We start from the raw sequence: 72,089 nt of genomic DNA on the forward strand, positions 1-72,089 counted from the left end.
AACGTTCCTATCTTCTCAGCATTTCAGATTAAAATGGATGGAGCATATTTCCTACAGACTGGCATAAGATGGTATTCTCATTTAAAATAATCAATGTTTTGCTGTTTATTGGTCACCCATATAAGTTTATGTGAACATTAAAAAAATCTTAATTCATAATGGAAAAGTATTATTCTCTGACATTTTTAGTATGTCCACCTGACCTGATTTTGGACTGTTGGCAGAAATAAGTAATACTATTTTGGTTATAAAGAATATTACCGGTAATGATTCAAGGCATTAAGAATGTTAATTTGATGTGTTCCCTACTGATACAAACTGACACCATGGTGGGAATCTGCCGGTTTAAATATCGAACTACGGTGTTTTGCACCTCTGCAAGAGGTCAGGCAGACATAAAGAAACATTTGATCACCTCATAAACTTTGTCCTTATGATTCCTTTGAGAGGAATGAGAGACTCTTTTCAATTAGTGGCCTTCCATTCTATGTGTCACTGAGTAGCAGTCAGCTTGTCTGACTTCATGAAAGGCAAACCCCTTTTATAATTTAAGTGTATTTTTAATGTAATTTATCAGAGCAGATTTGACAGCCACAATCCATTTGAAGTGGTCAGCTTTTAACCTATCTTAAATCCAGCAGCACTTGGCGACTGGCAATGTTGAACTTATCTGGAATGACCAGGGTCAAACCGAAAAGCAAATTAATGTGTTTACTCAAACAAAGAGAACTGACTGTTAACATTTAGCTATTTAAAAAATACCAAGTGTTCTCCACTGACTAAATAATTAGAAGACAAATATCCATATTTCTTCACAGGATTTTTCATAAGATTTCAACACAATACTTGTCTTCTGTCTTTGTATGTGGCACTAGGTGATTGACCATTAAAATAATATTTTTATCAATTAAAATGTGAAAATAAGATTTCTGCGATATCTTATCCGACTCCACCACCACCATACACTTATTTTCATGTGTAGGGCAGGATTACTACATAGGCCCTTGGGTGCAGGCATGGATTTCAGTATGGATGACATGGGCAGCATTTTACCTAGGGTGAGTCCACACCACAGAATTCGGAATGGTGACATTCCACAATAAGTTCCGCACAGCCATTGGGCCCTTGAGCATGGCCCTTAACCCTGCATTGCTCCAGGGGAGGATTGTCTCCTGCTTAGTCTAATTACTGTACGTCGCTCTGGATAAGAGCGTCTGCCAAATGCCATTAATGTAATGTAATGTAACAACCCCCGAAAAGGTAATGGTTTTGCATGTGGTGGCCACAGACAATTGCTCTCTCCTTATCCTTCCAGACTGATTCTTCTCTAGTTTTGTGTCCTGCTAGTGTCCTTGAGACGGTACCTGCAGCCCAATCAGGTAGCACAGGTAGTCCAGCTCCTCCAGGATGGCACATCCATACGTGCTGTCGCAAGAAGGTTTGCTGTGTCTCCCAGCACAGTCTCAAGACCATGGAGGAGATACCAGGAGACTGGCCGTTACACAAGGAGAGCTGGACAGGGCTGTGGAAGGGCATCAACCTAGCAGCAGGACTGGAACAGGAGGAGCACTGGCAGCCCTACAAAATGACCTCCAGCAGGCTACTGGTGTGCATGTTTCTGACCAGTGTCAGAAATAGACTCCATGAGGGTGGCATGAGGGCCTGACGTCCACTAGTGGGACCTGTGCTCACAGCCCAGCACCATGCAGCTCGATTGGCATTTGCGAGAGACCACCAGAATTTGTCCACCATTGGCGCCCTGTTCTCTTCACAGATGAGAGCAGGTTCACACTGAGCACATGTGACAGGTGTGAAAGAGTCTAGAGACACTGTGGTGAACATTATGCTGCCTGTATCATCCAGCATGACCGGTTTGGCAGTGGCTCAGTGATGGTCTGGGGAGGCATATCCTTGGAGGGTCACACAGAGCTCCATGTCATAGCCAACGGTACCCTGACTGCTGTTAGGTACTGGGATGAAATCCTCAGACTGATTGTCAGACCTTACGCTGGTGCAGTGGGCCCTGGGTTCCTCCTGGTGCAGGACAATACCCGGCCTCATGTGGCCAGAGTGTGTAGGCAGTTCCTGGATGAGGAAGGCATTGATGCCATTGACTGGCACTCACATTCCCCTGACCTATATCCAATTGAGCACCTATGGGACGTTATGTATTGCTGCATCCGACGCCGCCAAGTACTGCCACAGACAGTCCAGGAGCTCACTGATGCCCTGATCCAGGTCTGGGAGGGGATCCCCCCAGGACACCATCCGCCGACTCATCAGGAGCATGCCCAGACGTTATCAGGAGTGCGTACAGGCACGCGGGGGCCATACATACTGTCGTGTCTAGGAAACAACAGAGTCCAAATCTTCAATTTGTTGAAAAACATCTTCACGAGGGAAAAGACGACACCACGGCAGCAAGTTCTTCAGGAAAATCAGACTTTATTAGCACACATGCATAAAGCCGGATCAGTTCTCCATAACTGAACCCCGACTGTCATTTTTACACCCATTTTATACACAGTTACTCCACCTACAACTCCTCCTCAAACCTCATTCTGGCAAATCACCCACACTGTTCTTATCGTAACTCCTCCCAAAGCTCCTCCCACAACGTCATTGTGGCAAATCGCCAACGGTCCTTATGCTCTGCCAACTCTGTACAAAGTTCAGGGTGTTCTGCCAACTATGAACAAAGTTCAGGACTCCCCCCGTCCTCACTTCACCCCGCACCTGCTCTTGGCAGAGTGGAAAACTACCAGACCTCATAAAGTTCTGGATGCCCCCCCTCTAACACACACATCATCCATACACGTCACTCTGTATCTTTCACTTTTATAAGACGAACTAAGCAGCAGTAATCTTTGAAAATATACAGACATACTAAACATTTGATTTAATATTATCTTCTAATATTCTTTTCTAATATACAGACATACTAAACATTTGATTAATTATTCTCTTCTAAGTGAGTAAATGTACGTTGCATTCTTTGCTCTCATTTCAACAGTTTTCACTGTGGTTTCTTGCGTTTTCATAAGCTCAGCTATAATTAATGTTCTAGGTTCATTTGATTTGATAACAAGCAGCGTACATGGGATATAGTGATTATAAGTCACTTGCATATAGATACACTCCCGGAGAAATCAGCATATCTTACTTTGCCCGTGTCCTTGACAGTTCGAGACGCCTCCCCCCCCAGCTGGCTGCTGTGTAATTCTAGCACAATTTAGCAGTTAATCAGTTTGAAACTATACAGGGTACATATCATACTTTTATATGGATATATTGATACACTTTTAGCATACATCGTCGAGAGTTTTGGAGGAACCAGCCTGCTCATCAAGGTTGAGTGTGATTTTGACTTGTGATTGCTTATCATGCTTTTAGGAGGGAGATCTTTTGTTCTGTGAATTTTCCCCTACAATACTACTGAGTCACATGATGAGTTGCCGTGATAAAATTAGGATTTTATTTTTCAAATTTTTGCTTTGATTTTCGGTGTGATTTTGAATCCAGCCCTCAATGGGTTGATGATTTTGGTTTCCTTTGACCGTGACAAATTATACATAATGTACATCAGTAAAGATTTTCAACTTCATCAAGAACTGATGTGTCCCTTAAGTGTTCCCTTAATTTTTGGAGCAGTGTATTTCCCACAACATTAGCTATCTAAAGACACAAAACACTGTATGTGGAAAACCCATGATCTATACAGTACTATTTCAACTTAAAACTGTTCTGGGAGCATTACACTGAGGTGGCAGAATTGCGCATAGGCAGCGCAATGATAAAAGAAATAGTCCTGTATTGACAAGCACTGTCTTCATCAAACCTTGCTGACCCTGTGTCAACATGGTAAACATAGTCGGTTTCCTTTTAGGGGTCTGCAGAGAGGCGCACTTATGTAAAATTCCCTACAGAGTCATTGCACTGCTGCCACACAATTGGCTGATTTAAATAATTGCATGAATAAATAGGTGTAATGAAGTAAAAATGTTCCTAATAAGGTGTTCGGTGAGTATGTATTTCCAGGGTTTTGCTGGGTGTGGGCATGCCTGAAACTTTGACCTCAACATACAGCAGGCTGCACAACATATTCCCCATGCTATTTTCCAAAGGTAAGGCAGACGTTTTGTAAGGCACCCACCCTTGTAATAAAAAGCCCCCACCTCCTCCTCTATGATCTATTGGACGTAGTGGTGTGCAATGGATTCTTTCACTTTCGTTTTGTTTAGTCAAAAGAATGACTCCCTTTGTTCACTTGATTCAGTGAGGCCAGAGCACATAGGAACCCGACTGGCGAACAAAGACTGGGTTCTGTTTCTGGTTCAGAGCTCATTGAGTAGCCTTGTGAATTGTCAGCAGCTAATGTGTTTGAGTTTTTGGATTTATAATGTCCAGCAGCACTGCATCATTAAATGTCGGGGGCCGTTGGTGTGAGTGAGTGGGTGAATGCGAGGCATCAGTTGTAAAAGGGCTTTAGATAAAAGCACTATATTAATGCAGTCCATTTACTATTCAAATGCCTTTGTGCAATGTGATCAAATATCATGTTTAAAACATGGTGTTATGGGGATGCCGGTAAAGGATCCAAGTGCAGACCAGAAATGGAGCACAAAAACAGGGTTTATTAAGTCCTCAAAAATAGGCAATGCACAACAGCCGACCACAGGACTAAAAAGAATAAAAAAACACAAAAATGCAAAGCTCAGAAGTTACAGGAAACGTGGAACAAAAATATTCTCCAAAAATCAGAACAAGTAAACCACAAAAATCCAAAGCTCAGAAGTTACAGGGAATGTGGAGCAAAAACATTCTACAAACAGACCAGCACAAAGGTAAGCAGAGCAAAAATTTGACAGCGTTTCTCACCAGCCTTACGGGCAGATACTGGTACGATCTGACAAAGAACACCAAACAAAGGGGAGCTTAAATAACCAGAGGAGGCAACTAAAAGGCAGAGAAAACGAGGAACAGGGGGAACCAATCAGGGCAATGATTATGTAAATAAACCGAAGGGGGCGTGGCTAACAGAGGCAGGTGAGGGCGGGGTTCAGGACAAAGAAAACACAAGCACATGGTAAGGCAGACACAAACACAGGAATACCATGACTGTCAAGACAAACATGAGTAGGAAAAACAATAAATTACAAAAATAAACGATAATAAACAATGAAATTAATTCACAGACCACAGATCATGACACATGGTTGGTTTGAGAGTGTAAGCCAGTCATAAGTAACATTTGGTCTCATGCGCTGGTCAGCTTGCTGACTTCCCCCTCCTGGAGCATACATTGTTAGCACCCACCGTTGGCACACATGCCTGTGGGGGAGAGCTAGAGAAGGATTCTTAGAGGCGCCTTCTTGGGCCCTGGGGGCCCCCTTTTCTCACATTCCAGAACAGGAATATTGGAGATGGTATAAAGATGTTTCATGATAATCCCAGGTCAGAATATAGTGATGTTTGGTGTTATTCTGATTGGTTCAGTGCGACTGGTGTAATGGTCTAGTTTTTGTAACAGTCTACCGTTGATATCATAACCATTCAGAGAAACTGGGCAAAAGCTGTCTCTGTAGAAGCCATGTGTTTTAGCCCCCTGCCTGGTGGGCCTGGCTGTAAATTATAGATGGGTGACTCACTTTTAGAGTCAAGAACTAAGGCCTGGATTTCGGAGATAAGGAGAAGAAACCAAACAGTCTGGGATGTCTCCTTTCCTTTCATTCACCCAAATCAGGTTTATCCAAAAGGTATATTACCATGGGAGGCACAAAGACATATTTACAGCATAATGCAGTTATCATGAAGACTCCCAACTACAGCATTCATAGATAGGATGGGGCGGCCTGTAGCCTAGTGGTTAAGGTCAGGAAGGGCTGCCATTTGTGAGGGGCCTGAGAGCTGGGGTTTCAATTTTGTTTAGACTACCTGTTGGGGAGTTAAGATGTATGAGTGGTCCAAGGCCAGTTGGGTCATGGGAAAAGAATCCTCCCGAACATTGGTGACCTCCCTGTGACCCCATACCTGGTCACTTCCAAGGGGGAAGACTCCGGACAATGCCACAGTGCCCTCATTTGGGCACTGCTGTCATTACACCGGTGACTGCTCTCTTGGATTAAATATTCAAAACTGCTATTAAGATAGTAAATAGACCCGGTAACACCTTGAAAACATTGCCCATGTGATCCTTGTATTATTGTACTAAGTCTTATGTAACGGTAACAGGAATTGCATGTAAAATGGATAATCAGGAGGGAAGTTTCATGATAACTGCAACATAATACAACATAAGGGTAATCTGTTTGGTATGGATGTGATCTGATAAAATCAAGGAATCGGATGAGATACATTTCATACCAAATGGAATTTAATAAACTATAGTTTCAGTATCCCAAGGGAAAACCTACACGTCCTCTCCTGGTAATCATCTCATTTTCCCTACTCAACAACCCCCAACGGTGGGGGTCTAAATTCCAGATTTGACCACCCCTCCAGGTTGATTTATGGCACTGCCTGTAATGTTTCTGTATTTGTTCTGTATGTTTTCATGTTTATTCTTGTTTATCATTCATTTCTCATAGTACCTGGTTTATGTTTTCCCATTACAGTTCTCTATTGTCCTCCCCATGTCTACGTCTGAATGTTTATCAGTCTGGTCACTCCCCTGTCTGCGTGCCCCACTATTCGGGTGGTTACGGTAGTTTTCGGGGTTTTTGGGGTTCGCGATTCTTACTTCCTGCTTTTTCTTGATAGTTAAATGTTGTAAAGCACGATTCTTACTAACTACTACTAATCTAGGTTTTGTACAGTACTAATCCGATTAATACACTTACTGTCTATCTAACTAACTAACTAACAATCACTTTTATTGGGTAGTTTAGAAATATTCACGTAACTAACTCACTAACGCTATCTCTTAGTATTTCTGCACTGTTCTATAACTCCGCCTCCCTATGCTATCCCTGATTACTCGTTTAGTTTCAGCGAAGTGTTCGCACCTGTCTCTAACTATCACTACGTCTTCTAACTATGCAAATGTCTACTCCCTAATCCGGAGCCGTATGTTTTACATGTTTTGTTTCGTGCATCCAGTCCGCGTTTTCGTCTCCCTCCCGTTATTATGTTATTACCCTATTGTGTTTCCCCACCTGTTGTCCATTTGTTTAGCCCACCTTTTCCTCTGCCCCGCCTAGATTGTCACCTTCCCTCTTGTATTTAAACCTCAGTCTCAGTATGCGTCGTTGTCAGAACGTTGATCTTGATAAGTGCCGATTGTTTGTAAGCCTTGTTATAGAGATTCTTGAAAGACACCCCTTTGCCTTGACTTCGACTTTGCTTTTGCCCTACTGTACCTTCGCCCTGTGATTTTCTGGATTTTGACCTCTCGCTTGTTTTTTCGACCATTCTTTTGCTTTTCGTTTTTGGCTGTGTTTTGGATCTCTTGGCTTGTGACTACTGGACATTAAAACTACTCTTTTGGATTATCCTGTGGTCTGCGTCTGGGTTCCCTGCACCGTACATAACACTGCCGCCTGGTTTCAAACGTATGATTTGGCATAAAAGCAAGGGAGACAGACCAATCTGGGAAGATCGTATTCGACTTCCCACACAGCATATTGTACGTGTATGTAAGTATCAGGAAGATCGTATTCGACTTCCACACAACATGTCTTATGTATGTATGTGTAGCAGCGGAAGATCGTATTTGACTTTCCACACGGCATATTCTATGCTCTGTGTTTGTGTGTAGTCCAAACAGGCTAGGTATGATTATTTACTCTATCTCTATTCTTAATTTGTATATTTTATACTTGATTGTGATATTCTAAAGCTAATAACCTACCTGTCTGCGAATAAACTATTTTGTTTGGAACTTGCGTGATCTCCATGACTCTAATTCATCTTGTACCTTTTCAGCCTAAGTTACAACTGAATACTCAGGGGGAAATGGTGGCCAAAGACCGACCGATCGGCGGGGCGGTACACCTGTGGTAGTTCTAAGCTGTGCGGCCAGCAATTTCTGAAAAATAATTTCAGCAAGTCCAGTGGAGTGTGCTTGTGTGCCGGACTCAGTTGCACTCCAGGTGGCTGCGTAGGATGGAAACGCATCACTAGTGGAGCCACATCAGCAACATTCTCCGTTTCCCATGACCGCACTGGTGGAGCTTGTGAGCTTGGTGGAGGCCCGCTGCGACGCCTGCGTGGCTTTTTCGCTGGCGGTGAACTCGGCTGTGTTTCCCGATCAGCATCTCTGTAAAGATAAATAAAAAAACGATATAATACAAGCTATAAATTATGCTGAAACCACATTAGCTGAAATTTAATTAGCATCACGTATGTACTGTTTTGAGATGCAATGGTAAGAGTGTTGGATTTTACAAACCCGCATTACTGAATATTCAGACGAACACAGAGAAGTTGCAATACAGCACATTTGAAATACACACGCAAGAAAAAACTATTTATCTTTACTAATAAAAACTAATGCTAATAATATAAGCTATAAATTATGCTGAAACCACATTAGCTAAAATTTAATTAGCATCACGTATGTACTGTTTTGAGATACAATGGTTACAGTGTTGGATTTTACAAACCCGCATTACTGAATATTCAGACGAACACAGAGAAGTTGCAATACAGCACATTTGAAATACACACGCAAGAAATGCACTTACTCATGCAGTTCTTCCTCAGCTGGTGGTGTAATATTACTACTTTGTGTTTCTTCTGCATCTTCATCTCTGAAAATAAAATAAAAACAAAATTGTTTGGAAACGTAACATAGTTACATCATAAAGCCTACAAACAAAGAGGCCTCCTTACCGAGTACCCTACGTCTAAGATAAAAATGCAGTGGTATTATTTTGAGTGGAAATTTACGAATGCGCGTTACTGAATATTCAGACGAACAGAGAGAAGTTGCAATACAGCACACGTATTTACCAATATGATTGTAAGAAATGCACTTACTCATGCAGTTCATCCTCAGCAGTGTCCTCAGCTGGATCCTTTCGCAGTTCGAAATGGCACCGCTCTTCGTCGGTGTCCCCTTCAGTGTCGGTACCAGATGAGTTGTTCGCATCTTCTTCATCTCCGCTCTCCCACAAGGCATGCAAAACCTGAAGTCCAGTCATTCGTGCCATTTTTCGTAATGAAACGTGTTCCGTGATGAAAAATGTTTACCTCAAATTAAGTAAATAGCCTCTGCTTCTGTATGTCATTTTATCGTGCTTTACAGTAGGCGTTTTCGCACATGGCATTCGTGAGTTGCCACGCACACACAGCTATCCCAAATGATTCGTTCAAATACTCTTTCGACTTTCGAACTGTCAGCAGCGAATGTGTTTGTGTTTTTGGTTTACAATGTTAAACTACGCTTTGCTGCAACATCGGATCATTTATGCTTCTTCACAAAGCAATCAATTATGTTTAAAAACATTGTTGGTTGTTGACTACTCTCATTACAGAGTAGACTAGACTTTTTCACAAACTACAACACCGCTCCCCCGAACGACTCGTTCAGACACTTTGTTTGTTCAGTAGGTTGGAGAGCAACTCGGTAGTAATAGTAACTCCGCACCAAATGCTGCCAAAGAACAATAGGTTAAACATGACAATAATTCCCATATCCAAAATGTTTATTGTGCTTCACTTCGTTCAGTATAGCTCATAGCACCCCTACTAGGGAACACAAATGGTGGTGATTCTTGTTCAGAGCTCATTGGAGGAGTAGGTTTTATCGCTCGCAAACGGTCAGCAGCTAATATGTTTACTTTTTGGTTTTACAATCTTGTGTTCTGCAACATCATTTAAATGCTTTGCAATTCAGAGTAAAGACAGCTGGGCAGAGCTGCTTTAGTGAAGGAGTAAAATGAACAACTCAAGAACGTAAAATAATCCATACTCCTGAGTCAGTAAAAAGACCACCCTATGGGGCGACAGTGATTAAGCGATTCCATGCTATGCATGTCATTATGTAAACTGTGGACAAAAACACTGAAACATTGTGCCTGTAGCCTAATGGTTAAGATACGTTGTCGAGGACCCGGCCCTAGGCCCCCCTGATGAGAGATTGACGGGGGATGGGTTAGGAAGGAATGCATTGTTAACCCCTCGCACACGCCATCGAGGTGGTAGCAAGCACGCCCGTAAGAGGAAAAATATGTGGTTCAGAGATAATGAGCAGCCATACTTGTCAGTAGAGGAGTCTGAAGTCGGGGGACTTAGATTTAGGGTTTTAAGGAGCAAGGTTAAAGTTCTGACTGAGGCCATGCATAGAATGAGTTCCAGCATAACCTTGGAGGAGATTCAACATGCTGAGCGAGCAGTTGGGGAATACCCCAACCCTACAGGGGAGGGGCACAATGCCTGGCTAAAGCAAAAAAATAAGGAAAACGGAAGGGATGTCAATACCGAAAGAAGATTAAGAGGCTTCAAGGGCCTTCCTGATTATAGCACAAATAATTTATCGGATAGATTCAAAGGACTAACAGTGGAGGAGTTAAATGATGAATTACACTCAGCTATTAGCTGGATTTCTTTTGTAGATCCCTTAAGGCACCACAGAAAGGGGCACCTGAAGAGTGTATTGAAATGGTGGCAGGCACTAACTTCTGGCTTGCATGAGGTCAAGGTGTGGAGGAAGTCAAGGAGAGACTATGAAATTGAAACAGACACCAGTGATGAATAGATTCCTTAAAAAAATACAAAAAAAGCTAGTGTTTTTCCACTCGTATATTGAGATGGTGGAAATTCCCAACCGAAGGGGCACATGAGATAAAGTATTGGGGAAATTTCTTTTGAGGTATGAGAAAATGACAGTGGGACAAACAGAAGTGATGAATATGGTCATTAAAAAGTTGCATAAGAGATAAATGTCTTCCCACTCGGTATACTGGGGATATTTCTTATCAAAAAAAGGTACACTTTTACATGAAAAAAGGATATATAAGGAATAAGCTTTTAGACCTTAGGATAGCATCTTAGAATTTTGCTTCAGAAGATATCTATGGGCTGTTGAAGAGAGAGCAACGCAGGACAGCTGTAGTCAAGCTGGAGTGGCGCGCTCCCTCTGCGCGCCACTCCAGGATATGGATATGGAGAGAGGAGTGACGTACGCGGTGCGGACTCAGCCCAAGAGTTGTGGCAGCGGGACTGATGTCGAAGAGGTGTTCATGCGCATCCCTCATCATACAGAAAAGCTGGTGAAAGAGTTAAAGGGCTTTTACGACATGCTTGGAGCCATGAACTGCACCTGGAGGCCAACAGACGGGATGCGGGGTTCCTCCACGCTGCTGGACCCACGCAAGAACCTGAAGCCTCCCCCCCTAACCTCAGTGTCAGTGAGGAGAGGCATATGCTGCGGCTGCACTGCAAAACCCCCGACGTGTTCGAAGACATACCAGTGCACATCCCATACAACAGGCAGGAGAAGTACGAAGTGCAAAGTCACATCTTTCGAAAGTCTGGGTCCTGATCCTGCCCCAGATTCCCAAACCAATGCAGCTGTTCAAAGAGCTCATCAACAGCAAGGAGGAGGGATCAAATCCCGCAGAAAACGAGAATACCCATTGTATTAATGGAAGTTCAGTAGCTTTTATCTCCGTGAAGGGGGAGCTATAGGATAAGGCTAAGGCCAAAGAGGATGGGTATTTGAGGGGTGTACCTTGACTTTTAAACATCATGGTGGAATGGTAAATTAGAAAGAGCTAAAGGGGTATATGTAACTTGCATGTGATCAGCAAACTGAAAGATGATATTTACACTGTAATCTGTATAACTCTATTCTTTTGATTGATTATAATAAAGTATATCTTACTATAATCATATGTGATAAAGATTCTTTTAGAGGAATACATTGAATACAGGACATCGAATACCAGATTTGCATCACACCCTTCACTTCGAGCCTGGGCTGGAAGTTCAGTAGAACTTACCAGGGCTCCAGAACGTTCGGAGTACTTGAGTTCGTCCCCAGACACCTCATGTACTGCTTGTGGGAACGTGAGGTCTGAGCTCGGCAAGGGGTCCGTGGCTCACGACAACGTGACTGGGACCCAGAAGGTCTGTGGTTCAAGCCCCAGTGTAGTCAAGATAATATCTGCACAGTTGTTTGACCCTTGGGCAATGCCCTCAACCCCACATTGCTCTAAGGGGGATTGTCCCCAGCTTACTCTAATCAACTGTAAGTTGCTTTGGATGAAAGCGTCAGCTAAATAACCACAATGTAAAAAAAAAAATTGTGCTGAAGCTCTGTACCTGGCACCTGGCAGCCCTTTAAGTTAAAAAAATTACATCATTTTGATTCTTCCCTAAAATGCCTGGTGGAGAAGTAACAGTGCCAGCAACATAGACAAATGAGTGAAAGCTAATCATTCATGGGATTTCATGGATGGTTTCTCACATTAATCGAATCACAGAGACGATCCAGTAATGAAGCTGCAGTCACTGCTGGGGCCCAATTGTAAAATTGCTCCTGCAAATCAGTCAGACAGGCAACATGCCTATTTTCTGGTTCTTTTCCCTTCCCCTTGCGGATGTATGAATTGTAAAGATGCAGATGGTCCTTAATATTTCCCACTTCTTTCCTCATTTATAACCGTGTGAGTCATAGTTCAACAACTCAGAGCATTCATGTTTATTTCAGTATTTGTTATGCCCTGCTTTTGGCACAATACGAGTCATTTTTTTTTTTAAAGTTCCTTTCCCAGCCTTTTCTCCTCAGTCATACTTTATCAGCATTCCACTGTCCATTCGGCAGAACACAGACCACATTGTGCGCTCTCCTCCGAAGTACACTATGTCAGCTGTCGCCTGTTATCAAACCACAGTCCACAAGCGGGCCTCGCACAGGCCTGAGCTGGAGGGTGAAACCTGCAGCTCAACAAGCAGACTTGCGCCTTACTGACCAGCAGGGGTCACTGCTGCACAAGGTGCTGCCATCTCAGCCGACTCCTACCTCCCCTTGAGCCGGTTGCGTGTCACCCTTAGGGGCTGCCAGCCAGTCAGCACTGGACTGATCCGGGTTCAGCGTTAGACTGTGGGGCCCATCCACACACTATAATCCAGCAATCCCCCCTGTCATTTTAACGATTTCACTTTGTTTTGTTCATCTTCATGTTTTGGGTCCAGCCCAAAAGTTTACACCACCACTTCACTTAATACTGTTAGGCTTCCCATCTGACCATGCCACACAACACAAAACAAGCCCACAATGCACTGCCAGCTGGATCTCATAGCCTGGATTTTCATTACAGTCAACCGCGAGTGGGGGGGGCAGTTGCCTGGCTCGGTTACAGCAGTGCTGAAGCAAGCTGAACTTTAATGCCTGTGTAATGACCACCGGCTGCCAGGCCTTGTACTGCTGATTAGAACGCAGGCGATAATGTCTGGAGGAGCCATTCCCTTGGGACTGAGCGATCAATCACACTCTTGTCCTTGTGCTCATAAACAGGCAATCGTGTCATACATCAGGTAAGGCTTTGCCGGGAGGCCTCGTCAGTCATCCCTGCTGCCAGCACCCGCAGCCTGAAGGATAGAGTTGAGTGCAGAGATGGGTACAGATACAGATCTCAAAATGCGGTCGCTGCGCTGGACTCCACGACCCTGTGAGTGGACCATTGTACCTTAGCTGATGTGTGGTGGGCTTTATGGCCCAAAATGGCTGCCGTTGCATCGCCCAGGTGGGTGCTGCACTGGTTGTGGTTGAGGCAAGTTTCTCCCCCCCCCATTACCGTAAAGCACTTTGAGTGTCAGAAAAGTGCTATATAAATGCTGTCTAATATGTGGTCTGCAATTGCTGGAAAGTAGAGGGCTACCCTGAATCTTGAACGCACATCTCAGTGGATCATAAACTACCTTAATACATTTTCACTTGGTATACGACACATCAACTGGTGTCAGTAATAAGCCACCTCTGCACATATCACCTGGACTTTATGGCATCTGGATGGGCTGATGGACTGCAGATCATCATGAGATTGAACCATCCATATAGCTGACTGACTGGATCTGTGGAAAAGCGATGCCTCTTTGCAAATATTTAATTGTTTTGTTGTTTTTTGTCAGCTGTGTCCTACATTTTCACTGAAATGCAGATTTCTGCCTACCATTATCTTTTTACTTATGTTTTCTTTGCTTTTTACCTGTGCATCACTCATTTTTAGCCCTAGTTAACTGCTAGTTCAGCTTGATGTCACTTTTGAATTAAGACTTAGTCTTGAGTAGTCAAGACCCAGAGAGTTTATTTTAATTTTAATATAATTCTGAGATGGAGCAGGTTAAAATTGACATGTAGCCTGATGCAAGTGTATGAATTACAAGAGCTGTATGAACATACTCGGGTCAGGGGTTGTGGGGATAAACTGCCACAATGAAAGGGAATTAAATGGCTGGAATATAGACACCTTTATGGGAATAACCAAAACATGAATAGAATATTAATGATGACATTATCTCATGTGAAATTCCAGTGTGACCCCATTGTAAACACATTATGCACTTCCACGTACATACAAATGGGAGTGGTCTGCAGGTTTGTTCTACCAGGGGCATTGCAATTAATTGGCCATTAATCAATTCCAGTACCACTCCCCTTAATGGACCATAATCCATAAAACGGTAAATATGTACCCTGAGCTCAAGGACAGAACAAAAGAGAATGGTGTGATTGAGTTCAAAACCTGTGTGGAGTAACATGATTGTACAGTATTTCAATAGCATAGTCTTTAATAGCAATTCACAGGCTCCTCAAAGTATTGGAAGGTCAATTCCTTTGTTTTTACAATATACTGAAGACATTTGAGTTTGAGGTCAAAAGATGTACATGAGATGACCAATCCACAACCTGTAGGGAGTAACTTATGATTGTACAGTATTTCAATAACATAGTCTTTAATCATTTATATAGCACCTCAAACCCAAGGATACAGAGCAGACAATGAAAACAGGATTTAACAGAAAGCATACAGCAAGAACATGTTAGGAATAAGCCTAGGGTACATAGTGAGGAAAATAGTGTTAGGAAAAGAGGTATGTTTTTAAGCGGCATTTGAAATTAGAGATATTGGTGCAGTCAGAGACATTGTGGTGGTATATTCCAGAGTTTGGGGGCCATGGCAATTTGAGCTGAAATGTAAATATAAAAACACATTTCTAAATAAGGAATATGGATGTACCAGTTTAGTCTTTAAAGAAAATTAAGCTTGTACTACCTCTCCGCATCAGCATATTTTTCATTGTCTACTGTACAGTACTTTCAGGGAAAAGCATAAAGCACATCTTAACTTCTTGTAAAGCTTCTATGCTGAAATAACACCAATATGAAAAGGTCTAGGTAAGCCACACAGTTCAATTTAATTTGAATGTGTTTTGGCTCATTCTTCAAATGTGCGGATGTGACAGAATGAAGTACAGGAGGAAATTGGCAGATTCCTTCACACTCACTCTATTGGGATCATAGACTAATTAAGGAAGACTGAAGCTAGATTTCACCTCAGCTCTTCCCTTAGCAAGTCCATTGCTTATTTACTGCTTGTATTCTGCATGTGAATCTGGATATTCTTTAAGTTGCCCTGAATCGATCAGTACTGTCCATATACATTTAAAAAAGACATGTTTGTGGAGGGCAACTGAAACTCTTTATCACTGCTACATTTTTTGGGGTCCAGGCACCATAACCTTGAATGTTGGGTTTTGCTGACGTTTGAGAAGGCCATTCCTTTTAATTCGCTCACTATTTTATTGATTCAGAGAGGGCACTATGCCATTTTCTTAAGCTCTCACAGATACACACTGCTTTTTTTTTTGGGGGGGGGGGGGGGCGGTTTGTTTTTTTTAATCTGGATTTTCCATCAATTTGGAATTGTACGATATCCAAGATATCCAATTTATGTCTGAAACGGAAGTAACTTTTTTCAATCCATAAAAGTTTCAAACACAGCAGGAGACAGTGTTGTGGAGTTGTAATTGTAAAATGACTCAGAAATGTACGATACATTTTGGAAAAAAAAAAATTATATTTTTCCCCTATCCCAAATCCCAATTTGGAATTCCCAATTTGTTTGTTCCCAGCTGCAAGCCCCTCACTTTTGGAGCATACTGACACTCTCTCGCTCTCCACAAAACTGTGTGATGTGGAGCCGCTGCTTCTTTTTAGTCCACTGGCTTAGTTTGCCCGGACAGTTGGCGCCTTTCAGGCCTGCCAGGCGGAACCGAAAGCTTGACGGCGTTTGTGCCTCTCGCCAAGCTGTGTGCTGGTCCAGCGTCGTGCCTCAGAGGTGCTGACACGACTCTCAATCCCACTTCAGAAGTCAATGGGTGCTCAATCTACCAGTGGGGGATCTCTGGTGCATGGTGAGAATAACATGTCTTATCACCTCTGTGCCTGTGTACTGCCTCAGCTAATTACATGCTGCTCTACAGGGCTGCCAACCATAACTAGCACTGGTGCTGTCCAGTTTCCATACAACATATAGGACCCATCCACTAATACAGTGGGAGAGCCGTCAGTCGTACATTAACCTGAATTTTATGCGTGAAAAGTAAAAGTTAAATTTAATAGGACTTTATTCATTGTCTTTATTAAAGCACCTAACAGCTTGGAAATTAATGGTTGAGATGGTAACAGGTGTAAATCTCTCAACCAAGAATTTCAATGCTGTTACATGCTTCAGTAAAGTAAGTCGCAAACAAGTTGCTGTATTGAAACTATGACAACCGGTCACATTCCGCAATGTCACGTCAGGTCATCGCGACTCGAGATTTATATCAGAATAAGACATGAAGGTCAAGGTTTTCATTGCCGCTCCGTTCTCTTCCAGTGCGTATATGAGTCTGGGTGGATGTGATAGGAAGGGTACTGACTGGTACTGGTTGTGGTGGGGGACTGGCTGTGGAAGGGCTGGGACTGGGTCTTAGTGATGCAGATGATGTTACCTCCCTGGTTTCTGTGCCTGATCCAGGTTTTGGGGGTACAGATCCTATCAGAAGGAGAAATGGTCAATTGTGAGCAACGCTTGGCAAAATCGTTAAAACATTAAACTTTTTACAACCAGTATCAACACATAAATGCCACACACATAGGACCATGAACCTTACACTCATGGACTAGTTCATGGAATCATAAACACCTCAATTAATAAGCATGCAGAGTATCAACCAACTGTTGCTTTACACTGCATCTCCTTTCAAGATTCTCCCATTTATTTTCCCGCTTGCCAAAAATTAATCTCTGAAGAGAATCCGCTTCAGCAATTCATGCACAAAGTAGTTGTGCATAGAACGCTGCTTTAGGTAGATCTTAGGTTCTGACCACAATTGTTTTTAGTGTGATAATATAATTTTGATATATTCCAAGTGCAGGGGAAGACTGGACATTTGGACTGGACATTTTGGTCTTGGTATCAAAGAACAGTTTTATGAATGTCTGGTCGGAGCTTGTGTTCAGCATCATGCAGCCCATTATTTCACATAAGCCAGTTATTTAATCTCAGTCAATGCCCATATATGTGAACCTGTAAACACACAGAAACATCCTACTTTAATAAATTAATAGAGCAAATCAATAGATCAGATGAAACCAGTTTTCCTCCCTGCGACAAAATGTAAATCTTATAATGGTGGTAATGATGAAAAAGATTGGTGGGATGGGATCTCTTGATTTCATCGCATGTTGTGGATATACACAGCAGCTGGTGGGGAAGGATGGTCTGTGGACTGACTCACAAGGTCCTGGCCAAAGCTGTGTCACATGCCTGCAAGTCCACCATTGCATCAGATATAGTGGGCTCCGGTATTATTGGCACCCTTGATAAATATGCAAAAAAACTATTGCTGTACAATGTATTGGCTTTATTTTCCAACTTGTAAAGTAGTGAACTTTATTCATTATTTAATGGAATCAACCAAAGTCTTACATTCAATTTTTTTCAATCCCCAAAAATCAGGTTCCACAATTATTGGCACCCCTGGTTTAATACTTTGTGTAAACACCTCTGGTTTTCCATTAAAAAAAGATTAGAGGACACATTTGGAAGGATTTTTGACCATTCCTCTATGCAGAATTTTCAGTTCAGACCACAGGTTTTCCCTCATCGTCCTTACCATCTGTGGGGGAAAATATTCACTTGCATCATTTTCTTGGCATGTTTGCAATCATGCCATATGTCTTACACCTTTTTATTATTGCCATTACAGTGCTAAGTGTTATGTTTAACCATTTATGTATTTTTTGTTTATTACCCATTACCAAACTTGTGATGATCAATTACCATCTGGGTGTTCTGAATTGACAGTTCTTTGGCTTTTCTCATGCTGATGGTTGACAAAGGGTTTTTGCATGCTTGTTACCTAATCTTTTATTCTAGTGAAACAGGATGGTAAGTCATGGAATGACACTCAGTTTAAAGAAACAATTCTCTAAGTTAAAGTAAAATTATATTGGCAACTTCACTTGTTTGATTTTATCTAAATAAAAGTATATTGTTTTCTTGTATATTTGAACAGACCATATAGATCATTATCCACATTGGGGGAAAAAGGGTGCATTTGTGGAGCCCACTGTATATTGGAGAAAGGAGACTTCAGCCTGCAACTGCTGTATGGTGCAATTCACAGCTGAACATGGTCCTGATCTATTTGCAGAATGCATCAGTGAGAGTTGCATAGGCAGACATCCAGGAGGTGAGGAGGTGCCACCAATCTGACACAAAGCTCCAACAGGATCACAGCAAGCTATATTATTCCCAGCATAATTGGCTTGAGAACTAGCCATGGCAATTTTAAGACACATAGTGCAGGATTTCCACTTTGAAAATATAATAAAACAACCATGCTCAGTCATTACTATGATATGCTGGCAACCTGGGTTTGAGTTCATATCTGCACAATACCTTGCTTGTCTACCTGTATTTGTTATTCTAAGAAGTGTTTTTGGTACTTTTCTGGGTGTGACTTTTTTCTTTGTGGGCTTTTTTCTGGAAAGCATATGGTCAGTAGAAGGAGGAGTGCAAGAGGAAATGTGTATGGATGGTTAACCACTAACCAAATGACTGTTCAGCATTTGGTAATGTTAGGTAGCTGCCATTATTAGCTAACTAAATTCAGTTAGGTTTGGCAACGTTAGCTGGCTAGCCATGATGTGACCCAAGTATTTGTTATGGGTCTGATATTTTACAAAGCAAAAACAAAAGCTGGAGAATCAGATTCTAATCTAGTTCTCTCAGCTCCTTTGGGCTAGGAGCTATGGCTGGAAAATTAATATCTTGAGGATCCTATGCTTCAACAGAGTCAAGAATATCTTTGCTGTAACCTGAAACATAATGAGATGATCTGATTATGAACCCCCTGTATCTAAGAAGACTACTTCTTGCCTTTTAGCTGAATATAAACAATTGTTCTCAAATGAAAGTGAAGAACCTAGCTAATTAAATTAGGCCATTATTTATGCATTATAATGCAAGTCCTGAATATCAAAGCAGGTTGGAGAGAAGCAGTCAACACTATCTGCAGACAAATATTGAATATTCCTGGGTACTACACAGTTTCACATCTGTCCATTTGTAGTCTGTGACTGGCAGGATTTGTTCATCAGTTTCTGCCAAATGAGCTAAAATGGCCTTCTATTACTCCAAAGTTAGGTTCATTCCACATACACATTGAAACCCAAAATGATGATAGCTTTTGGTGGTTCAGGAGCCTTTCCATATTTTTCAGTCTCTGTAAAGTCCAGAGGTTCATTATATTGTTCACATCCTGGTACACGCAGGTCAGTGGATGTCCGCAAGGTTCCAAAGTGAATCGGAATCGAAAGTGCTCCCATTCTTGACGTTTTGACATGCAGCAAATGCAGGGCAATAGTGTTAACAATGATTTTGATCCAAGCCAGTCGTATGTAAAATTAACCTTCTGATTGGTTTTCCCCCTTGTAATACAACAACAAATTAATCACACCTCAGTTGGTTTTTTGTATTTCTACCAACTCGATACAAGGAAGAGGATAAAGCATTGCTTTCTCTGCTTAACAACATCTTCATGGGATCCAAAACTGGATTGCAAAAGACTGCTTCGTTCCTCTCTGATTAACCATACCCTTCATCCCTTTGGGGCTTCCACATCTCAGGACCCCTACAGAGATCATTCAGCATGTTTGCTCTGGTTTCAAATGCGATTAGCCTTGCTTTTGTAATGATGTTCAAAGGCATCCAGTCTTAATGATGATGCATGGCCATATCACAGGGGAGATGGGGCATGTTGTCAGAGCTGACCTCATTACGCAACTACCAAGACAACCTGTGTGACTGTGAGGGATCTGCAGCTGTGGAGAAAGACCCACTTCACTGAACGTGAGTCACACGTGAGTTGCTCCAGGATATAGCCGTAGATGCCCTGACCTGTCCTGTAGTCAACATGCGAAATATTAAAAGTGACTGGGTCCGCACAGAATGCTCCCAATCCCAGGGAGTTCCTCCAGGCACAAGTGGTGGAATGCACTTCGTTGTACGTTTTCTGCCCCAGGCACTGACGTCTCCGGTCTGGTCTTGGAAGCGCCATCTCATGCTGATCGCCATGAGGAGGCTCAGAAAACTACAGTTCACAATCCGGTTGTCCAGCTGTAGCCTCCTGGAAACCTACTTACTGAGCCCTCAGGCACACAGTGACATGCCAGGCCCAGTATCCTGAAGCTGTGGGCTGGCCATTCAGCAGTGCGTATCGCTGAGCCGAGCTGTGTGTCCAAGACAACTGGCCAAAGCAATTCTAAACTCTTTATCCGTCTAAGAATGCATAGACTGTGCATTTTGTATGAAAAAAATACAAATAAATCCATAGTACAATATAAGAAGGAAATATTTAGGAGTATGATCATGACTCTACAATGAGAAAGAGACTGGGGAAAAAATAGGATTTGTGGGAATGTAAAAAGGCACTGCTAACCAAGAGAAACCTCAATACTCCTCTCACATTTGCAAAAAAATACTTGGATGCTTTGCTGCCTTGGCACCTGGACAACTTACCATTGTTGTAGGAACCATGAATTCTGATGTGTATCAGAAAATTATTAAGTTGACTGTCTGGTCAACTGAACATAAGCTGAAGCATACAGTAATTGTGTTATGCAGCAAGTCAATGAGCCAAAACACAACAGCAATTCCACATCTAAATGGCAGAAAAGTAATTTAATTTAATTTAAAATTTAATTTAGGCCCCTCTTTAATTTTAAACAAAAAGGTTTGTTTTAAATTAAAGAGGGGCCTAGTCAAAGTCCTGACTTGAACCCTGTGGCAGTTCATGCCTAAACCTAACAATTTGTTAAATTAAAGCAGTTCTGCAAAGAACATTTTCCGAATATAAAATTCTAGTGTTTGATTTCAGTTATTAATGTGAATGGTAGTGCAACCAGTTATTAATTTGAAGGGGTGAGGTAGTATGGGTCTTTAACTTTTTTAAACTTTTTAAATACATTTAAAATTCTTATTTCAATTATTTGGTATAATTATTATAATTATTTCATAATACTACACTTTCTTGGCACTTGTCCTATGGGAGCATATGCAACAATGACATTTACAATTTAGTCATTTTGCAGACACTTTTACACCAAAGTGACTTATAAGTCCTTCAAGTGAAAAGCATCAAATCCATAAATGACAAAACACACTTATATATATATATATATATATATATAGGGTGGACATGGCGCAGACAGAACTCTCTAGAAACAAACCTATTTCGAAGAGGTATGGCCATTATTTAAAGAGTATGAGAATACGAACAAAAAGCCCCCTAACAAAGTAGCAAGTGATAAAGAAATTGAATTGCCTTCCACAAACTTTTTTAGATATTTATTTTTTTAGTTCATGTGGCAAGCCTTCCAATCCAGGGTGACTTACAAAGCATTACCAGACATCGACACATTCCAGATAACATGCCAAAGGAAGACGTGAACACTTCTCGAAAGCGATCTTCTCAACCACACAACCTGGGGCAGATCTCCTTATTCTCACTCTGCCATGGACCTGGAAAAATACTGTTAGCAAATAATGATCTGGCCTCCCTGGGCATGGATATCCTAGCGGTATTATTGTAAAAAAAAAAAAAAATTGAATAGCAGTTGAAATTGTACTTCCCTCTAGGGTCTTTCAGCACACTTATCCCTGGTTATGGGAATGCACTTTGCACTGTTGTACGTTGCTCTGGATAAGAGCGTCTGCCAAATGCCATTAATGTAATGTAATGACCCCAAGTTGGTCACTATATTTGGCTTTCACTATCAATGGTGAGCAAATAAGCATGTGAGGGCACAGTTGCTGTTTCCAAGTTTAGTCGTCTACTGTATAACTTGCTTCTGGGATAATTCATACAATATATGACTTATTCATTCTGGAATTGCATAGGATTTTTTTTCTTCAGGAGTACAAAAAATGTCTTGCATAACCATACACAACTCAGTGATCACTCCTCACTGCTTATCATCCGGGATCCAGATTTTTCCCGGTTTCACCCAATTTAGTAGCCAATTGTACCATATCTATACCAACTGCTTATGTATTCGCATCATCCCCCCGGTGACCATGATTCTGAGGTGCCAGGGGTGCTGTTGAGCTGCCCAAACTCAGCTTTGGCAGGACCGGGAATCGCACCTCGATCCTCTATGCATCTGCAACTGCAACAAACTGATGCATCAAGGTGCGTTACTTTAGCCATTCACCACCACGGCTCCTCTCTCCTATGATTTTCACGCACAGTTGCAGAGAACGGTGTGAAAAACAAAAAACAGCAGTGAGCAGCAGACACGCGTTGTTATGAGAGAGGTCAGAGGAGAAGCTGACAGGAAGATGACAGTAACACATATAACCACCCATTACAACAGTGGTATGCAGAAGAGCATCTCTGTACACACAATCAAACCTCTAAGTGCATAAGCTACAGCAGCAGAAGACTTGAGTTTGAGTGCAACTGTAATAAAAGGATTCAAGCAAACTACACTCTTCAGTCCAAATAAATGACATTTTATTGTGCACAAGGCCTTGAGTCCAGGGCCAAAGTAAACAAAGGCCCTCATCCCATTATTTTTCAAAGTTTCTTTCTGTCTACCGGCAGAAAGAACAGGTTGAAAGTGTAGTGAGAGAAAATCAAAACGACAAATTATCGTCTGAATGGCCAGGTTTCTCAGGAGATAAATGAATGGTGCAACAAATTAGACCATTCTGTAACAACAATGAGAAAAGGGTGAACATGCCTCGATCCCTGTTGATGAACTATGCTTGGAAGGAAAGCTTTTCCACAATGATCATAACTCTTCTTCAGAATGAACTTAATGAAGTATAACAGTCATGACAAATAGCTGCCTCCAAAGCATCTGAAACCTTGCTTGAGCTCACCAATACACATTGCACATTTTGTATGTACTATTGTGTGTGGCGGTAATCATATGGAATAGTAATGGCCCTTGTCACAAACTTTAATTTGGTGGGTGGGGCTTATTGATGACAAGAAGTGTATTGCACACACCAAATGATAAATGGTCAGGCAGAGCGCATGTTAAGCAATAACTGGGTAGAACAGTGGAACTGCCTGCTTGTGTTTTGGAAATCACTTCGCATTTGATTTAGGATGAATCGTGAACTTGAAATTATGGACTAGATATAGGAACAACATTTTTTATAAATGTTATAAATGTACCGTTAAAACCTGGGCTACAAATAAAGCTAATTTGAGCCTGAGCTAATTAGCTTGCTAGCTACACTGCCATCCTCTTGCTTGAGTCTCTGTGACTTACAAAACACATCATCATGCTTTTTGGAAGTATGTGTTTTCAGAGAGAATCTTTAATTGCGGAGACCATATGTTATGTCCAGAGGATAATAGGGTGGATTTAAAAGAATAGTGCTGGGAAGAAATAGCCAGGGAAACAGGACTGCTTGCAAATGTTTATATTTTTCTTGTTTCACACACACACAGACATGGGGGAGGGGAAACAAGAAAAAAGAAACAAAACAAATCAGACAACACATGATTCCCATAACACCATATCTCCAGTCTTTTTCTTCATGCCACTCTTTTGTATATACTTTAATAGTGCACGAAGGACATTTGTCAGTCTCCTTGAAAATGTATTTCATAAACCGCTTGCTTAGCAAATTCAGCTAATTGCTTGCTACGGGGTCAGAGGTGGGAAATGGCAGAAGTGTAGGTCTACTTGGCTACTCTCTCAGCTCACAAGTGAGCGATACTGTAGCAAAATTGGAGCGACTTAAAGACGGACACTCCATCTTTGTGAAACCCCGCTCTGTGATCCAGCCAAATTATGTCTGCTCCCCTGCTCACTCCATTCTGCTTTGTGGTTCGACAGCAGTTGTTTAAAGCAAGAAAAGGCCGACTGTAACTCAAAAGCGGCTTTTACAGTGGCTTCAACAGCTTGCACAGTCCTTCCTCAAAGAGCTCCCACTGCCTCAGCTGAGTCCAGCCTCTCTACTGCTGCTATCTGCTCTGAAGTGTGAAGGCAAGGTCGCCCTCGGATTCAAAACCCAGGAAACCGAGTCCATGCGGTTGGAGTGGACTTGGCTCGATTACAACCAATAGGTGTCCTGAATTCAGTTTGAAAGCAATCACCCAGAGATCAGGAAACAGTCCAACAATTAATGCGTTGTTATTATCCAGGTGCAATTTAATTGATTATCTTTTATTTAGCTTTCAGGTTTCATGTACTTACAAGTAGCCGCAAGCAGGGTGAAGTGAATATTTATCTGAAATATCTCTCGAAAGTGAAAATTACAAGCAATAGAGGATACCTCTGACCTCTGGAGGAACCTAAATACTTAGTTATTCAGTCATTGAAAAAGTAACTGAAAGTAATTAAATGCAATGTCACACCATGTTTTTCTTCCTGCTGTTGGAGGTCAGATTGACCACAGAAAAGCAACCAGCTCTATGATGTTTACCTGATGGTAACCTGCACATACTTCCATTGTGTCGGTGTATAAACTTTTTACAGGAAAGTTTGTGTCATAATTGAAAATGGGTTAGAGTTTTATTGGCAGGAGTATAGTGCTCAATTTCAGAATACATTTCCAAATGTGACCAGTTTGAAAGCACCTTTGGAGCCTTATTTTGATCTGGCCTGTTTACTCAATTATTTATACTGTACTCAAGTCGTCAAAGTAAGAAGCAGCATCACACACAGCACACTACCCGAAAGAGCACAATGCAGAAAACTTGTTGTACAAAATGTCCACCGGGCACAATCACAGAAAGGGAGTTCCGCTCCACAGTTCAGGTTGAGTCAGAACAAAAATAATCATCCAGGGATTTCATCTGTCAGCTCAGGCAGTAAGCAAGTTTCTGCACCAGGAATCAACTGCCAGTAGGCTGCCCCAATTTCTGTTCATGACAACAGGAAACTCACCTCTATGGACAATTACATTTTTGAAATGATTATAGGTTGGATAGGAATTTGTCATTTTTACAAAATTAGAAATAAAAAATGGCCAGTATATGCTAAAAAGCTTCACAGTATCAAATATTAAAAAACTAAATCCAACATTCCTGCGATGGTGGAATTGATATGGATATCGAGCCAACCCATCACACAGCACCTCAGCATGTGAGTTAAGGGTCCCACAAGTAAACAATGTTTTTATATTACATTGTGGTATTATATTGACACTAATTTCTGAAATGCGCTTGTATTTCATTTATTACTGAATAATAAAATAATTAATTTAAGAAAATCTATTCACCTATCAACCACTGTACTATAGTTCAAACGAGACAACATTCAGAATAAAAACCCCTGATTTATATTAGTGTGCCCTGTGTGTTACATATCACAGGCCATCACAGAAATAAATCTCTGCCCGTTGATAGTGCAATCCTCCTTTAAATGCATATGCATCAGCGATTGAAGCGCACCTGGCAATGACTCAGGTAGATGGTATGCGTACCGCACGCATACTGTGCTTACATAAGAAGCCTGTTTCTGAGGCAGAATGCATCATATCACCACCAGAAACTGGTCGCAACAGGCTTGGTAAATCTGGCCCCTAGTGCTTATTCATCCCCTTACTCACGTGGCTTTTATTTAGAGCTGTCACTGAGAGAGAGTACTAGAAACACGTTCTTACTTTTCACACTGAAAAGTAGCATTTTTCCTTTGACACCACTTTTTTATAGTTTTTTTTTTATTTGTTTTTGTTTTCATCCGCAAACAACCTCAATGCTCTTCGTGTGGATTGCCTCTGGCAGAGCAGGCTGACAGCAGTGCGTGTGGTCTCCCCGGTGGGTTGGGCGTAAACACACCAGTCACGCTGCATGTGACTGGAGACAGTTGTGTGCGAGCGGAGCAGGGGGGGGGGTGGGGGGGGGGTGGGTGTCTGTGTACGGGGCTTGGAGCGAGACGGCAGCCTCACGATAGCGTGGGACACGTGCCAGAGTTTTTAAATCAAAACATTTACACAGAGAATATTTCTACAAGGGATGTTGTTGCACCGCGCATCCTTCTGGATCGGTCCTGGAGTCGAGAAGCTGAGCAAGCAACGAGATCCTGAAGGCATAGGGAATACCAGCTCATCTTTATAGCCCTTAAAGGCATGCTCTACTTTTGTCTGTGTTGCTGTACAGTAGCTGCGGTATACGTCTGATAAAAGCATAGAGACTGATTTAGGTCACACTAATTTTGAATTTTCAAAAAAAAAAACAACATCAATTAAATTACTCCGAACTAATTTAGCGTAACCTCTTTTGAGTTGGTAAACAGCAAGTAGGCCGTAAAAAAGGAACGAGAAGCTGGATCTAAACATGTGATATGCCAAAATCTGTGAAATTTAAAAATGTTACAGTAATTTAACAATTACAATCCAATAGATCAACCACTTGTTCGGGTTACATGAGAAGAATAACAATGGACTTCATATTATTTTTACAATGCCTGCTAGCAAACAATAAATAAACAATTTAATAAAGAAGAAGAACTTGAAACAGTAAAGTATGTCACCAGTCTACCACGTGTTCATTTTGGCTTATTCAGAGCAACTTAGTAAAAAACAACAGTACAATGGCAGTGTCCCAACTGGGAAGGGAATCGAGCTTGAATATCCCATACAGCGCAATAAAGTATTTGCCTCCTTCCTGATTTCTTCTATTTTTGTACATTTGTTGCACTAAATTTTACATAAGACAAAGACAAACCGAGTACACACAAACACAGTTTGTCACATCCATGCCCTTAATTGTTGTTCTTTCCCTTGGCTATGTGATTTCTGTATTCGGTCTTGTCTTCGTGCCTTTTGTCCCAGTTTTCTGCCCTTAGTTTTTTGATCCGTCAGCCATTCATCCCTTTCACCTGTTCTCTCCCCATTAAGTGTCTTTGCCTCCCACTCCTTATTTGTATTTCTTTCCTGTCTTATCTCAGCTGTGTCTCATTGCCCATTGTTAGTGTCCTATTTAAACAGCCTGTTTTTGTTTTGTGCTAGGTTGTCATCCATCTGCTCTAGCCGGTTTCCCGTCCTGTGTATCTGTTCTCTTTTGATTTTGGATTTGTCGCTTTTGAACTCTGCCTGGTTATTCGATCTTGGATTACGTTTTTGGACTTGTGTTTTGGATTATCCCTACCTGCCTTTCTCTGGCCTGCAATAAAGCCTGCCGTTAACAATTTACCCCTGAGTCTGTGCTTGTTTCCTCTGTCCCTCACCCCTGACAGTTTTTGAATGATCATTGCATTTATTGAAGGAAAGTTATCCAATACCAACAGGCACTGTTCAATTAGACTTGACACACCCAGGCTTGATTACTGTCACCCCTTTCAATCGAAACGTCACTTAAATTGAAGCTTTCCAGCAATGTGAAGTAATGTCTCAACAAGGAGCGCACTATGCCATGATCAAAAGAAAATTCTGGAAGTGATGAGAGAGAATTTAAATATCTTAAATATGTCACAAACAGTTACAAAGCCATTTCTAAGGCTCTGTGACTCCAGTGAACCACAGCGAGAGCTAAGTCTAATAAATACCTAATTAGGTGCTCACTGAGTTTGCCTTATGTCTCTATATATAAAAGGGGCCATAATCATATGAAAATAATTGTTTTCTATAGGTTTCATTTAGTAAAACATACTAATCAACATATCTGCTTTTTACAAACCTTTTGTGCATGGGTCCTCTTCTGTGGGGGCCACGTGCCGTGAGTTTGAGCAGTGTGACGTGTAACATTTAAAACCACGAGCACGGGTGCTGTTGATATTGTTTAAAATCTGAAGGATTATGTACCGCTGTGTCCATAAATAGATTCCTGTGAGACCTGCTGACATTAAGAGGTTTTCAGAGACAATAAGTGAAGCACACAGAGATTAGCTGTATTTACTGATTAAAGCGGCTTAGCCCATCGTGTGCTTGTAGACATCATCACAGCATTAATTGCAAGTCCGCATTTCTGTGAGAAACCATACCTTTTAATACATTACATTACATTATTGGCATTTGGCAGACGCTCTTATCCAGAGCGATGTACAACAAATTGCATACCCATAACCAGGGATAAGTTCGCTGAAAGACCCTAGAGGGAAGTACAATTTCAACTGCTACCTGTACAACAAAGATAAGGACGAGGGCCTTTTTTTTTTTGTATTTTTTTTTTTTTTGAGAACAACGAAACAAACAAACAGCAAAAGTGACCAAAGTTAACTATCCAAACACTGCTTACCTAGCCAACTAAAAATACCGATACACAAAGCAAGTCACAGAGACAACAATTAAGGTTCACAGGGAGGTAGGGAGGGATGGGGAGAGGTGTTGCTTGAAGAGGTGTGTCTTCAGCTTGCGCTTGAAGGTGGGGAGAGATTCTACAGTTCTGACCTCAACGGGGAGTTCGTTCCACCACCGTGGAGCCAGAACAGACAGTAGTCGTGAGCGTGATGTGGAGGTTCGGAGAGGGGGAGGTGCCAAGCGGCCTGTGGAGGCTGAACGAAGAGGTCTGGCAGGGGTGTAGGGTCTGATGATTTTTTGTAGATAAGCTGGGGAAGACCCTTTAACTGCTTGGAAGGCTAGCACCAATGTTTTGAATTTGATGCGAGCCATGACAGGCAGCCAGTGGAGGGAAGTAAGCAGGGGGGTGACGTGTGAGTATTTGGGAAGGTTGAAGACCAGATGAGCTGCTCTATTCTGGATGAGTTAGAGGGGTCTGATGGCAGACGCTGGGAGGCCAGCCAAGAGGGAATTGCAGGCGGGACAGAACCATCGCTTGGACCAGGAGCTGGGTTGAGTAGGGGGTGAGAAAGGGGAAATTAATACAATTATTTAGCTGACGCTTTTATGCAAAGCAACTTACAGTTCATGAGACTAAGCAGTGGCCAATCCTCCCTGGACAAATGTAGGGTTAAGGGCCTTGCTCAAGGGCCCAACAGCTGCACTGATCTTTTTGTGGTTACACTGGGGCTTGAACCACCAACCTTCCAGGTCCCAGTCAAACACCTTAGCCACTCCACTAAATGCCTCCAGAACTCCTATCCTACTTTAACAGGGGGACAGAGTGGTAATTTTGGATTACTTCTGTTGTTACAGAGGGTACGGAGTTAAACTTAAGTAAAAGATCCTTGAAAATAAAAATAGCCAAATTGCATAATGTCAGGCAAGAACAGATTTTTCCCTTCACGGCAAAATCAAGATAAATAATATTGCATTGAGCCAGCTTAATTGTTCATTATGTTATTTATGTTTAAGAAATTAAAAGGTCACTTGCATGAAATAAAAAATCCTTGGAATACTTTACAACCCCTGGTCCTAATAGCAGAAGTCTTATCAGTCCTGGCAGGTTTCACTGTTTTTAATTTTGGTTTTATATTTCTAGAACCATTTGTCCAAATTGATCTGCGTCAGAACCATCCCACTGAGAGGTCTTTCACAAGCGGTTGGCTTTTCCTCTCCTTGCACAGAAGCAGAATCCCACGCTCAATACACCCATCCCCCATTCTGCACATGCCAAGTCCTAATGTGACGCAACCTTCAGTGCTCCTCTGCTGGTCAAATCCAGCATACTGTCCAGGTACTACAGTGAGTCATAATTCCATTGTCATATTCCGAGCAGAAAAGACAATTTTGAATGTATGTGTCACAGAATTTTTAGTGCAGAGAACAAGCTCGCAAATCAAACGGAGAGATTTATGCCTCTGCACTAGATCAGCGGATCTGAGCATACCCTTTCCCGTGTCAATGAAGTGAGAATTGATTCAGTGCGCTTGATTCACAAGTCGACACTCGCCATGGTGACAGACAGCCTATCTTTCAATGGAACACAATAAAAACCAGGAAAAACTGTGAAGACCTGTGCGCTTCTGTTGACGGTGCCAGAATCACTCAATTTCAGTTCACAGCTTTTAAAAAATGTATGTTTCAGTATAGTCTTCCTCTCTTACAAAAACCAGGAACCATCTGAGTTAAAGTATGATGAAATTATAGGTTGGATGGATTTCCTCCAGTGCAAGGTCATGATTCGCAGAGTGATGCAGAACAGTTGTTGAACCTCTTCCCATGTGTAATTTATGTCATTGGCAGTTGAAAATTAGTATAAATATTGTAGTATCCTTAACAGTTCAAAGAGGATTTTTCCTATTGAGCTAGTTCTATCCCAGAAGCCACTTGACTGCTCAGATTTAAAGGTGCCATAATTGCCAAGCGGGATACCTCTCACTCTCAGAAATCAGCAGCGTCTACAGTTACGAGAGGGAATTTCAGAATATGATCAAGCGCTCACACCAAATGAGTCATGTGATAAGAAGTGTGATTCCAAGACCTCATAAATACATTCATCTGCAGTCCCACTTACATGCAGTCAGAAATGTGCTTTCTCATGCAAAGGGTGACATATTTATGGAAATATTAAATTGCCACTGTTCAAGACCGATACTTATCCTGGGTGACCCACAGTAGATTGAGTGCAACCTATTTTAAGGCTTTCCACCCAGATATGCACTAAGATTAAAGCAGTATTAAAACTGGCCATATATTGTTGCGATACTAGTGAAACAGCCACTCAAGAATGTATGCAAGGTCCCTGCTGTAGGTCTCCCTGATTGTGGGGAGGAAATATAACAGTAACAGTAACACTACTACTACTACTACTACTACTACTAAAAAACGCTACCCAATTCTCATCACTGTGGAGGAATGTCACTCTTCTCAGCAGAACGGATTTGTCAGACAAATTGGTTGGTGTTCGAGAATGAACTGCTTGTTTCAGGTCCTACCACACCATCTCTATTGGGTTCAAGTCAGGACTTCAACAAGTACTTTCACAGCACTGTATATATTAACAGTAATTAAAAAATGAATAATCAATTAATTAAAGCTTAATGATAAAGATAAGAAAGAAAAACTCTCTAGCTGGCACTTAAGTGTTTGAGTTTGCCTCTCTAACAGCCCTTGGCAGAGGGTTCCACAGCCAAGGTGTAATTTTAAGATGGCTGCTTCCCCAATCTTTTTCCTTTTTTAGGCTGCGGTATCAGATGACCTCAGGGGCCATGTAGGGGCATAGGGAACATGCAATATACACAGGGCCTACACCATTGAGTGCTTAGACCAGTGGTCTCCAACCCTGGTCTTGGAGAGCAATGTGGTCTGGTGGTTTTCATTTTTACTCTGCACTTAATCAATTAGAGCAGTTGTTTACATACTTAACTTCCCCTCACCTGGTTACCTAGTCTCAAAAGAGTACAGATTTTACGGTGAAAACAAAAACAAGCAGACCCAGTAGTTCTCTAGGACCAGGGTTGGAGACCACTGGCTTAGACAAACAGAAGAACTTTCTATCCTGGATGCCACAGGGAGCCAATGTAGGCAAGCTAAAACCAGAGTGATATGCTCCCCTTTCTTTGTTTTTCGGTGAGAGGGTGAATGGCAGCATTCTATGAGCTGTAACCGATGACAGTAATCATTAAGGTGTAAGTGAACAATGTATTCATTTTAAAACCTATACTGACAGAATCACAGCTATCAGTATATCTATCTTTATATCTTTTAATTCTGAAAGTGAAAGATTCTTATTTATTTTCACAACACCATTCTGAGGGATATTATTGTAATGGAATGAATCTGAATTGAAATAGCATCTTAAACTTGCAAACCTCTGTGTAGTTTCCTAAATTCCCATTGAAGCTTTAGCTTTAGTTAAGCTAACTCAAAACTGCACAACACTTTCAGTCCATAACTATATTCACAGAACAGTCAATGAATCCTCTTCTGCCTCTTGCAGCAGGCACAGCTTTGTTATTGGGCGTAAAAGTTCACTGGCTCGGGTTTTGACCTTCGCCTGCCAAACGAATCCTCTCCTGTCAGGAAAAGTCTCTATGATCTTTCCAAGCGGCCAGGAGTTTCTGGGCGACGTGTCGTCCACGATCAGCACCACATCACCGACACAGAAGTTCCTTTGAGGAGTTGACCATCGTTGCCGTTCTTGGAGCTGTGTGAGGTACTCTCTGAACCAGCGCTTCCAGAATATGTCCGTGAGATACTGGACTTGCTTCCATCTTCGGTTTGCATACTGATCATCTTTGTTAAATACTCCTGGGGGCAACTCAGGTTTGACTTTCAGTAACAAAAGGTGATTAGGGGTTAAGGCCTCTAAGTCATTCATGTCAGAAGATGCCTTTGTTATGGGCCTACTGTTTATGATGGCCTCAGCTTCACATAAAAGGGTGTGAAGACTCTCTTCATCCATCAGCTGTTCCTTTACTGTGACATTCAGAGTTTTTCTTACAGAGCGGATAAGCCGCTCCCAGGTTCCTCCGTGGTGAGAACCTGTTGGAGGATTGAAGTGCCACTGTACACCCCTTTGTTGCAAGTGTTTTTCAATCATACTGGTGTTCCACTCACTTATCATTTTCTTCATCTCATTGTCAGCTGCTCTGAAGTTTGTCCCATTATCTGAATACATCTCTCTGACCTGTCCTCTTCTGGCTAGGAATCTTCTAATTGCATTCAGGCATGCATCAGTGTCAAGAGAGGACGCAACTTCCAAATGCACTGCTCGAATGGCAAGACAAGTAAAGATGACACCGTACCTTTTTACATGTCCCCTCCCCTTTTTTACCAGGAATGGGCCAAAGTAGTCAATACCAACTCTTGTAAATGGAGGATCGTCAGGCATTTTGGTAGATCTGCCATGAGTTGCTTGCCAGCTGTGCCGTGTAGCTTCTTACTTGATTCCTTCCTGCATGTGCTGTAACATCATGAATGTATCTAAGAACAAGCCTTGTAATGTGCGAGTCCTTTGGCAAGATGGCTTGCTGCTTTGAGTCATCTGGCATTGCCGCACGGCTCAATCTGCCGCCCACTCTCATAAGCCCGTCTTGTAGTACTGGATTCAGCTTATGAAGCGAACTACTTCTCTTTACCCTTTGTTGTTCTTTTAGCATTTCCAGATCTTCTTTGAATCCTTGCTTTTGGGCGTATTTCACTATTTCTGTCTCTGCAATGGTCAAATCCTCACAGGTAAGTCGTGTTCCTTTATAATCTTTCTTGAACTGATTCATTTTTTCACTACTTGATAAGCTTGGTTCTGTCTTTTTCTTTGCTTTCAGTTCTTTCAGCAGATCTTTCAATTTCACAAACCAGGCTACTGCACGCTTTAGCTTTGTCCAGGATGAGTAATACATCATCAGCTGGCCCAATGGATCCTTGCGCTCTTGCATCTGAATGACATGTGATTGAACTCTTTTGACCTCTGGGTCATCCACATTTATCATTCCAGGATCTGGATTCTTTGGCCACTGGTCTTCACCGCAGAGCAAGAAACTCGGTCATGAAAGCCAGCTTTCACATTTCAAGAACGCTTCTACAGACTGACCTCGGGAGACGTGATCCGCTGGATTCAGGCTAGTATGGACATGCCTCCATTGTGAAGCTTGAGAGTGCTCCAGAATGGCTAACACTCTATTAGCAACAAAAGTCTTGAATCTGGTACTTTCACTATTCAAGTATTTCAGCACTACTGTGCTATCTGTCCAATATATTGATTCCTTAAAGTTCCAATTTAAGCTCCTTCTTCAACAGCTTGTCCATCTTGACTGCAACTGAGGCTGCAGTTAATTCCATTCTAGGTATGGTTGGAGATTTCAAGGGCGCTACCCGTGCCTTTGCTATCATGAGAGTAGATTGAGTTTCACCTGCAGAAGAGCGTAGCACAAGGTAGCTTGTCGTTCCATAGGCAACTTCACTCGCATCAGCAAAATGGTGTAGCTGAGCGAAGACTGGTGCACCAAACTCCTCTGTCTTGATACATCTGTCAACGCCGAACTCATTTAACTGTTGCAAGTCTGAAGTCCACTTTGTCCAATTTTTAATGACATTTTCTGGTAAGCTTTCATCCCAGCTGTATTTCTGCCGGCATAAATCTTGCAGAATTCTTTTGGCGAGTAGGACCACTGGAGCTATAAACCCCAGAGGGTCAAAGATGGAACTGACAAAGGAAAGCAGGCCTCTCCTGGTGTGTGGGCTATCTTTGAGATTGATCTTGAACTTAAACTGATCCGTCTCATCACACCACTGGATTCCCAATGCTCGCTCGATTGGTAAACTGTTCATATTCAAATCAAGGTCCTGGAATCCTTATGCTCTCTCTTCCTCAGGAATTGAGTTGAGCAACTTCCTGCTATTACTTGACCATTTGGTTAGCCGAAAACCACCTTTTGCCAACATGCTTCTTAAGTTGGTGCACAGACTGACGGCTGTGTCTTCATCAGCTGTTGACTTAAGGCAGTCATCCATGTAAAAATTCTTCTTTACCGTTGTAGCGGTTTCTTGACCGAATTCATCTTCAAAATCAGCTGCACATTTCTGCAGAGCATAGGTTGCTACACTTGGTGATGATGTGGCTCCATTGCTTTGGGAACATTAGCTCCTATCAATAATCCAACTTCTGCTTCAACAGCGGGAAGTTTCACATCCTTTAGGTGAGGCCAACTGATGACATCCTCTTGGCGTGGGATATTATCCTTGGTCACAGGAATGGCCTTCTGAGAAAACACTTCTGAAAGCTCAATAAACTGGTCACCTTCCAGGCTACTGATTTCCAGTCCTGTCACAATGCGTGTGTTCACCACCGACTCATTTCCCATTGTTCGCAATGAGATGCTTGTGTAGCGTCCATTCATGTTCAACTGATTTATTAGTGACTCTGTAGCAAAGGTAGCAGAGCTTCCTGAATCCAAAAACGCATACTTGACAGCGAGGTCAAAAAACTATTTCGCCCCAATCTTCCATCTGTTTTTTCCCTATTCCACACATATCAAAATAAAAGCACTTAACAGTGGGCATCATGATCAATTAAACTCCTGTCTTAACCTTACAGCATAAATCAATGCATTTTAACATTTATATCAAGAAATTATAAATCATATTTATCTTATTGTAAAGAGAAATAATTTTAACTTAAATAAACTGCATTTAGGCTCCTACACTCTGCATTAATACCCATTAATATAATTGATCATTTAACCATTTAACTAGGTTATCAATAGCTTCAGCAAATACTCATGAGATTAATTTCAGTATCTTGATTCAATTCCTGCATTACAAAGCTACTTAATATGAGATTAGTGTTATTGACTACATTGAGTAAAAGCTGTCCCATTGGTGAAAGAGAACCCGTTTTAACATTGAGGGCCAGAGATTAAATAAAGCGACATTAATTATGTACACTTGTTTAATACTTCATCAACAATTGGACCAATTAATATGACTCAACAGGGCAGTTCTCATTCCTTTATTCAAACCCAGTCAAGACATGGATTCAGATCCAGAGATAAGGCAAAGTCAGGTTTTATGACTGAGTATGTCCTTAAAATAAAATCATAAGTGCAGTTTCAATTCTTGTTTCCTTTTTCCGTTCCTTGATTGTTCTGACTCAGGTAAACATAGAGAAAGACAGAGGTCTTTTTTCATGAGAATCTGGACTTGATGTTGAAACGCCGCAGCAGATATGTTGTAATCACACAATGACATTTTGACTTTTGTAACATTTTATAACAATTCTATTTTGTATGCAATATTTTTGTCTCTGCAAAAGTGGTATTACATTTTGTTTAATGATTTATGTCTTTTACTTATGCACTCTTTGGCTATAGCATTTAACTACAAACACATGACAATGTATCATGCAATGCTGTAGCTCTGTGTGACCAATCACTGTGATTTACATACTGTGACACAACAGTATGCCTGCACTACCGGAATTTCCCATTTGCCCATGGAGAGAGAGAAAGAGAGAGAGAAAGAGGACAGAAATCCAGCATAAACAGACCACACACGTTAAGCACCGGGGCTGGTGGTGTGTCCTCTCCGCCAGTAGGCGGGGCTGAGAATCTGCTTCTTGAATAGACCATATGTCACGCATACATTTACAAAATATCCCGTCCACCTTTCCCTCCTCAAAGATAAAACTTACAAAGGTGAACCGATCATGTTTCCTTCCTTTATTTATTAAACCACTTCAGTATCCCTCAGCCAGTTAGCCCCTGGCCCAGGACAAGGAAGCATTTAACGCAACCCATATCTGTATCTGAAAGACAAAAACCTTGGGATGAAGGTTCTTCGCTCCATACCTCAACCAATGACATCTTAAATGCTTGTATCCTAACCCATCACCTTCATGCACCCTACAACAAAATGGCTGACTCCCACACATCATCATCCTGACTCCTCCAAAATGGCTACCCAATAAACACCAATTCCAATAACTCACATGTTCATCTGCTCTCATTTTTATAATGGTAAATCACACAAGATTTTCAGTAATATATCTTTCTTCCAGTATTCAGCATTTGTTTAATGTCTTGTCAAATATATAAATAAATAAAAGAATCATGGACATTTTGAGCTTTAGAGAGATGATTACTTAGGACAAACAAAAAGATACCAAAAAGGCAAATATCAGCTTGATTTTTCAGGGAAAAAATCTCTTAAGAATACTGTATTACAATGAGAAAAAAACTAAACAGGTGACAATGCTTTGAAACATGATAGCCTCAGTAAGGCTTTAAGGCACTGCATCAATTTTAGTATCACCGCCATTAGACCAGTAACTCTCCATGACTGGACAAGGGGCATTTCACAAAGCATATTTAAGGGATGCAGCAAATGTTACTGGCTTTAGTTCTACAGTAATTTGACTATAACCTGCAGGTACCTAGCATCAGGATGATGACAAATGGCATGAAATGTATGAGAGGCCCCTCTGAGGCAAAGGCTCAGAGAGAGGCTTTTGAAATCTTTATTTCTGCAGGCTGCATATCCCTTCTGTCAGCCGGTCCTGGCTGTGTGCTGTAAATCCTTCCTGGCGAACCTCGCCAGTGTTCCCTCTACAAGCCAAACAAGCATCTGCCTGCTGCTACACACTATGGAGAAAAGAGAAGGAAGCAAGAGAGCATTACCTCCTATTTTAGCTGCTTAAGCTGGGATCTTGGGGAAGGACGTGGAATTGGGTTGGGGGGGGGGGGGCTTAAGTTCTGCTTTGTATGTATTGAAAGCCCGCTATCTTCTCATTTACATGTCCAAACATAAGGCTTGCACATAAACCACTTGCTTTCATACCTTCTTGTTTTATGGTTGGACTACAGGGGCTCCTTGCTACATGTAGCCCAGTTTTATATGTACTTGTGACAAATTACATCTGCAATTACATCTACATTTATATTGAATCAATCCTGCACTTTCATTGTTCCACTTACCAATGACGCCTGTTAAAAATATAAATACTATAAAGTGTTTAAGAACACAGTAATTATTGTTGTGTAATGTATCACAATAAGACCATAAAAATATGTTGAGAAGAAGGAAGTGTAGTAATAGTAGTTTATTGGTCACGGTTAGGCCATAAAGGTAAGAGCATAAAAAAGTGTCAGTTATAATTGTGTATTGCTGTTTAATATCCAAGACTAGGATATGAAAATGTAATTAAAATAAGCTTTTTTTGATGAAGAAAACCGTAAGAAAACATGCAGTAAAACAGCTGGATGTATCATTTTCCCAGATAAGAGATTTGCCTCACAGATTGTTGGCTTGCTGTCTTGGTACAAATGTTGGCTTTCTGTCCGCATTTGGCAGCCAAACAATTATGTTAAGTTTGACTATTTCTAGTTCTTCATTCACTGGATCGTTGCTCTAACATACTTTTTGAAAAAGGGAATGTAAACGAAATGAGTCCAGAATTTCTGAATATATCAATGCCAACTAAGAGAAAGCATAATAAAATGGGGGGCAGTTTGGTATTTACTATGACGTAGGGCTGGGGTGGCCACTGATCATGGGTACCCCAAAGAAAACGGTTGACTCACAGCCTTTTTTTAAACTCAAAACAAAATCTTCAAAAAGTAAAACAGGAAAAAAGAGAATTCACAAAAATTCATTAACAAAACTTCCCCCATATAGCAGTGCCCACCAAACCTCTTCTGTGAACCAGGCCTCTTACGTAACCCAATAATTAGCTGATAGGCCACACCTAATGTGGCGTTACCTGCAGGTAGGGCATGCTCATATTATTCCCTTCCTAGCATCACGTTACAAATTACTACTGGGAGTTACACATGTACCCAGTGATAAAGCATAGCCCTTCGGTTTCATATCAGTAAAGCAGTGGCTAAGGCCAGACCTGTTAAGAGTTGGAGCAATTTTTATTCCAAGGTCCTTATGACTTCTCAAAGTAGCCTGTGTTAAAATACTGGAATTAGAATATATCAAATTCGAAGTATATCACTTTCGAAAGACATTGAAGTACTGATGTGTATAAGCATTTCCTTGGACTTCATGAAGACTCTCTATCAGAGATAGATGACCGTGCGCTTGGGGTGCTGGTTGGTGAGTGATAGTTCCGATTGTTGTTTGAAAAACGTTTTTTGTTGTTGTTTTTTTATCACCTGATGCCTGAATATTCAAGGGTGAAATTCTGAGAACCCCCAGCACATTTTTTTTAAAATCACACAGAAAGCTGAATAATTCAATTGAACAAAGGTCAGGAACAGCTTTGGCACTCCAGAACAACTAGGCCAGGAACAACTAGCACTTATCTGTGGAGAAGTAAGTGCTCCTTCAAGTTCAAATATGTGAATTCAATTACATTTTTCAGACATGCATCTTAGACACATCGTTGCCTTTATTTTCCTTTCGTTTCTCAACCAGGCTGTTCCTCATGTTTTGCCAGGTGACACTCCATCACTCCAATGAAGAATAACAAAATGCTAAATTTCCGTGCGATTAGAGACGATGGCTGGGTTTGCTAGAACCGCGCGTCTCGCTGGCTCCGGTCCCGGGGACATGTTTTATGCCTCTGTGTCTCCGAGACCAGCGAGTCTAGGACTGCGGTGGACAGGTAATCTCAGATAGACAAATCGAGGTGCAAAGTGCGCGTGATGAAGAGGGTGCTTCTCTTAGCAATGATGAGAATGGAGATGAGGGCAGAATGTGGCAAGTGGGGCCAGTGACTATACACACAATTCAGGCAGAGCAGCAGGAGCAATGTAGCAGCAAACTGAGAGGAGATCGATCGCACAGGTATTCTGATGCGTATTAACGGCGCACTAAGGCGCAGAGGTATAAAACAAGATGAGGGGCTGTTTAGGTATAAATCCTACACTGATTTACAATTCCTACAGGTACTAGAAGCACGATACCGAAAAAACGTCTGCTCCCCAGTACATATATAGGAAGGAAAATCTCTTCTTTTTTTTTTTCCCCCACATCAATAATATTAGTTAAATGTGTGTAAAAATTGGGAAGGGAAGGGAAAATAAGGGAAGCCTCATTAATATATTGTAAGAAATGTTTTCCTTCTTCCCCACTAATTGCAGGTACGTTGCAGTGTTTGTGTCTTCGCCAACTCCCTTTGACACTTTTTCAATTACAAGAAAGATGGGACAATAGGAGCACTACATGGCCATTGGTGAATGATGAGGATATCTGATGAATCCTAAACATAAGATATGTGTCGCTATGTGTAGATAGCTGCTGTTCAGATTAAGCCGTAAAACAGGAAGAAGGAAGCAAATGGTTAGAGTTAAGATAGGAAGATGGGGAATTTCTGAGAAAATAAATTGTTTAAGAGTTCATCACGCAAGAAGATAATGACTTCCTCTATCGCTTGCTGGAGGCCTCTTTCTAGCTGCTGGATTATTCCAACCACAACTGCTATTCACACTTATAATGAGCGATGAAGTCATCAGAATTAGACACAGTGATTGTGCCCCTTCAGGCTACATTAAATTGGAATGTGCGAGCTGCAGAGATAATTTCTCATTTGCATGCAAGTACTTAATCAATCAATCAATCAATTCAATTTCTCAATTGAAAAGATCAATGTCTAACGAAGCAGTGACTAGTTTCATGCAATAACTTCTGTGGCACATGCTTTCTTTAGAAAAAAAGGTTCAGTTTGATTGCTAGATGATAGACAGAGGGGGGACTCGCAATGGAGGTCTAAATGGTGAAAACCTTGGCAAGCCATTTTTTTTAACACATGCCTTATTGGCAAGCATTGTCTTTGCACATCAAAGGAAATGCGAATGTCAAACCTTTCTTTCAAATGGCAGGCATTTATAATACATTTTTTAAGTCAAAATCATCAAAGCAATTAGATTCAAGTGATTGTTTTCACGAGAATGGCTGGGATGAAAGCAGGCCTACATAGAGTTGTCCCCAGGATGTCTCTGCCAGCCCAGTGTTTTTATTTTAATACATAAACCTAAACTGTAAACGGCCTTAGTGTGGTCTGAAACAATGTCCAAACAAGATGTCCCTGGACACTGCGTTTCTGCATTATGCACCAAAATTTTCATGCTTTGACTCATTCAATAAAGTCAAAAGTTTATTCTTTCCTGACATAATGAAATTTCTCATGTTATAAGCATGGTTTTCGACGACTGACAAATCCCACAGGCCTATTGTATTCATATCAGATCAGAAATGACAGTGAGGCAAGACTCCACACAAACACGTTTGTAAGCTAGGTTGCAAAGGACATGTCTCACATTGGATTTGTGTCTTCTCATTTTGTAGTTATCAGTTAAACTATTGAGTTCGATCAGTTTCAGATAACGCTGCAGATTTCAGGTTTTATAATTACAAACTTCTTTCTTTCCGTCACCTCCAAACCGCTCATGTGGTTTTAGTGCAACAATGAAACACACTTCAGTTAAATCTGTCATTTCTAAGACATGTTTAAAATCCTGCAAATCCATTATTGTGGTTTTAATCAAAACTTTGTCTGTGGGTGTAAGAGAGCTATCGCTTCAGAATAAGGAACGCTTTTCAGAATGTATCTTTGGCCAATAATACCCCTTTGTGTGCACCTGCAGGCTTTCTGAATGTCATGCGAGATTCTTGTGAATAGGTTCTAAATAAAGCACAACGGGAGGCTGAGGGGCCGAAGACAGGGTCTGCCACTGTCAGCCAGACATTCGCTAACGCACCCGCCCATCGACTGACCGAAGGGCCTTTACGTCAAATGCATTGACAGATAGCCACATGAGTCCTTGATCCCTGACAATTTATCACCTCGAAACCCCTTTTGGTGATGCCACAAAAAGACTCTTGGTGTGTGTGTGTGTGTGTGTGCGTGCGTGCGCGCGCATCTGAAAGAAAGAAAACAAAATCTATGTACACTCAATCGATTTTCTTCCATTTCCTGTGCTATTGTGTAAGGTGGAATTTAAATGAGAAATCCATCCTTATTGGATTTAGGTTGCAACATTGGAGAATTTTTGCAGTCAAGGTGAAATTGTCAAACTCTGCGGTAACTGAAATTAGGCCAGGTGCAACTGAATTTTACTAATTTAGTGACTCCATGTGGGTGCCGGCGGTTCATTCTACAGCAAGACGATGATCTGAAACATACTGCTAAAGCAACAAAGCTAAAAAATGATCAATTCTTGAGTGGCCAAGTCAATCACCCGATCTCAACTAAAGATGGCTGCAATACAGGCCTGGTAGAGCATCATCAGAGAAGACACCAAGCAACACTGGTGATGTTCATGAATCAAGTGGAAACATACAAAATACAAAACATGACTACTTTCATTTACATAATATTGCTGTGTCCCAAACATTATGGTGCCCTGGAATGGGGGAGACCATGCAGTAATTTCCACATGGTGAAACAAAAATGTATGAAAATTGCATTTTTGTGCACCATTAAAATGTGCAGTTTAACCACATGTGATTTTATTATTATTTATTATTACAAATCTCAAATTGTGGAGTACAGAGGCAAATAAGTAATGGGTCTTTCTCCCAAACATTGTAGAGGGCACTGTCAACCAAATTTCACTTGGTGCTTCATAATGAAATCGCTGGGGAATTACATTTATTCATATTATTGTTAATTAGAGGTGTTTTTTATATTTTGTCATTTATGTTTTATGAGGTATTTTCTGTGGAATTAATAATTAATTCATAATGAATCTATAAAACAAAAACATTTAAAAGCCCCTCTGTAATTCCCCTGATATCCTTCCATTTAAAACAGAAAAATGATGTCTGACTTCATCCACTCTGAAAATGCAAACTTGTGCTTTTGAAAATGAATTTGCATATGCATATATCAAATGTGTGTGTGTGTGTGTATATATATATATATACACAGTACCGTGCAAAGGTTTAAGGCAGGTGTGAAAAAATGCTGTAAAGTAAGAATGCTTTCAAAAATAAAAATGCTAATAGTATGTTTTTATCAATGAACAAAATGAACTAAATCAAATCAATATTTGGTGTGACCACCCTTTGCCTTCAAACCAGCATAAATTCTTCTAGGTACACTTGCACAAATTTTGTAGGCATATGGCCAGGTGTGTGATTAACCAATTATTCCAAACAGGAGCTAATGATCATCGATTTAATATGTAGGTTGAAACACAATCATTAACTGAAACAGAAAGCTGTGTAGGACGGTTAAAACTGGGTGAGGAACAGCCAAACTCTGCTTCCAAGGTGAGGTTGCCGAAGGCAATTTAATGTCAGAAGTCATACACCATGGCAAGACTGAGCACGGCAACAAGACACAAGGTAGTTATACTGCATCAGCAAGGTCTCTCCCATGCAGAAATGTCAAGGCAGACAGGGGTTTCCAGATGTGCTGTCCAAACTCTGTTGAAGAAGCACAAATAAACTGCCAATGTTGAGGACCGTAGATGCAGTGGTCGGCCAAGGAAACAGTGCAGCAGATGAAAGACACATGCTTAGAATTGGCAGAAACCAGTGGGACCCAGGTACACCCATCTACTGTGCAGAGACATCTGGTCAGAAGTGGTCTTCATAGAAGAATTGTGGCCAAGCGACTCAACTATGTATTGGCTGCAGAAAAATGGCAGCAGGTTCTCTGGTGTGATGAGTCAAAATTTTGGGCTGCATTTCTGCAAATGGATTTGGGGATTTGGTCAGAATTAATGGTCTCCTCAATGCTGAGAAGTATAGGCAGATACTTATCCATCATGCAATACCATCAAGGAGACATCTGATTGGCCCCAAATCTATTCTGCAGCAGGACAACGACCCCAAACATACATACATATATATATACATATATTTTTTATAAGTAAAACACGGATAGCGACATTAACTAAATTACATCACATTCTGGAAGTTTTTTTGGGCACCCACACTCTGCAAACTCTGAGCACTCCCAAATCCACCAGAGAAGAGAAGTGAAAGTGGGAGGGGGAAAAGACGCTATCAGCAGAAGATATACTTCAATGGTTGAGAGGACACTGGACGCCCCAAAAAAGCCTGCCCATTGGAGGACTACCAGGCCCAGGTGGTGATTCTGCCACGACACCTAATGCACCATCATGGGTGGGAGAAAGAGACTGCAAGGACGGCTGTCCAGCAGTTCAGCTTAAGGCAAGAAACGGAAAAGATCATCATCATCCATGGAACTGAACAATCGAAGGGTGCACATCCGAAATTAAAAGATTAGGCCCGCACTTATAGCCTCTCCACAAGATTTTAAAAGGGTCAGAAAAATGTAACCGCAAAAGTTAAGTGGCCGCTGAACAAAGAAGCCCTTGATTTCATCCAGGTGCTAATGCATACAAATGGAGAGATCATCAGGGCTGCTGGAGCAACCTGCTGCCGGATGGTACAAGTGGACTAACGTTAGTTATAAAAATAATACTGATATCCAAGACGTTTTGTTTTGCTTTTCAATATATTTTATGTCCATTATAGCATACGTTAGTTTACAGTACTGTTCAATGTAGCTAGCTAATAGAAAATGTGCTATCCTTTCTTTGTGTTTTTTTTTTTTAAAGGTACAATTGGTAATTTCTGACTCCTAAAAGTCAAGAGAGGAACAACAAACACCCTCAAACCACAACACAGACTTTCCACAGTCTATGAACATAACACGTAATATAAAGTGTTATGATACAGTTCTGTGTTCTCATGCACTGTTTTGGAAAGCTGACAGTAACAAACGTGACAGAGCCTGCCGTAATTTCGTAGTGTTCTCGTTCTCTTTTTTTGTTATTTTGAGGTTTTCACTTCAGCAAACCAACTATATTATGAGCAAGCAATGTATTTGGCTATGTAACTAGCTGGCTATATAACTAGGATATGACGGTCTACCACCGAAGACAAATTTACAAATGCAGCACAATGCTTATGCAACTATGCATGCAATGTTCGCTACTATGTTCGTATTACTTCAAGTGGATATTTTTTAATTCGCTGAGCTGACTATGGCTAATTTGATTGTTGCTACTGATAGCGAACTGGGATTGTTTTATGACTCAATATGCAGTCTTTGCTTGGATAACAAGCAATAGTGTACAGTGTTTCAGTAATCACTTGTCTGGAGTACAATTTGGGCAGCTACCCGCAAACAATCAGAATAAGCCCTCACGCCATTGGCTGTGGCAATTAGAACCAATTTTCAACCAATGAGCTTGTATTATTGTACAGCTGTACAATGTTTTGGTACAGAGTGACGCCAGGGATTGCAAGGGATTTACAGTGGTTTTGTAACAATGTTTTAACACAAAAGTCTTATATTGTACATTTAAAGACTATAAACACAGGCAGAGGGTCAACATATCAGTGAGCCTTTTTCAATGATGGGAAGGCATCTAGAATTTTCTTGTAACAATGTTTTAACACAAAGATCTTACCTATTGTACCTTTAAACGTATTTGTTAAAGCATTTTCAGGCTAAAGTCTAACAAGCTGCTATAGGCTACTCCCAAAAGTAGGCTTGCTTCCAAGACTTTGAGGGACTTCGCTGCACCGACTGACTGAAAGTCACTTGATATTTGGGTACATGGGCTTCTCAAAAAAAATACTTTTCATCGTCGTATATAGTCTCATATTACCATCATTTAACTTGAGATGTCAAGAACTATTACATGCGTCAAAGCATTTGAATACATTATGCACAAAATAATAGTGGCAATTACATTAATTGAATTGTTCGCTTCCTCTCCCACTAGACTAACTGAAGCTACAGTGGAGTGAAACCACAGCCGCAATAGTCCCTGTCTCAACCAATCAGATCAGTTTGCTTACTCATCACATTGATTCAGTTTTTTTTGATGATCTCTCTTTTTGGTTCGGCCTTAAAAAAATTTGACCCGGGAAAATTGTTAAACTATATAGTTAAAATAACAATAGTAAACAAATGTCGCTAAGATAATTTGCTACATTAGCTAGCATCATATAAATCATATAAATAAAACAATTTGTTTATTTTCCATAAATTATTTTTATATTCCAACATCGACTTTTTACGTGTTGAGACCTTGGTTAAATGACACAGAAAACAGCCTGCTATTCATATTCCTCAACCTTATCCACCCGGTAGTAAGTTCTTTGCTGTTGTGATGTCACGCTGATTTAATTTATTGCCTGCTTCTTTTCATGATTAGAATATGCGCTTTGGGGCTGTAATTCATGCTGGAGTAAGTATGATGAGTTTAGACTCATCAGTAATTCTTTTTCCAGGACATGGCAGCGATCTTGCCGCGGTTCCACTTGCAGAAGAACCCAATTGAATGGGCTTGAATGAAACCACATGACCACGTTGTCTTTCCAGCTATTGGCCTCCGAAGTCATGTCACTATTCCCTTCAGAAATATCTATGGCTCATTTTCTTTACTTTCGTATCAGAAAATCTTACAATCTATGGGATAAATGAATGAGCTTTTATGAAAAATATATATCGTTTTTTTTCTTCTTTAAAATAAATTATGACATTGACATATACAGACAATTTGTTTGTGCATGAATAATGCTCAATTTTTTTAAAACATGTTTTTATTCAAAAGCTGAATAGAAGAGGATAACATGTAGTGTGAGCATACAATTTTTCTACCCAACCCCCCCACCTCATTACATTTTTATAGTCAAAAGAAAATGTGTAAATATGAACAAGCAAATTTCTACAGCTGTTATAGCTACACAAGTGCAGTGCTTGTATCTGGCTGTATTTCCAGTTACCATTGCCAATGGCTATTACTTGTTTCATTTGTGTACTAAATTATACTTAATATTGTTGGATGTATCGCTGTAAGTGTATTTTCTTGTCATCGTTGGTGTTCTTGTTCGTAAATTAGTCGTAAGTTGAGTCGTTGCTTTGAATTTCTATGCTGGTGATTTGTCACCGCACGTTATAAAATGAGCAACCGTTGTTGCTAAAACAATGTTGTGACGAGTGTGGTGGTTGTCTGTTGGTATGTAGTCACCTAGTTAGACACACACACACTCTCAGTTGGAGAGTGTAGAGAGAGAATGCACGCGCCGAACGGGAACGGGCACGCGCAGACCGTGAACGCGCAGACCGTGAACGCGAGCATGAACGCGCAGCGGCGGCAAAGGTGCGCGAGCATGAGATTCAGTTGAAGAAGATGGAGATTGAGGAGCGGGTGTCAGGGAGAGAGAGTGGGCGTGCTGGTAAGTTTGATATTACTGGGCACACACGGCTGGTTCCTGCATTTTCAGAGAGATGTAGACAAGTATTTTTCTATGTTTGAAAGTACGGCTACCACCCTGAAATGGCCACGTGATCACTGGACGCTCCTTCTCCACAGCGTGATTACTGGGAAGGCGCAGCATGTTTATGCATCACTATGTCCGGATAATCGTGATTACGATTTGGTTAAAGCTGCCATTTTGAGAGCATATGAATTGGTGCTTTGCCTTACAGACGTTTTTGCACTGATTTTCGACGGGTGAATAGTGTTACAAAACCAGATTGTTTTCCTTTACCGAGAATGGAGGACTGTGTCGATAGAGTGGGTGGCGCATTCTACGTAACCAAGTTAGACCTGTTAAAAGGTTACTGGCAGGTGCCACTTACCGAACGGGCTAAGGTGATTTCTGCATTCGTAACACCAGACAGTTTCCTTCAGTATACTGTGATGCCGTTTGGAATGCGTAACGCGCCCGCGACCTTTCAGAGGTTGGTTAATAAGGTCTTATCCGGGCTGTCTAATTGTGAGGCTTATCTCGATGACGTTGTCATCTATTCGGACTCATGGGGAGCGCATATGGATAGTCTGAGGGAGGTTTTTGATTGGCTTGGCCAGGCAAATCTGACTTTGAACTTGGCCAAGTGTGAGTTTCGGAGGGCCACAGTCACATATCTTGGGAAGGTAGTGGGGCGGGGCGAAGTCTGTCCTGTCCATTCTAAGGTCGAGGCTATATTGGCTTTCCCAGAACCTGGCTCTCGGCGTGACCTCCGTCGGTTTTTAGGGATGGCAGGTTACTACAGACGGTTCTGTAGGAACTTTTCAGCGGTAGCCGCACCTCTTACAGATCTGTTGAGCCCAAAGAGAACTTTTCAGTGGACTCCGAGATGCTCGTTTGCATTTAAGCAAATTAAATCTATTTTGGTTAGTGCTCCTGTCCCTGCTGCTCCTAATTTTGCAAAGCCTTTTAAGCTGGCTGTCGATGCCAGTGACCTTGGAGCTGGCGCTGTGCTGCTCCAGGATGGAGAAGATGGTGTAGAGCATCCCATTTCCTATTTTTCGAAGAAGTTCAACGTACATCAGCGGGTTTACTCAACGGTTGAGAAGGAGTCATTGGCGTTGATCTTGGCTCTTTCTCACTTTGAGGTGTATGTTGGGTCGTCATGTGTGCCATTAAAAGTATACACTGACCACAACCCATTGGTCTTCATGAGTAGGATGCGCAATACAAATCAGTGCTTGATGCGCTGGAGCATATTCTTGCAGGCTTTTGACATAGATATAGTTCACATCAAGGGTAGGGATAATGTGTTGGCGGACACATGGTCTCGGCTGTATTGATGCTCCATGTGTGGGTGTATGAAATGTGGGTCGGGTAAGTAAGTGCGTGTCATTTTTTTATTTTTTTATTTATGTTCGTTCCCTTTTGGGGATCGTGCATAAATTTGGGTGTGGGGGTGTGACGAGTGTGGTGGTTGTCTGTTGGGTGTCATATGTATATAGGTGGGCGCATGGTATGTAGTCACCTAGTTAGACACACACACTCTCAAGCACTTGGACACGCACACACTTATACACTCATACACATGCATTCCTTTTCACACACACAACATGAGCTAGTCACTGTTTGTGTGGTGTGGGGTCGAGGGCATGTTTAATTGTGTAATTGACAACAGCTGCTTCTCCTTTTCAGGTGCTGGTTTGCACCTGAATCCCGGCCTATATAAGGAGGAGTTGGCGACACCATTGCGGCTACCATTTTTCACACATTATGTTGTAGTTTGTCTGCACAGTCTTTTGTTAGTTTTGTGTTATTCTTTGTTTTAGTTGCCCCCCCCCCCCCCCCTTTGGGAGGGTGAGATGCCTTGTTTTTGTTTCTCTGTTGGACCTCACTCTCCCGAGGGGATGGTAATTATTTATTAAACACTTTTTCTTTTGGTTTCAAACAATTGTCTTGATGTCCCTATTTTCATATGTTTACGTTGCCATTGAGGGTTGACACGAGCTGGGGCAGAGTTGTCAATGGCACACGTAACAAATGTGTTAGGGGAAAATGCCCTTTTTAACATTTCACAGGTGAGCATCGTCTGATGAAACGGATCCAGTAAAAACAACAATAGCTATTCTTCAGTTTAACTTTCATATTTATTTGCAAAGAAATTACAGAAAGTGAGAGCTTACCGGCTTTCTGATTTGCATCAGACACAGTAAGACTCTTATACACACTTTTCCAGAGGGGGGGGCTTTACCAAAACAAAAAGACATGAAGCTGGCCATGAACATTTATCAGTATTTTGTCTTCTGAATACCCCTTGTTGACCTTGCTGTAAGACCAGAATGTGAGAAGCCGAGACATTAAGGTTAAAGGCTGTCTGTCTGCTGGAGAGAGACAGAGAAATACTCATAGTAAGCACTTAATTCAGAAAGTGGTCTAATAGTAATAAGGATTATCACTAAAAGGTTATTTGTAATCATGTGACTGTCTTTAACACACATTGTCAATTAAGAATCAATTAAGAAAATGACCCTTACATTTCCCTCCTTGTATCATTTCATGATAACAAAAACAATTTTCTGATCACATCTACTCAATCGGGTAATAATTGATTTAAAATAACATAACATGGATGACAACAATGGTCAGCTATGGCTATGTGCAGTGCAGAGCTCCAGTATCACAGGGGAAATCGAAAAACCCTAACAATGTACTGATTATGGGTGTAACTGTCAAGAACCTGGGCAGGGGGAACCAATCAAGAACTGAACAGACATTGAGAAACAGGTGACAGGCAAGCAAGAAAGACAGGAAGGTAATCTATATAAGGAGTGGGAGGTGGAGACACTAAATGAACAAGTGGGATGAATGAGTGGGAATGCAAGGGGACAGACAGACAGACAGACAGACAGACAGACAGACAGACAGACAGACAGACAGACAGACAACAGTGGTCACGGAGGGAAAGAAGGACTGAAAACCCTAAGACAAAAACAGATACAGAAAATCACAGAACCCGAGAGTAACATCATTAATGTTCAGAAATGTGTTATCATACTCAGGGTAAGGAACGCGGAGATGTAGGTACTGGCTGACCACAGCCTGAGCGGTGTGAGAAATGCACACACGAATAAGTGGCTAGCCACAACAAAAACAGCATCGAGATTAAAACAAGAGGCAAAAAGATTCTGAGCAACATTTTCTTCCACCCAAACAGAAGATTAAAAAAAACTATCTTTACTTGTGTCAACTTCCCGTTCTGTCAGTTCATCACATATCCTGGTCATATTTCTAATCACCTTATTTCTATCACTTGTCCATCCCCATCAAAACAGCCGCTGTTGTCAATAGAGAGGAGTTTATAAATTGGAGAACAGTGTACCGTGTGATTTTTCACAAATAATGTATGCATAACTTGAAAAAACACTGGGAAATTAAAGATACCATTCCCCCTTTTTGACACATGATCCTGTCCATGTGTCAGTTTAGCATAGTAGGGAAACAAATAGCGTGGTAAATGTGGTTTAACCATGGGGCCCCACCAGACCGCGGACCCGGCAGGTGCCGTCCCTGTGTGGGCAGACTGAGAGTTGTGTTGGGAGGGGCTGAGGCAGTGGCCTTCGCAGCAGAATTCCTTTGAGAGATAGCATTTGGCTGGCCTGTGTGAGCAGTACATTTACAAATTGCAACAGATGTAGGCAAAAGAATGGCCTCTAGGAGGCAATGCACCAAATGTCCATATTGAATAGCTTTTCCTGAAGAAGTAAGAAAACCTCTGTGTTCTCAAAGTGTTCTGAAAACGCACTACCCCAAAAGCATATCTGCTGTCAGTGAAAATATTTACACTTTTACCTTGGGACAAATAGCAGGCGCATTTGACAGCAAAAAAAAAGTTCAGCAGCCTGGGCAAACAAGTGACCCGGAAGTGGGGCTGATGAGAAATGAGCAGAATTTCAGCTACTGCATGAGGAACCAAAAACGGGCGATAAGTAACGATCGATGCAGAAGCCGTCACAGCAGAAGCAGCTGCTGAAACTGATCGCAGACAAGGGGGCAGACCCCTAGTGACAGCATCAAGTCTCTGTGAATAATATGCAACAGGTTTCTATTACCATGTTTTTGCAGAAGAACAGCAGTCATATAACCAGCCTTCTCATTCACAGTCAAAAGGAAGGGTTTGTTAATGTCAGGAAGGCCCAAAGTCGGAGCTGATTCTCGTTTTAATTTCTGAAAATACATGTTAGCAGTCTCTGTCCATGTAACCTTATCGTTAGCAGAGAGATTTAGGCTATGGGCCAAGTAGTCAGGGATCCACTGTCTACAATAACCTGTCATGCCTAGAAAAGATAATTTTGTTTTTTTACTTTGGAGTTTAGGAAAATTGAGTATCCTGGATTCTGTCAATTCCCTAATATTTTCCTGCTTCAGAAATTTTGTGGCCTAGATATATAACTTCAATCAGGGTGAACTGGAGTTTTTCTTGTTTGACCTGGCAGCCCTGTTACTAGGAATTTTTGCAGATTGAGCGAATCTCAATCTCAACAACATACTGAATTAGTATTTGGAACTGTTTTGAATTCTCCTACAGAGCAGCAGAGAATACCCTTGTGGTAGTCTAGACCAGGTGTATCGTTTTATCTTACACGTAAATGCAAACCAGTACTGGGAATCAATATCAACCGGCATATTGAAAAAAAAAAAAAAAACATTAGCAAGACCGATTACAGTGAAATGTTTTGCACTGCCCGGGACTTGGGCCAAACTAGTAGTTTAGGTTAGATACAACTGGAGCACAGTGTTTATACCTCTTTTTTTTTTTCTTTTTTTTTTTTAACAGGCAGAATTATATTGCACGGAGAGTTAGGGCAGGGAACCACAACACCAGCTTTGAACAATGCATGAAAAACAGGCCAATTCCTTCCTCAGCCTCTGGGCGGAGGGGACATTTGCATTTACATGGCCTGTACTCTGACTCTGGATAACTTGAAGTAGAGTAGCCCCAGTCATGAGCAAAAAATTTGCAGAATTATAAGAATGCAAAAACAATGTTTCAGGTACATTGAGGCATTAGCACTAGGGGTGAGGGAGTATCGCATTACTCGTATTGGTATCCTGGAAGTGGTGTCATTCAAAAAGCCCCCTGTAATACATTGCAATTTGCAGTACATTGAGACTTTACCCTGAAGCACAACTACTGCAGTTTTGCAGTGTCATGCAGGTAAATCTATGTTAAATCTTCATCTGGTTAATCTTAACGTAAATTAAAAACCGAAACCGCCTATATAAAACGATGTGTGTGCGTGATCAATTTAACAAGGAACACTGTTGGCTATCCGCGTTGCCATCACACTTGCCCTTTAAACACACACCCATCACAGTTTGTTACGTAAATAAAATAATGCTCAAACAAAATACCGTAAATCACAAACACTTGTGTGACCAGCGACCACACTCCCGTCCAGATCCTCGGACCACTAACTCTCACTGCAATCTGTGACAGATCACCATGAACATTGATATATTACACAGAATTAAATTTCTCATTTATATATTGTAATTTAATGGGGAAAGTAGCAAAGTTATGTATTATCTTGACTTGGCTGGAGAATGGTTGTTGTGTTTTCTCTTTTTTATTTTTTGTGAGATTTTGTGCAAAAAATGGCCAAACGCCGGAAATCGGGCACCATGCCTGAGAAATTTAAGCCCTGAGATCGGAACAAGTTCACACAACAATCTCTTGACTGTTCATTTTTTACATTGGCTGCAGTAGCTGTACATCAGTGACAAATGTGTAACATAGAATTAACACTGATTCGTGACTGGCCAGTTCCTCCCCCCTTAGATCACTAAAACTTACTGCCTGCTGCTGGTTTCCTCACTTCTCTCTTGTCTCTTGGGACTGTGTTAACGACTTCCGATGGTATATTAAGGGTATACCTACTTAACTAGTGTCTTGTCATTTTGTGATAGTGTGTTCAAGATCACACACGTTAGCAAACATATTCACTTTTAACTTTTTTATGTTATTCATATGCCTATTTCACATTTCATCAGAAGGAATTAAATTACAAATATAGTTGTTTCATCTTAGAGACGGAGCAGAAAAACAATGCAAGTTTTATTTGAGTTTTGTGCTCGGAATTACAAAACTCAACATTACATTACATTACATTACATTATTGGCATTTGGCAGACGCTCTTATCCAGAGCAATGTACAGTTGATGAGACTAAGCAGTAGACAATCCTCCCCTGGAGCAATGCAGGGTTAAGGGCCTTGCTGAAGGGCCCAACAGCTGTACGGATCTTATTGTGGCTACACCGGGATTAGAACCACCGACCTTGCGTGTCATTTACCTTAACCACTATGCTACAGGCTGCCCCTACACTCTGCTGAACACTCGGGGGGATACGTGACTTTGGCGTGATTTGGAGAACTAGAAGCACACAGTCCCTAGTTTTTGGTGTTGAGATACTGGCATCTCCAGTTATGGTAAACAGCCATGTGCTTCAACATATTAAAGTTAATTGTAAGAACTGGGGATGCGGTCACGATTTTGTGGACATGGACATTATTTAATGTCAAGCCATTTTTCGCTTTACGAAACTACTCAACGCCTTCATTTCTGGTCCTCCAACTGAGTAAATCTACAGTTGGTCTGCTATAACATTTAAACGCTTAACTTGGTGGTCCCTGTTGACTTATTGCTGTTGTTGCTACATGCATGTTTGGCTCTGCATACCATTTTAGCTAGGTAGCTATCTGAATTGGTGGTATTTCACAAAGCAGGATTACTGCACTGAATAAACCCATAACGCCCCAAACATTTCAAAGCATGAATGGCGGCACATTGTATGGTGAGCGTTCTACCTAGGTTATATTTACTGCATTCTCTGGTTAGGGTTGTTAAAGAAATCAATTGTACTTGTTAGTACAGAGTTTTAATTATTATGTCAATGAATAGATTTTTACCTCCGAAAATGCTGAAGTAGCTGAATTGAAATAAGTAGATTTATTGTAACCTTAGTGGTTGGTAGCCTAGCCGGCTACTTTAGGCTGACTGTTATGTAGTCTGGGTGTTGGATAGACATTACCTAATCACAAGGTATGGGGCAGTTTTGTTCTGACGTTACTTATTTTGAAACGTACCGATTGTAGTGGCACTCCGTTCGCCTTTTCCTTTCCTCAAATGTACCACTTGCTAGAGTCAGTCTAACAAACAGTATGCGCCACGTGAACAACGAGACAAGATAACTTTCCCTTTTATATGTTTAATTAGAAAACACAAATTATAATGTCAAGTGTACGGTCAAAAAACTCTGTTGCTTCCAATAGCATCTGACTAAAAACTAACCAAAGTTACAATTATGTCATATTTATACAATCGGAAGTAAAAAAAATATAGACATGTTTTTATCATTTATACATTACTAAATGATGCTTTCTAGACTAATATATACCTTATGCACATGAATGAAATTATCATTAGCAAATAATAATTGTTTTTAGTTAAATTATTAGTAATCATTGGCTCTTACTGTCACGTTTCAGGTCTGTCTTGCCTTGTTTTATGTTTTATCATTTGTCTTAGTCACGTATTGTCTTATCATGTATTATGTTAGTCTAGGTTTGTCATGTTGTTTAGTTTGTTTCTTGTTACGATTTATTTTCTTGTCATGTCTAGTTATGTTTCGTTACGATTATTTTACCTTGTTATGTTGAGTGGTTATCGACTTAGTTCATTTAGTGTTATGTTTTGATTTATGTTTATTGTTACGCAGACTGGTCGTTGTTTAAACATACACTTTTACAGGTCTTTCCGCAAACCTTGCGTTCTGGCTTTCTCTCTCTCTCTTTCTGTCACTCACACCCTAATTGTTTCTATTTGTCTATTTACTAAAACTACTAATGCTAGATCAGGATTGGGTAAAACTAATAGACTAATCATGTGTTCATGTTACCTTACATTTCTCGTGCATGTCATTTACTAATTTATTAATGCTAGGGCAGGATAGGTTTATTACTAACGATTACTAATTACCTTGTTAAACTTGTCATCCATCGCACCTGTTTTCCATTCCCTTGCTGCTCTCTAACTAATTGTCTACACCTGTCTACACCTGCATTTATAGCCCAGTCGCACTTCTGTTCTTTGCGAAATTGTCTGCCTCTTGTCCGTCAAAGCAACGCTTGAGCATTATTACCATTGATTACACGTTAAGATCCAAGCCTGTTTATCGACCACTGTTTACTGATTTCTGTTTCGTTGACCCTCGCTTGTTTTTGACCACGTCCCTCGCCTACTGTTTTTGTACCTTTGCCTCGCTGTTTGTTTTATGGTTTCGACTTCCGCATCGCCCTCGACTACGACCCTGCCTGCCGTCCGCCTGTACTTCTGCCCCGCTGACAGCTCTCCTGCTACTGGACCTCCCTGCACGTCTACCGACTACGAGTTTGCCTCTTCCCTCGGCACCATGCTTTTTGATTGTTTATTGTTTGTTTGGCTGGATCTACGTATATGGACTTTGCTTGTTTTGACTACGCTCCTGGGATTCGTCCCGAATAAAGCCCTGACGGGACTTTATATTACTATTGTTTCAGAGTCATGCATTTTGGGTCCAACCTTGCACCCGTCTCACTTACACCGATAATCTAGCCCAGTGTTCTGGACGGGAGTGGTCACAAGTGTTTTACGGTATGTTATTTGACAGATTGTTAATCTGCATTATTTTATTCATTTAACAAACTGACGTATGTGTTGCTGAAGAGTATACTGCTTTAGGAAAACATGGGTGTGTGTTTAAAGAGGCGAGTATGACGGCAACACGGATAGTGGTTCTGATACGAATAGGCAGGTGGCTCAGCCAGTGTTCCTTGTAAAATTGCTCATGCACGTACACACATAGTTTTATATAGGCGATTTCAGTTTTTAATTTGTTAAGACTTACCAGATGAAGATTTAATAGAGATTTATATGCAGAACAGTTTTAATGTAATACAAATCGCAATCTAGTATGAGGGACTAGTGCGCGATTCCGTCCACCTTCCGGCTCTGGGGTCGTACGCACCCTCGTCCCACTGTGTGGCCGAGGTAATCGGCCTCCTCCAGGCCCAGGCGGCATTTAGCGGGGTTAGCCGTTAGCCCAGCCTCCCGGAGCGCCCCCAGCACGGCCTCCAGCCTCCTCAGGTGGCTCTCCCAGTCGGCACTGTGGATAACAATGTCATCACTATAAGCGGCGGCATACTCCCTGTGGGGCCTCAGGATCTTGTCCATGAGGCGTTGGAAGGTGGCGGGGGCTCCATGGACTCCAAATGGCAGCACTCTGTACTGGAACAGGCCGTCCGGGGTGGCGAAGGCCGTCTTTTCCCTCGCATGGGGGGTTAGGGGCACCTACCAGTACCCTCGGGTGAGGTCCAGGGTGCTGATGTATCTGGCTGGTCCGAGCCGCTCGATCAGCTCATCGACTCGGGGCATGGGTTAGGCGTCATATTGGGAGATTTCATTGAGTCTCCGGAAGTCGTTGCAGAAGCGCCAACTTCCGTCGGGTTTTGGCACCAACACTACCGGGCTGGACCAGGCGCTTTGGGACTCCTCAATCACCCCCAAGTCTAGCATCTTTGCCACCTCCTCCCTGATGGCCTGTCTTCTGGCTTCCGGGATCCGGTAGGGTCGCAGCCGCACTTTCTTCCCGGCCTCGGTCACTATGTCATGTTGGACGATCCTGGTCCGGCCCGGGAGGGGGGAAAACACTTTTGTATGCCGGCTTACCATCTCCCGGAGATCTTGGCGCTGTCTATCCGTCAACTGGTCTCCGGTGGCCACCTCCGGTGGCGCCCCCTGTGGTCAGACATAAGTGAGCAGAGACGTGCACCGGTTCATGCCATTTTTTCAGCAGGTTGACATGGTACCTTTGGAGGGTGTGTCTCCTCCCTACTTGTCGGATGGTGTAATTGACGGGCCCAGCTTTGGCCACCACCTCGTAGGGGCCATGCCATTTGGCCAGAAACTTACATTCACTCGTGGGGATCACCTTGTCTCCGGGCTGGAACTCACGCACCTGGGCATTCCGGTTGTACAGCCTGGCCTGCTCTGCCTGGGCCTGGGTCATGTGCTCCCGGACCATCGGCCAGATGCGCGCCATCCATTGGTCCATGTCGACCACATGCTCCACCAGGGAGCGCTGTCTGGACGGCTGCTGTTTCCAGGCCTCCTTGGCGAGGTCCAGGAGCCCTCGTGGCCGCCTCCCGTAGAGTAGCTCGAAGGGGGCGTACCCTGTGGATGCCTGGGGGACCTCACGTATGGCAAACATTAAATACGGCAGTAGGTGATCCCAGTCCTTACCGGTTATCATCCTCCTCATCATCTTCAAGGTCTTGTTGAATCGTTCCACCAGCCCATCCGTCTGGGGGTGGTAGACCGACATCCTCATTTGTTTGATGTTTAGCAGTTTGCACATTTCCTTCATTACCCCAGACATGAAGCAGGACCCCTGGTCAGTCAGCACCTCCTCTGCTATCCCCACCCGGCTAAACAGCAGGAAAAGTTCTCTCGCGACACTTTTTCCTGTCGCGGCCCGTAACGGCACCGCCTCCGGGTATCGGGTGGCGTAGTCTAGGATCACCAGGATGTAGCGGTGGCCCCGGCTAGACTTGGGTAGGGGTCCCACTATGTCCATCGCAATCCTGCGAAAGGGCACATCTATGATGGGGAGGGGTATCAGGGGGTTGCGATAGGTTACCTTCGGGCTGTGCAGTTGGCACGTCGCACACTGCCGGCAGTAGTCCTCTACAGCCCTCTTGACGCCCGGCCAGTAGAATCGGGCCACAATCCTCTCCTGCGTCTTCTCGCGCCCCAGGTGCGCCCCCAACAGGTGGGTGTGGGCAAGATATAGTACCTTGGAGGTGTGAGTCTGGGGTATCAGCAGCTGCTCCACCTTCTCATTGTTGATCCTGCAGACACGATACAGGAAGCCATTCTGTACGTGGAAATATGGTAAGGCCGGTCTACTCACCCCATCTTGTGGGACGCCCTCGACATACACTGCAGCCTTCCAGGCCTGGGCAAGGTTGGGGTCTTGTAGTTGGGCGGCGCCAAACTCGGTTGGGGCCCTTTCTGTCTCGGGTTGGAACTCCGAAAATTCCCTGGTGCTGCTGGATTCGGGCCCCAGGGGTTGCTGGGGGGTCGGGCCCTCCTGGGCGGTGTCCGTGGTTCCCGTGTGGGGTCGCGCTGTGGGTCGTCTCCCGGCGGGGGTTGTGGTCTCCTCTCCGTCACTCTCCCCGGACGGGGCTACCCAGACCGGGTGTGGCCCCCGGTGACCCCGACGGCGGGATGGGGGGTTGGCAGCGGCCCTCCCCGGTGTAGGCCTCTCATCCCAGTAGCTCCAGAACAGCGGGCAATCTCGCCCCAACAGCACTGCCACCGGCAAGTTTTCCACCACGCCCACCTTCCCCGTGAATTGCCCCCGAGGGGTGGTTATTGTTACCTCGGCGGTGGGGTAGTGCCGCACATCGCCATGTATACAGGTGACTGCGATCGTTTCACTGCGACTCTCTCCGGCTAGGGTGGGTCTCACCAGCGTAATGGCGCTCCTGGAGTCATTACATTACATTACATTATTGGCATTTGGCAGACGCTCTTATCCAGAGCGACGTACAACAAAGTGCATACCCATAACCAGGGATAAGTTCGCTGAAAGACCCTAGAGGGAAGTACAATTTCAACTGCTACCTGTACAACAAAGATAAGGACAAGGGCCATTTTTTTTTTGAACACGCAAAAGTGACCAAAGTTTACTATCCAAACACTGCTTACCTAGCCAACTAAAAATACCGATACACAAAGCAAGTCACAGAGACAACAATTAAGGTTCACAGGGAGGTAGGGAGGGATGGGGAGAGGTGCTGCTTGAAGAGGTGTGTCTTCAGCTTGCGCTTGAAGGTGGGGAGAGATTCTATAGTTCTGACCTCAACGGGGAGTTTGTTCCACCACCGTGGAGCCAGAACAGACAGTAGTCGTGAGCGTGAGGTGGAGGTTCTGAGAGGGGGAGGTGCCAAGCGGCCTGTGGAGGCTGAACGAAGAGGTCTGGCAGGGGTGTAGGGTCTGATGATTTTTTGCAGATAAGCTGGGGAAGACCCTTTAACTGCTTGGAAGGCTAGCACCAATGTTTTGAATTTGATGCGAGCCATGACAGGCAGCCAGTGGAGGGAAGTAAGCAGGGGGGTGACGTGTGAGTATTTGGGAAGGTTGAAGACCAGACGAGCTGCTGCATTCTGGATGAGTTGGAGGGGTCTGATGGCGGACGCTGGGAGGCCAGCCAAGAGGGAATTGCAGTAGTCCAGGCAGGACAGAACCATCGCTTGGACCAAGAGCTGGGTCGAGTAGGGGGTGAGAAAGGGGCGGATTCTCCGTATGTTGTATAGGAAGAACCTGCAAGACCGGGTCACCGCCGCAATGTTCTCGGAAAGGGACAGTCTGCTGTCCATCACCACGCCGAGGTTCCTTGCACTGGGTGACGGCGTGAGTGTGGTATCCCCGAGGGAAATGGAGAGATCCAGATGGGGAGAGGTATTAGCAGGGATGAATATCATTTCAGTTTTACCTGGGTTGAGCTTTAGATGGTGGTTGTCCATCCAGCTCTGGATGTCCCTCAGGCAAGCAGAGATACGGGCTGAAACCTGCGTATCAGACGGCGGGAACGAGACGAAGAGTTGGGTATCGTCCGTGTAGCAGTGGTAGGATAGCCCATGTGCAGCCAAGGGAGCGAGTGTAAAGAGAAAAAAGAAGCGGGACACGCCTATTTAAATGGGCTACAATTGCTCACATGTCACGTTTCAGGTCTGTCTCACCATGTTTTATGTTGATTTATGTTTATTTATGTTGTCTTAGTCACGTAGTGTCTTATCATGTATTATGTTGTCTAGGTTCGTCATGTTGTTTAGTTATGTTTCGTTACGATTTATTTTCTTGTCATGTTTAGTTATGTCTCGTTACGATTTATTTTCTTGTCATGTCTAGTTATGTTTTCGTACGATTTTATTACCTGGTTATGTTGAGTGATTATCGTCTTAGTTTCGCTTTGTGTTATGTTTTGATGCATGTTTATTGTTACGTTAACTGGTCGTTGTTATGCATACACTTTTACATGTTTTTCCGCAAACCTTGCGTTCCACCTTTTCTCTCTCTCTCCTTCTGTCATTCACTTCCTAATTGTTTCTATTTGTCTATTTACTAAAACTACTAATGCTAGATCAGGATTGGGTAGAGACTAACAAACTAATCATGTGTTCATGTTACCTTACGTTTCTCGTGCATGTCATTTACTAATTTACTAATGCTAGGGCAGGATAGGTTTATTACTAACGATTACTAATCTCCTTGTTAAACTTGTCATCCATCGCACCTGCTACGCTCTAAGTAATTGTCTACACCTGTCTACACCTGCATTTATAGCCCAGTCGCGCAACTGTTCACTGCGAAATTGTCTGCCTCTGTTTTCCACGCAACTCTTGAGCATTTACTGTTTTGATTACACGTTACGATCCAAGCCTGTTTACCGACCATAGTTTATTGATTTCTGTTTTGTGACCATCGTTTGTTTTTTGACTACGTCCTCGCCTACCGTTTTTGTACTTTTGCCCCGCTGATTGTTTCATGGTTTCGACTCCCGCTTCGCCCACGACTACGCCTCTGCCTGCCGTCCGCCTGTTCATCTGCCCCGCTGACAGCTCTCCTGCTACCGGACCTCCCTGCATGTCTACCGACTACGAGATTGCCTCTTCCCTCGGCACCGTGCTTTTTGTTTGTTTTATATTTGTTTGGCTGGATCTTCGTGTATGGACTTTGCTTGTGTTTACTACGCTCCTGGGACTCGTCCCGAATAAAGCCCTAACGGGACTTTATTTAACTATTGTTTCTGAGTCGTGCATTTTGGGTCCAACCCCCACGCACCCGTCTCATCACAAGCAATACCAAATCAAAGCTAATCTACTGATAAATTCCACAGCTATTTAAGTTATTTAAGACAAATGTTCAATCACTCTACAGGTATGAAACCAGTAGAAGTGATTAACAGGTAATAGACAAACAACCTGGCTCAAGCCCTAACCCTTGCTGTTCAAATGAGCAATTTTAAAAAATCTACGTTACCGCGTCTAGAGGAAAACCCGCAGCGATACTAAACACCTGGGGCCTCATTTATAAACGTTGTGTAGGCACAAAAGAATGCGTAAGCCACTTTCTAAGCAAACTTTGGCATTTATAAAAAACGAATTTGACCGGAAAATGTGCGGTCCTCCACGGAAACTCTGACCCATGCGTACGCACATTAACTGGGGAAATGAGAAACTGTGCCTTTAATGCTCGTGACGTAAGACCAGGAAAACGGGAAGTGAAACAGGATTTAAAAAGGTATAAAGATTTGCCGGGAGTTGTGGCTGGGTATGGCTGCTGTAAGGACGTGCTTCGTCCCTGTTATACTTATTAAAGTGTTGTGTTGTTGAATCTCGCTATACGGGTTCTCTCCCTTCCTAAGTGCAACACAACATTTGGCGACGAGAGAAGTCGAAAATTATATACAACAGATACCACTGTGTAAAATAAATCGAAATTGATTGTTGTTGATTGTACTCTTAAAGGGTTCTGATTTTCTGCATGTTTACACTAGGACTCGGTACTATACTGTCCTCTCAGGTCCTATTTGCACTTGTTCTTGTGTTTAATTTGCACTTTGTTGTACGTCGCTCTGGATAAGAGCGTCTGCTAAATGCCAGGCAATGTAAGGTAATGTAATGTAATGTAATGAAATATTACCTCTCACGTATCATATACGAAGAGTTAATTTGCAAAAACGGATAAAAGCCTCTCTTACAACGAATAAACAAACAGCTGTTTGATTGATGCTCCCTGGAGTGCCCAAAAAATATGATTTAGGATGATAAATATAAACGGAGATGTTGTTGTAAAATAATCCCTCAAATATGTAGACGAATTGTTAAGCAATACTTCATGTTATTAAATGTATTCTCATAAATAATATGGTGAACAATATAGGTTTCATGCTTACGCAACCTTTTGACGTGAATCCTAAGCACAGTTTTATAAATGAGGCCCCTGGTCAGAATGATGCAGTCCAGCAGGGCCTCGGCGTCTTGGCCCCCGATCCTGATGGGTAGTCTTGGGGCTGCCGTGCCCTGGTGGGCCCAGCATGTGGTGAGGTAGTGGCAGGGTCTGCCACTCTCTGGAGCGGTGGCCATGGACTCCTCCCTGCCGGGGCAGTCCCGGCTTAGATGGCCCTCCTGGCCGCAGGAGAAGCACCGCCTCATCTCCCTCCTCCGGCCCATCTCCGTCCGGGCGTCCTCCTTCCACTGGGGTCTGGTCCGCGGCTCCGGTCAGACCGCTGCCGGAGGTCTTCGGGGGCTGTCCGTTCTCGTCGCACGGATCATCTCCTGGGCCACCTGGTGGTTCTCGAGGAGGTTGACGAGGCCATCAATGGTCCGGGGCCCCTGTTGGGCCACGTACTTTTTGATTTCTGGGGCCAGGCTCCGGGCACAGCGGTCCAACACCACCCGGTCGAGGAGGGCCGGTCCGTCGCCCTCCACTAACCAGCTCTTGGTCAACCGCCCCAGGGCCATCACCTGGGCCCTCGCCGGGAGGGTGGGGTCATAGGTCCACTGATGGAACCTCTGTGCCCGGGCTGGCAGGCTGTACCCATACTGGGCTAGGATGGTAGCCTTCAGGGTGGGGTAGATATGGGCCCCGACAGGGGGTAGGCCTCGGTAAGCCTTCTGGGCCTCCCCGCTGAGGAATGGTGCCAGGATGGAGCCCCAGGCTTCGTGGGGCCATTTCTCTAAGTGGGCTGTCCGCTCAAAGGTCTCCAGGTAGGCCTCGACCTCGTCGTCCGGCGTTTGCTTTAGTAGCACATCCTTTGGAGCTCTGGCGGGTGTCACCAACCCCGTCTTCTGGCACAGTTCTGCCACGGCTTTCTGCAGGGCGCCTTGGGAGCGCAGTAGGGCGTTTATCGCTTCCTCCATGGTCTGGCGGGTCTGGATTTATTTTTGGGTCAGGCCTCTCTCTCGTGGTAGCTTGGATCAGATTGCCCGCATTCTCCACCATATGTGGTGACCCGCTGGTAGAGAGAGAGAGAGAGAGAGAGAGAGAGAGAGAGAGTAAAATGGGTGAAAATACTTCTTTTTATTTTCCCCACGTGCCTTCAGGGCACTTCACAAATCCAGCACCGACACGTGCTTTCTTTTCTTGCACAAAACCACAAAAGAAAAGAAACTAAAAAAAAATAAGTGTCCAAAAAATTAGGAACTCCAATGTTGGGAAAAACTCTAAAGAAACCGGCATTCATTTAGCCACGTTCGTCCGCCTCGAATCCGCCTTTGGTTCGCTCTGTCCCGGCGGTGCCCTGGCCGCTGAAGCCATCCTTCCTCGCCTAGTCGTCCGCCTTTGATGCCGTCTAGGCTCAGAGAGAGAGAGAGAGGTTAGCGAGTGTGTTGTTTTAATTGTCGGCTCACATGAATCCGAGACTTTTGAGGGTTCGTCCGTGGGGGTTTCCTCCGCGTGCATGGGCTCTCTCGCAGTTGGTTAGCTCCGTCCAGGTTTCGTCAACCTATGCATGTGCTCTGGCTCCGGATCTCTCCTCCTCCGTCATGAGCCCCGGGTTGCGTTTTTAGGCTCCTTTTGTAGACGCCGCCTCTCCTTTCCGAACTCGTTTCAGCTGTGCCTGTTTAATTAAAATGTTCATTCACGTGCGTCTCGCCCCGGGGGTTGCTGGCCATGGTGCTGATTCTCCTCCCGGTCTCTCTCCAAGGTGCCGTTCTCTTAGATAGGACAAGGGAAAATATTCAGAGTGAATCAGCATCCCCAACTCTTGGCGCCGGCACACGGGCCGTTCCACCCCAGTGGTGTACCGATCCCTGGTCGAGCCACCACAATATATATATATATATATATATATATATATATAATAGTTCAAGTATGTTCATATTATGTATAGTTTGCCTCCTATATATATATATATATTATATGCATATATATGCATGTGCTGGACTGCTATAGAAATGAAGTCAAATGTCCACCAGTTTGCTTAGAAATAAAAACAAACCTGCTCTAGCAAATAAAAAGATCCTTGCCCTCTGTAAATGGTCACTGATTAAAAAAAACATCATACATTTGCAGGGTCCAGCAAGATGACCAAAAGAAACTTATAAAAGGCAAGGAAAATGAAGTCGCCCAGCAGACGCCCTTCCAGCTTTATAGTCAACCAGCTTCTGGACTAACAGTTGTGCTTGTGAGTCAAGGGTCTGCACTTCTTCTGTGAAGCTCCTTATACAGCACCACCACAACATCAATAAAGTTTAAGAGCAAGGCAGGGTACCACTTTACTGTCTTTCACCTGATGCTGTTGTATTTCACAGGGAATCCGAGAAGTCCGCGCCTCCCATGAATGTGTTGTAGTCCCTTACCCAAACTAGAACTTAAACACAACATGTGGACAAACACTTTTTTTCCAGTGGGAAAACTTTTTTTTTCTGTGAAATTACTGAGTAGTAAGTTGAAAAAGTCATAATTGTTCACATTTTCGAGCCGACTTAATAAAACGTTGGATAGTGAATGCACTATTAAGTGTTGTGTTTTACCTACATTTGCCCGGACCATGTAGTTTTACTATTTCTAAAATCAAGTAGAATTGTTGGCATAAAAAAAGGTCCGTAGAACAGTAACCTCTCATTATTCATTGGATATTGAAAGAGAAAATTCCCTGCATTAAATGGACCACATTAATCTCACCACCATGATTGCATTGGCAAAGTTTACAGTTACATAAAAATATCTAAATCCGAATTGTATAACCTAACCTGTATTGTAAAATCATTAGACCAGTCACCTATGGTAAAATAGACCCAGTGTTATCATATTATATCAGGCAAATATTGTATGAGCAAGGAATTGAGTGCACAAACCTGTCTTTAACAAAGTTCTCGACAGCAGCAGATTTACACATCATGCCAATCATGTCTGGCAGAAGCCATAGGGGAAGAGGGATGAATAAATTAGGAATTCTAATTTTTTATTTTATTTTATTTTTTATATTTTTTAAATGACACGTATCGATCAGCATGCCTAAACTACAGGGATTTAACTACAGACTGCTGTAGCTCTTCGGTTACACTGCACGGTGTAAATCTGTAACATTAGGCTATTATCTGACTTACAATTGTGACATTTAAATGGAACTGTTAACATGGCCCAAAAAGACTGAAAAAGCAATTAAACTAGTCACTATTTTCATAAATAAGATATGGCTCCTAGCGGTCATAAAAGGTATCGGTTAGACAATTAACCGTTTACAAAATGGGATGGTTAACTTTTACAAAAACTGATGATTTATCACATCCCAATTGCTTACCTTGATATTCCTGCTGTTGAATTATGGAATTAAGTATGGAAAATGAGATTTGAAAGTAAACACTCTTACTTCAAGTGCGAGGAAGATACTAAACTTTAAGAATATATGCCAGTCTCTAGGCAACCAGCACCAACTCCTCCAAACAACCCTGATTTTGACTGACATGCAGTGTTTGAGTTATTTTGGTCGTTCAGCGATGAGAAAAGAGGATGATTCCTCCTCAATAGCTACGAGCCTTGTTGAATGCTCAAGCATTAGTGACACTGAAGATTATGTCACCTCCATCCACTCCTCGCTTAAGACCCATTGTGCAAAGTCATGCCTTAACTATTGCGCAAAGTCATGCCTCACCCTCTGTGTCAAAAAGTGGGAGCTCACCCTTTGCTGGAGGAGATGGTAGCTGGCTTTACAACTTTGACATACCTTGGAGTAAGATGCCCTCAAGTACAAGAAAGCTACTGGACAAGGAGAAGAGGCCATCTGCAGCAGAGAAGGGAAATGATTTGGATTGTGGTTGCGATTGTAGATGAAATTGAGGGGCAGGTTGTTGGCACTGGGTATGACTCGATTGTGATAGACAGTTAATGTCTTGGATAGGTAATTACAGGCTTTCTGAAAGTAGCAGCTCAGGCAATACAAAGAAGCCACAGCTTCCTGCAGGTGAAACGCCACAACTACAAAAGCAAAAAAATGCTAATGAAAATGTTCAAAAACAAGGACAAACGTACAAAGAAAATGGAAAGATTGATGGTGGAGACGTTTCATTCACAGAGGAAAGACATTATCAGGATTGAGGGACACAGAAGAGATCATTGAGGAGTGGCCTTTCCTCTTTCAGGAAACTGGAATGGGGCTTCATTTCAGGGAACTAACAGGTGTCCAGATTTATGAGTCCACAAACACGAAGTTCAAAAGAATCCTCTGGTACTTTCAGTTTGTTCATGAGCAGAGGAGGTGATGAAACTTGTGTGGCTGTACTGATACTTCTTGCCTATTTCAAAGAGCAGCAAGATAAGATGTTCATCATTGTAGATGACACTGCAATCGTGACTGAGGTTGACACCACCAAGCTACCATTCACATATTCATTATTTAAAGGTCCCATATTGTACACCTTTCCAGTGTTTTATTTTGGGTCCAAATATCCATACAAATATGTTTTCATGGCATTAAGTACCAAAAACAATCTCTATCCATTCTCCAGCGCCTCTCATCAGCAGGCTGCTTTGAAGGCTCATTAATATCAATGAACCTCTGTTTAGATTTTTGGGAAGCTCTGCAACAAACTGAACGCAAACTGGGCCAAGTGCTTGGATTTCATCTGGCTACAAGGTGGGCCATGCTGAAGGTGGATATACAGTCATGGACAAAAGTATTGGCACCCCTGAAATTCTGTCAGATAATCCTCAATTTCTCCCAGAAAATTGTTGCAATTACAAATGTTTTGGTTTAAATATCTTTATTTGTTTGGCTTGCAATGAAAAAACACAAAAAAGAATAGACAAAAATCCAAATCAGATATAACTTTACACCTAAATCAAAAAAGGGCCGGACAAAAGTATTGGCACCCTCAACTTAATATTTGGTAGCACAGCCTTTAGAAAAAATAACTGAAAACAATCGCTTCCGGTAACCATCAATGAGTTTCCTACACCTCTCTACTGCAATTTTGGACCACTCTTCTTTTGCCAACTGCTCCAGGTCACTCAGATTTGAAGGGTGCCTTCTCCAAACTGCTTTTTTGAGATCTCTCCACAGATGTTCTATGGGATTCAGATCTGGACTCAATGCTGGCCACTTCAGAACTCTCCAGCGCTTTCCCTCAAACCATTTCTGAGTGCTTTTTGAAGTGTGCTTTGGGTCATTGTCCTGCTGGAAGACCCATGACCTGTGACGGAGACCCAACTTTCTGACACTGGGCCCTACATTGCGCTCCATTGCGTTGATATCCTTTACCAAAAAGCTCTACTTTAGTCTCATCTGTCCACAATGAAGTTTGCCAAAACTTACCTGAGGAAGCCAAAAACCTTTTGGCAGAACGTCTTGTGAACTAGAGCAACGTAATCAATAAACAACCTGCATACTGCCACCTAGTTTGTCAGTAGTGTTGTCGTACAACAAAATAAATGAGGAAGTAAAAACAAGCAATTGGAAAGAGTTTCTGGTGTAATGGTATAATTGGCATATCTGTCTTGACATCCTAAACCCCAGACATTTGACACACCCTGTGCCTTAACACTGAAATTGGAAACATGCTGTACACAGTCCATAAATAATGAAACACTGAAGTCTGGTGAAATTGTTTTACATAAAACACTGATCCGAACAATTAGTTCATTAAGGCCAATGGCAACTGACCCTGTTCAATCAACTCCAGTGTACAGTGGAAATAAACCCCTCAAAGCATTTGTTTGAGCAGCAAGCTTTAATCAGCAGCAATGCTTCAAAGACATTTAAGTTCCAATTTACTCATACTAATGCGATTGATATCAAGTACATTGATTAATACATTGAAAGTACATTGGTTAATAACAGTTATTTAGGCAATTACTGAATAAAGCAATCTCAATGAAGCCATCAAATTAATTTTAAAAAAAGCAATTAGTTGTTCAAATCTTTCAACACAAAGCACTTATTGCCAGAATTGTCAGAATCACATAAGCACCAGTCTAAACAATTAGTTAATCAAGGCCACTGACAACAGATCTAGTTCTATTGGCAAGGCGGATGATTGCAATGTGTAATAAATTATTCACTGTTAGTTATAAAACAGTGTATGGGCTGGTGGGATGTCATGTTTTACTGTGAGCTTAATTCCCCTTCTTTGCTGTTCCCTTTGTGGCCAAACAGGGAATTCTATGTGGAAAGACCAGTGGCATGTTATGAACTGACTTATGTTGTGCCACAAGCTGGAGCTTCCCACTCTTGACCAAATTGTCAGAAATGTCTAGTTTTGTATAGTTTTAAATTATATGCCTTTCAGTGGCCAGTACATTTGTTTCTTCCCTTTTTTCCAAAATCATAAAATCTTGTGGCTGCTGTCACATATAATATGGTCAACTCAGGTTGAGCAGGTCATTTACATCCAAACCATTATTGATCATGTCCTGGTTTAAACATGCATTTCATCAAACATACCTTGGATCATCTTGCATTCTCACTTGTCGAATTTGAGAAATAATTCTGGCCTTCAGCTATTGATTCATGTTTATTGAGTTTACTTATTACTTTTTTGCTTCCAAGGTCTCATACAAGTGCCACTCAGCACTGTTGGCTCCTTCGTGTACTGCTGCAAAAGTTGTCAGTGTCAGTATTCAAAATGTCACAAATGGGAAAAATACACAACTTAGGTGGTGAAGCCCAGTCCCTATCAGGGTCTGACAAACTGGCATAAAATGGTAAAACATTGATCCTCTATTACCAATATATTGGAGATCACACCCATTCCCCAAAATGCAGTGTATGCATTTTCTTCATCTGATCTGCCTGAATTCACAGATGGTTACAATAAGAACAGGTTCTGTGCCTCTGCTACCCTTTCAGCTTTGATTAATGTCAGTTGAAAAGGCTTCAGATATAACACGCTGTGGAGATAAAACCCATTTCTGCACATACTCCTTTCTGTAGGCCCATCCTCATCTTTCACATTGTGCTCAAATGGGGTGTCAGTCAAATAAATGCCATCCTGTCTGCGACCGAGCTGGTTACAGACTGTGATGAACAGGTGGATGGCGTTTTGGTGTTGGAGCTGATTGTTTAGGGCACCTGTCAATCACTGGCAGATAGCCCAGTCTGAAGTCCAGGTGAGATGGTAGGGAATCAGCAATCATGAGATCTTCAGAAATTAACAAGAAAAGCAGGGCTCACCACAACAATGAAGAAATGTAGACATTTTGATAGAAGCATGGAAGTAAAGTTACATTATTCCTGTTGTTGTGCAGGAAAAGCAATAACAACCCTGTCCACATATGCATGGTCAGTGGCCAAGCATTGCTTGCAGGTCTAGCAGACTGGAAAGCGCATGTTGAATAGGTCTCCACTTCCACTGATGGCCTGCCATCCAAGCACTAACTAAACTCTCACTGCTGGCAAGGTACATTAAATGGCTGTCTGGTACATTGAAATGTAATTTCCCTTTCACTTTTGTATCATTTATTTAACATTTACAATTACATCGCAATTTATAATATAAAATATTTTATTGAACAATTATTTGAGAATGCGTTGCAGAGCCAAAGGGTGCGTTCAGCCAGAAAAGCAATCAACCACCATGGCCAATCTATTGGTGAAAAGTATCACAAAAATCTGTAAAACTATACTCTGAGTCTTGATTCCAAAATGCCATTTAGACCCCCGTCTAGCTCTTCATTCTTAAATTATAGCCCAACGTTAAAAGAAGGTTGATTCTTTTCCAGAAAAGGTCCTGAACAGGCATGCTGTGTACGTGTCGGGAAATAGTAAAGACTGTTGAAAAGGCATTCAAATTCACCATGAGGTTTAACTAGCCGAGATGATAAACTGACATATTATGGGTCTCATACACTATAATTGTCATCCAGTGCTATCATCAGCTCTCTGTGTTGCCAGAAAGGTGATCTGGTGTTTTGTAAGTATGAGTTATTCTTTAAAGTATGTTTTTCCTCCCATGAACTATGACACCCATTAGGCAAAGATGTTTACAGCACTGATGAACAGTGAGGTGTGTCCTAAAAAGGAGACCAGTTTTTCATTAACAACTTAATTAACTTAACTGACTTAGTTCAAACAACCTGCACATAAAGATGCTCATTGGACAAGCATGCAGTCTTCTTTAAAGCACTAAGATCCAGCTCAAATTTGAAACTTGTACCTCCAGAATCTCCTCCATTTTATAAGAAACCCTGAGCAATTGCGACTTACTTAAATCTGTTGGGAACAGCACCAGTCTCCTAGTGTAATTCTACTGCACACACATAATCATTTATCGTTTATTAATCACAAAAAAACATTTTAAGTGAAATGTTTGCATTTGCCGAAAGCCGCAAAAAGATTACATTGATCAGCCCTAAAACTAATAGCAGCCTGCTCTCCATCACGGTGTCAGCACACTGCTACAGCCATGTAGAATGCATCTTTAAGGCTCGTCTTTGTCTGTTTTTGCCACAGAAACCAGCTAAGTCATTAAGTTATATAATTAGCCGCTTCAGCCCCGGAGCCCGAAAAGGAATAGTGGTCTGACTCCCAAATGTCTCCCAGCTATAGTTCAGAAACAGAAGCAGGAAAATGAACACTGAAAATAGTACCAATTTTAGCCTGATTCATGTCATCTGTGAAGTTCATCGAAGTTGAGGTGCTCCCATGCTCGTTTTGTCACCACACACTAAAACGATGGTATGATAAAATAGTGCATACAAATAGAACCGTTAGTTTTATTTATTAGCTTTCACTGTAAAAAAATATATAAATGCACTCTCGCCATGTATTTTAAGGGATTAAACAGGATTCCCAAGTATTTTGTATAATAATGACTTTGTAATTATTATGGCAATGTTAGGCCTATGTCTTGTACATTTCACCATGCAAATGTCCCATGTGCAGTTCCATAAACAGCCTATGGTTAAAAGAAAGGACAAAATTTTAATAAAAGATTTATCCTGGAAATTTGCATTATTTAATCAGATCTTTACCATTTTTTTTATTAAAAAGAAATAAATTCTGAAAATTATGAGCCTTATGCATACTGTATGTCAAACAACATGTGCAGAATTCAAAATCTTTGAGTAGTGTACTGTAAAGTGTATATTGAAGTTAGAAGCAATAAGAAGTCCACTGTATATTATCCACTTATTGATATTATGCTACAAACCATCTTTTTTTTCTTTACACCCATTGTGTATTCTAGTCTTACTGTATGAGGGTCTGGTGGAGACATACACCCTGAAGCCAAATGTTACAACATTGTTATTATTATAAATTTAAAATCCTGATTAAGCTGGTTTAAAGACATGACATGACTTTCATTAAAATCGTTGCACGAATGCCGATACATGGTTTGCTTGGCAGAGAATTTCAGTCACAGTGTGATGGGTTCATTTGCAGGACTTCACAGATCTTGAATCATAAAAAAACACTTGAGTTAGCTGATAATTATATTTATAATTATATATCCCTCCTGAGGTTGTGTCCTTTCAGTCAGATGCCAATGACACTTCTGTCATAAGAAAGCTCTCCTTATCACCATGCTATTAAGCAAATTAGATATTAAATAAAGCAGTTAGCGCACTCATCAGAATCGCCATGGGGAGGCAACGTGGTCCAAGTCCTTTGCAAAGTTCCTTCATAAATCTTCTTCATAAACTAATAAGTCAACTCTAATGAGTGAACTTTTTGGTTGTCAACAGCAGCCTCCAAATGTACTCGGAAGAGGACTTTCCTCTTGAAAAGCAACAATGTACAGTTGCATGATACTTTGTGGGATGGAGCTTTGACCTCTTTATTTTTCTAAACAGATGTACTGAATCCTGCCTTGTGTTTCTTTGCTCGTTATTTGTCTCTCAGTGCTGGCTTTGTTTGTTTAAATCCTGTGGGCTGTCTTTAGAGATTAGCCGTGGCATTTATCTTGGCATCCCGTTTTTACAAAAAGTCCTTTCCCCGTTTCTGCTGTGGAGCAGTGAGTATATGAACAGGATCTACTGCAGAGTATTTTTTTAGTCTGACAGAGAAAGAGACAGGGACTCTATAGTCGAGAGGGCTGGCTAATAAGCTGA

Source organism: Conger conger, chromosome 13, assembly GCF_963514075.1.
Source record: "Conger conger chromosome 13, fConCon1.1, whole genome shotgun sequence".
Classification (NCBI taxonomy): domain Eukaryota; kingdom Metazoa; phylum Chordata; class Actinopteri; order Anguilliformes; family Congridae; genus Conger; species Conger conger.